This window comes from Phyllobates terribilis, unplaced genomic scaffold (genome assembly GCF_046119375.1).
Source record: "Phyllobates terribilis strain yellow unplaced genomic scaffold, ASM4611937v1 Scaffold_5__5_contigs__length_657084704, whole genome shotgun sequence".
NCBI lineage: Eukaryota > Metazoa > Chordata > Amphibia > Anura > Dendrobatidae > Phyllobates > Phyllobates terribilis.
In genome coordinates, this window is record NW_027362765.1 from 54,126,783 (window position 1) to 54,197,952 (window position 71,170).

Here is a 71,170-nt window from a genome sequence, read left to right on the forward strand (position 1 = left end):
GGCCAGCCTTTCATTCTCTACACAGACGCCAGTAATGTAGGACTGGGAGCCGTACTGTCCCAAAACCAACAGGGCAGAGAACGGGTGATCGCATACGCCAGCTGGAAGCTGAGGCCCACCGAGAGGAACCCGGAGAATTACAGCTCCTTCAAGCTAGAATTCTTGGCGGTGGTGTGGGTCGTGACGGAACGCTTCAAGCATTACCTGGCCTCCGCAAAGTTCACCGTGTACACGGACAACAACCCGTTGACACACCTGGACAATGCAAGACTGGGTGCCCTGGAACAGCGGTGGATGGCCCGTCTCTCCAACTATGACTTCGTGATCAAGTACCGGGCAGGCAAAACCAATGCCAACGCGGACGCCCTATCAAGAATGCCTCACTTACCTGAGGGTGACGAAGACCCAGAAGAGCTGGAGGAGGTAGAACTCCCCGCGTTTCACCGGTATGGAGCCGCTCAACACTCTCACCGCGTGAAGGAGGAGGATCTAACAACTGTGATGATCAATCCCCTACCTCACCACAGCTGGGCCAAGACCCAAGATAGTGACCCTGCAGTCCGCCTGGTGAAAGATCTGCTGACCCGGGAAGACGCCCGCCTAGATCCAGATGCCCCAGAGGAAGCCAAGCAGCTATGGAAGGAGAAGAGCAAGCTGTTCCTCTATGAAGGCAAGTTGTGCAGAAGGATTGTTAACCACCGGACGCACGAGCTGACCTGGCAAGTCGTGGTCCCAAGGCGGGATGCAGCTATGGTCCTGGGGGCTTACCATGACAGAGCGGGACACTTCGGTTGGAAGAAACTGGAGTTCCTGCTAAGAGGAAGGTTCTTTTGGGTCGGCATGAGAGGAGCAGTAGAAAAGTGGTGCAGAGACTGTGGCCCTTGTCACCTAAGGAGGAAGGACCGCACCAGCCAGAAGACACCCTTGAGGCCCATCGTCACCACGCAGCCTCTTGAGCTGGTAGCTCTAGACCACGTCAAGTTGGCTCCAAGCCGGTCAGGGTACATCTACGCCCTGACAATCGTGGACCACTATTCCCGTTTTCTCGTGGTGGTCCCGGTAAAAGACTTGACAGCCCAAACAGCGGCCAGAGCCTTCCAGCAATACTTCTGTCGTCCACACGGGTATCCGGAACAGGTCCTGACAGACCAGGGCCCAGCGTTCGAGGCTGAAATCTTCCAAGAGTTCTGCAACCTCTATGGCTGTAAGAAGATTCGGACAACGCCTTACCACCCACAAACCAACGGGATGTGTGAGAAGATGAACAATATAGTCATTGATCTCCTGAAGACGTTGCCCCTGGAGGAACGCAGCCTGTGGCCAGAAAAACTGCCGGACCTGATAGACTTATACAATCATATCCCGGTGAATGCTACAAACTGCACCCCGGCTTACCTGATGCGAGCTAGACCAGGTAAGCTGCCCGTAGACCTGGAAATGGGAGTCCTAATACCTGAGGACACCTCCCCGGATGCGGACTGGGATACGGAAAGGCAACTGCAGTACAAAAAGGTACAGGAGAGTGTGGAGAAGAGCCTGGCCCAGGTGAGAGAGAGGCAAGAAAAACTCTTCAATCAACATGCCCCTGCTGGTCCCCTAGAACCTGGTGAGCAAGTCCTGAAGCGGAAGAGAAGGCTACATAAGTTGGACGACCAGTGGGAAAGGGAACCCTACACCGTACTGCAGTCTGACCACGACAACCCAAAGGTGTGCGTAATCACCAAGGACGGAGGAGAAACCACTAGTGTCGTCTCCAGAGACCACCTCAAAAGGTGCCCCGAGCAACTCCGTAGTGCAGAAGAGGATCAGAGTGACCTTGAACCCGCAGAGGACAAGGAAGAAATGATCAGCACCGTTCTCGGAGAGTTCCCTCAGTCCTGGACTCGCATAAATGATGCCATAGTGGTACCCGTCCTGCATTTCCTGCAACCGGCACAGCAACAACCAACACCAGAGCCGGAAGGTGAAGAGGAGCAAGCAGTTCCAGAGGCAGAAGAGCCTGTACCAGCAGCCCAGGAGAGTCAACCCTCTGCTGACAGTGAGCCTGCCATGCCTGCGGTAAGCCAAAGGACCCGCAGACAGCTGCCTGCCCTACCTGTACACCCAGCTGGTAGCTGTGCCCCTAACGCTAGTGGGGAAAGCCAGGTTGGTCCACCACCAGACAGTGGGCTACGTAGGTCAACCAGGAGCACAAAGGGGCAGATACCCGCTCGCTGGAGAATATAGAGTGTACTAAAATTGTAAATAACCTTGTTGCCAAATGTTGAAATGTTTGCTAAAGTTACCTGCATGTTTATTAATAGTGTGTTTCAGTTTCTTGCAGCTACCGTAAGGACTCAAAGGTTATGGACTTTTATAACCGGGACTTTGCATGGACTGCGTTCGGAGCCTAACCCAGGAATGAACTAAGACTGTAAAGGACGTGGGGTAGGACAGACCCCCACCTGGTTAAGGCTCCCGTTGTTCTGGTGATATGGACACCCGGTCACAGACCACACTGTGACCTTAAGAACTCAATCTGTGCGTCGTTTGTCTATTAATGTTTTATGGTTATGCATATTGTCTCTGTTTATTGTTTAGTCCGGAAGTACTAAATTTCACTAGGGGGGAATGTGTCACCCTGGCCTGGATGCCACAAGTGTAAATAAAGCTGTGTCTGAGAGCAAGGGGGAGGTTCTCTAGTCAGGGGAACATTAGCATGCAATGCCTCCTGTCTCAGGCCAGTAGGGGGAGCTGGCTGCCCCTATAAAAGCTGGTACTGGGGGCAGGGTTAGAGAGAACTTGATCACCTGTCTCAGCACTGAGACTTGTCCCAGAGCAGAGCAGGGACAGACAGTTGCACTGCACCTAAGAGGAAGTGTGGCAGGAGGAGAGCCACAAGCCAGAGACAAGAGGCGAAGAGAGCCTGTCTTGGCAGATAAAGGACTTAACTTTACCAGACTTTGGTGTCTGAGGCTGGGAGGATTCTACATCCTCCAGCAGATAACCAGTTCGCAGGGGACTGTATATTCCTTGGCCTAAGAAGCCTGGAGGCTCTGCCACAACAGAAGGGACCAGCAGAGCCGTACAAGGCTGGGAGCAGAAAGGAACCCACGTCGCAGGCCATACAGGCGAGAATACACGGAAAGCTCGGAAACGTGGGCTGTTACCCTATAACGAGGAGATAGCCAGAAGGAGCACAGAAAGCACGGTAGGCCTACACACTCACCCTGACCAGGGCCAATTTCCCCGTTACTCTCAGACATCCAGGTCCCCTCCTAGCTGGGACTGTTTGTGGGTCAATTTACCTGTTCTAGTAAAGACCCTGGACTGCAACCTGTTGTCTGTGTGCTCCTTGCTCCTCCAGCACTATCAGCACTGGGACTCTCACTACCATCACTCCCACTATCCATTATACTGCCCTGGGGCCGCACTCTTCCCGTGGGGAGTCACACTACCCTGGCTGCACACCTCATCAGCCCCAGCGGTCTGCATGCAGCGGCGGTTCCTAATAACCGCAATCCACGGGTGGCGTAGTCGGACATTATCAGCAGAACGTAGCAGACTACCACTGGCCTCACCACCCTGAGCCACGGAACCGGGTCGCCACTACTACCCCTATCGTCTCCCTATTGCCCGGATCCGAGTGCCCCACGGCCCAGGGGGCGAGTCATACACGCGCGGCTCCGCTCCGTACACCTCGTACACGCGCGGCTCCGCTCCGTACACCTCGTACACGCGCGGCTCCGCTCCGTACACCTCGTACACGCGCGGCTCCGCTCCGTACGCCTCGTACACGCGCGGCTCCGCTCCGTACGCCTCGTACACGCGCGGCTCCTCTCCGGACGCCTCGTACACACGCGGCTCCGCTCCGGACGCCTCGTACACGCGCGGCTCCGCTCCGGACGCCTCGTACACGCGCGGCTCCGCTCCGTACACCTCGTACACGCGCGGCTCCGCTCCGTACACCTCGTACACGCGCGGCTCCGCTCCGTACGCCTCGTACACGCGCGGCTCTGCTCCGTACGCCTCGTACACGCGCGGCTCCGCTCCGTACGCCTCGTACACGCGCGGCTCCGCTCCGTACACCTCGTACACACGCGGCTCCGCTCCGTACACCTCGTACACACGCGGCTCCGCTCCGTACACCTCGTACACGCGGCTCTGCTCCGTACACCTCGTACACACGCGGCTCTGCTCCGTACACCTCGTACACACGCGGCTCTGCTCCGTACACCTCGTACACACGCGGCTCTGCTCCGTACACCTCGTACACACGCGGCTCTGCTCCGTACACCTCGTACACACGCGGCTCCGCTCCGGACACCTCGTACACACGCGGCTCTGCTCCGTACACCTCGTACACACGCGGCTCTGCTCCGTACACCTCGTACACACGCGGCTCCGCTCCGGACGCCTCGTACACACGCGGCTCTGCTACATCCACACTGTAAACCCCTCCTGACCCCACACATAACCTTCACCTCATCCAGCACCATGACAACCAGCACAGCAGAGTCCTGCATCCACTGAGGCCCCTGATCATGTGACCCCTGACTCCTCCCCTCCTGTGACCTCATCACAGGTCCTGTGCACACAGAACAGCCATATGTGTGGTGGCGGCTCCGCAGGTGGAGGTATGTGGAGACCCCCATTACTGGGCGCAGGGGGCATTAACCCCTCCATTCCCGGAGATAGAGCCCCCTCCCCCCAGTTCTACCATGTGTATATGTACAGTAATATAACGCTGGATGTGCTCATGTATACAGGGGACATTAACCCCTCCATTCCTGGAGATAGTGCCCCCTTCCCCCAGTTCTGCCATGTGTATATGTACAGTAATATAACGCTGGATGTGCTCATGTATACAGGGGACATTAACCCCTCCATTCCTGGAGATAGTGCCCCCCTCCCCCCAGTTCTGCCAAGTGTATATGTACAGTAATATAACGCTGGATGTGCTCATGTGTACAGGGGGCATTAACCCCTCCATTCCCGGAGATAGTGCCCCCCTCCCCCCAGTTCTACCATGTGTATATGTATAGTAATATAACGCTGGATGTGCTCATGTATACAGGGGACATTAACCCCTCCATTTCCGGAGATAGTGCCCCCCTTCCCCCAGTTCTGCCATGTGTATATGTACAGTAATATAACGCTGGATGTGCTCATGTGTACAGGGGGCATTAACCCCTCCATTCCCGGAGATAGTGCCCCCTCCCCCCAGTTCTGCCATGTGTATATGTACAGTAATATAATGCTGGATGTGCTCATGTGTACAGGGGGCATTAACCCCTCCATTCCCGGAGATAGTGCCCCCTTCCCCCAGTTCTACCATGTGTATATGTACAGTAATATAACGCTGGATGTGCTCATGTGTACAGGGGGCATTAACCCCTCCATTCCCGGAGATAGTGCCCCCCTCCCCCCAGTTCTACCATGTGTATATGTACAGTAATACAACGCTGGATGTGCTCATGTGTACAGGGGGCATTAACCCCTCCATTCCCGGAGATAGTGCCCCCTCCCCCCAGTTCTGCCATGTGTATATGTACAGTAATATAATGCTGGATGTGCTCATGTGTACAGGGGGCATTAACCCCTCCATTCCCGGAGATAGTGCCCCCTTCCCCCAGTTCTACCATGTGTATATGTACAGTAATATAATGCTGGATGTGCTCATGTGTACAGGGGGCATTAACCCCTCCATTCCCGTAGATAGTGCCCCCCTCCCCCCAGTTCTGCCATGTGTATATGTACAGTAATATAACGCTGGATGTGCTCATGTATACAGGGGACATTAACCCCTCCATTCCCGGAGATAGTGCCCCCTCCCCCCAGTTCTGCCATGTGTATATGTACAGTAATATATCGCTGGATGTGCTCATGTATACAGGGGACATTAACCCCTCCCCCAGTTCTGCCATGTGTATATGTACAGTAATATAACGCTGGATGTGCTCATGTATACAGGGGGCATTAACCCCTTCATTCCCAGAGATAGTGCCCCCTTCCCCCAGTTCTGCCATGTGTATATGTACAGTAATGTAACGCTGGATGTGCTCATGTATACAGGGGACATTAACCCCTCCATTCCCGGAGATAGTGCCCCCCTTCCCCCAGTTCTGCCATGTGTATATGTACAGTAATATAACGCTGGATGTGATCATGTATACAGGGGGCATTAACCCCTTCATTCCCAGAGATAGTGACCCCCTTCCCCCAGTTCTGCCATGTGTATATGTACAGTAATATAACGCTGGATGTGCTCATGTATACAGGGGGCATTAACCCCTCCATTCCCGGAGATAGTGCCCCCTTCCCCCAGTTCTGCCATGTGTATATGTACAGTAATATAACGCTGGATGTGCTCATGTATACAGGGGACATTAACCCCTCCATTCCCGGAGATAGTGCCCCCCTTCCCCCAGTTCTGCCATGTGTATATGTACAGTAATATAACGCTGGATGTGCTCATGTATACAGGGGGCATTAACCCCTCCATTCCCGGAGATAGTGCCCCCCTTCCCCCAGTTCTGCCATGTGTATATGTACAGTAATATAACGCTGGATGTGCTCATGTATACAGGGGACATTAACCCCTCCATTCCCGGAGATAGTGCCCCCCTTCCCCCAGTTCAGCCATGTGTATATGTACAGTAATATAACGCTGGATGTGCTCATGTATACAGAGGACATTAACCCCTCCATTCCCGGAGATAGTGCCCTCCTTCCCCCAGTTCTGCCATGTGTATATGTACAGTAATATAACGCAGGATGTGCTCATGTATACAGGGGGCATTAACCCCTCCATTCCCGGAGATAGTGCCCCCTTACCCCAGTTCTGCCATGTGTATATGTACAGTAATATAACGCTGGATGTGCTCATGTATACAGGGGACATTAACCCCTCCATTCCCGGAGATAGTGCCCCCCTTCCCCCAGTTCTGCCATGTGTATATGTACAGTAATATAACGCTGGATGTGCTCATGTATACAGGGGGCATTAACCCCTCCATTCCCGGAGATAGTGCCCCCTTCCCCCAGTTCAGCCATGTGTATATGTACAGTAATATAACGCTGGATGTGCTCATGTATACAGGGGACATTAACACCTCCATTCCTGGAGATAGTACCCCCTTCCCCCAGTTCTGCCATGTGTATATGTACAGTAATATAACTTTGGATGTTCTCATGTATACAGGGGGCATTAACCCCTCCATTCCCGGAGATAGTGCCCCCTTCCCCCAGTTCTGCCATGTGTATATGTACAGTAATATAGCGCTGGATGTGCTCATGTATACAGGGGACATTAACCCCTCCATTCCCAGAAATAGTGCCCCCTTCCCCCAGTTCTGCTATGTGTATATGTACAGTAATATAACGCTGGATGTGATCATGTATACAGGGGACATTAACCCCTCCATTCCTGGAGATAGTGCCACCCTTCCGCCAGTTCTAACATGGGTATATGTACAGTAATATAACACTGGATGTGCTCATGTATACAGGGGGCATTAACCCCTCCATTCCCGGAGATAGTGCCCCCTTCCCCCAGTTCTGCCATGTGTATATGTACAGTAATATAACGCTGGATGTGCTCATGTATACAGGGGACATTAACCCCTCCATTCCCGGAGATAGTGCCCCCCTTCCCCCAGTTCTGCCATGTGTATATGTACAGTAATATAACGCTGGATGTGCTCATGTATACAGGGGGCATTAACCCCTCCATTCCCAGAGATAGTGCCCCCTTCCCCCAGTTCTGCCATGTGTATATGTACAGTAATATAACGCTGGATGTGCTCATGTATACAGGGGACATTAACCCCTCCATTCCCGGAGATAGTGCCCCCCTTCCCCCAGTTTTACCATGTGTATATGTACAGTAATATAGCGCTGGATGTGCTCATGTATACAGGGGACATTAACCCCTCCATTCCCAGAGATAGTGCCCCCCCTTCCCCCAGTTCTGCCATGTGTATATGCACAGTAATATAACGCTGGATGTTCTCATGTATACAGGGGACATTAACCCCTACATTCCCGGAGATAGTGCCCCTCCCCCCAGTTCTGCCATGTGTATATGCACAGTAATATAACGCTGGATGTTCTCATGTATACAGAAGACATTAACCCCTCCATTCTGATACTGATCAGAGCTCTGAGGCCACGGAAAGCGCACAAAAATTGAGCATAAATGATCAGAACAGGACTTCGCGCACATGTAAAAGGCACAACAAAAAGTGTGTGAAAATCCAATTGGACAGGTGGGGGTTTGGGAGTTGGGTTACGGCTGGAACAGAGATTTGTGAACTGCTGCTTCTGTGATCACAGATCGGTCAGATAGAGAACATGCAGCACAGCACAGGATCGCAGGAGGATCGCACTGGCCACCAATGCAAATTCTTCTCGCATAATAGAAGATCTACACAACCGCTCTGCACAACAAATCTGAGGAGAAGATGGCGTGTAGAGCTGTAATCGGTATTTTAACTCCACCCTTTTTCCGCCGATTGGTCAGGAGCTATTGTTCAGCCACTCAGCACCAAAAGGGTTAATCAACAGAGGCGATGTCGCGATCCCGCCATCAGTTGATTTATTTTTTTCTTACTTTATTGTTACATCGCTGTGATTGGCTGCTCAGAATTGTTCGGTCAATCACAGCAATCGTCGACGCGAGGGGAGCGGTACAGCCCTCCGGGGTGATGTGCAGGGATGGTCTGACGTCAGAGACCAAAGCCATCTTAACTCAGTCACCACACAATGCAGCGCAGTGACCAGAAATAGCCGCGCCGTATATGTACAGCGGTTTGCAGAAACGCAGCGCAGCGTCTTACATGTATGGTGAATGAGGTGAAGGGGTTAATAGGAAGGAAAAGCTAGGAATTTTTTCTTTCATATGAAAAAAAAAAAAAAAAGATTTCACAACAATTATAAAAACCTTACACAGACCAAAAATGGGTCCAGCACAATGAAAAAAATAAACTACTCCTTGTAAAGAAAAAAAAAGTCTAAATCCGGCCTCAAAATGACTGAACTTGCAGTGGAGCCTTCTCTTAGCTTAAAGCTCTGTTCACATCTTTGCAGAACAGAAAACGGGAATTTGAAGCCCTGTTGTTTTCAGAGAATTAATATTACATTAGTAACACTGGCTTATCATACATACAGTCATGACCGAAAGTGTTGGCAACTGTGAAATTGTTCCAGAAAATGAAGTACGGTATTTCTCCCAGAAATGTATTGCAGTTACATACGTTTTGTTTTTCAGATGTTTATTTCCTTTGTGTGTACTGGAACAACACAAAAAAACAGAGATAAAAAGGCACATTGGACATAATTTCACACAAAACCCCCAAAATGGACCCGATAAAATTGTTGTCACCTTTTGCAAAATTGTGGGTAAACAACTTTGTTTTGAGAATCTGATGCTCATTCAAACTCACCTCTGGCAAGTAACAGGGGTGGGCAATATGAAAATCACACCTGACACCAGATATAAAGGGAGAAGATAGCTCAATCTTTGCATTGTGTGTATATGTGCCACACTAAGCATGGAGAACAGAAAGAGGAGAAGAGAACTGTCTGAAGAATTGAGAACCAAAATTGTTGAAAAGTATCACCAATATAAAGGTTACATGTCCATCTCCAGAGATCTTGATGTTCCTTTGTCTATGGTGCGCAACATAATCAAGAAGTTTACAACCCATGGTACTGTAGCTAATCTCCTTGGACATGGACAGCAGATAAAAATTGTTGAAGGAGTGTCCAGATAGTCGATAAGTGGATAGTGATAGTGTGGATGGTGGATAAGCAGCCCAATCAAGTTCCAAAGAAATTCAAGCTGTTCTGCAGGCTCTGGGTGCATCAGTGTCAGCCCGAACTATCTGTTGACATTTCAGTGGAATGAAAAGCTGTGGCAGGAAACCCAGGAGGACCCCATTGCTGACACAAAGACATAAAAAAAAGCTGGACTGCAGTTTGCCAAAATTTACGTAAGACAAAATCCTTCTGGAAAAGCATCTTGTGGACAGATGAGACCAAGATAGAGCTTTTTTCTAAAGCACATCATTCTACTGTTTACCGAAAATGGAATGAGGCCTACAAAGAAAAGAAGACTATACCTACTGTCAAATATAACCTCTCTCTTTCTTCGGGTTTCTTTCCCTCTTCATTCAACCATGCTATCATAACCCCTTTACTTAAAAAGCCATCCCAGGACCAGAACTGCTCTGCTAACTACAGACCAGTATCTAATCTTCCCTTTATCTCGAAACTCCTGGAACGGTTGATCCACCCCGTCTAATACGCTATCTCTCAGATAACTCTCTTCTCGACCCTTTAAAATCTGGTTTCCGCTCCTCACACTCTACTGAAACTGCCCTCACTAAAGTCTCTAATGATCTACTAACAGCTAAATCTAATGGTCACTGCTCCCTGCTGTTTCTCCTGGATCTCTCTTCCGCTTTTGACACTGTGGATCACAAGCTCCTCCTCACTATGCTCCACTCTATAGGCCTCAAGGACACTGCTCTCTCCTGATTCTCCTCCTATCTCTCTGGTCACTCCTTCACTGTATCTTTTGCCGGGTCTTCTTCCTCTAATCTTCCCCTTACTATTGGGGTTCAACAAGGATCAGTCCTATTTCCCCTCCTCTTCTCCTTGTATACTGCCACTATTGTACAAACCATCAGCAGATTTGGTGTCGAGTATTATCTCTATGCTGATGACACCTAACTATACACCTCTTCACCTGACATCCCCCCTACTCTAATACAAAGTACCAGTGATTGTCCGCTGTCTCTAACATCATGTCCTCCCTCTATCTGAAACTGAATCTCTCCAAAACTGAACTCCTTGTTATTCCTCCCTCTACTAACCTACCTATGCCTGACTTTGCAACTTCCTTGGGTGGTGCCACCATAACTCCCAAGTAGCAAGTTCGCTGTCTTCGAGTCATATTTGACACACAACTTTCCTTATTCCCCTTATACAAACATCTCTAGAATCTGACCTTTTCTCATCTTTGATACTGCAATAACTCTTACTGTCGTTCTTATTCACTCTCGCTGGACTACTGCAACTCTCTTCTAATCGGTCTCCCTCTAACCAAACTCTCTCCTCTCCAATCGATTCTGAATGCAGCAGCCAGGGTCGTATTTCTATCAGGCCGCTTCACCGACGCCTCTACCCTTGCCAGTCATTGCACTGGTTACCCATTCACCACAGAATACAATACAAACTCATCTCTCTCATCCACAAAGCTCTCCACAGTTCAGCACCGCTCTATATCTCATTCCTCATTTCTGTCCATCGCCCCTCCCGTGCCCTCCGTTCTGCAACTGAGCTTAAACTAACATCCTCCTTAATCCGAACCTCACACCTCCATCTCTAAGACAAGACTTCTCTCATGCCGCAAAAGTTTTCTGGAATGCGCTTCCCCAAACGATCCAACTAATATCTAGCCCCCATGTCTTCAAACGTGCTTTAAAATCACATCTGTTTAGACAAGCCTATCACCTCAACTCACCAACCTAACTCTCCCTTGTGCCCTCCTAAATGTTTATCTTAATCTGCCCCTGCCTATTCATCTCTTTCCACATCCTCCATGCACCAAACACCACACAGTAACTGCCCTTAGACAGATACTGGCTGATGACCACGTTCTACCTATTGTGTCCCCCCATTTCCATATAGATTGTAAGCTTGCGAGCAGGGCCCTCACTCCTCCTGTAACTCTTGAAATGTGATACATTGTATTGTTTATATTGTCTGTACATGTCCCTACTTAATTGTAAAGTGCTGCGGAATATGTTGGTGCTATTTCAATAAAAATTATGATTATTATTATTAAATATGGTGGAGGTTCAAAGATGTTTTGGGGTTGTTTTGCTGCCTTGGGCACTGGATGCCTTGACTGTATGCAAGGCATCATGATATCTGAAGATTACCAAAGGATTTTAGGTTGCAATATAGTGCAGAGTGTCAGAAAGCGGAGTTTGCGCCCTAAGTCATCGGTCTTCTAGCAGGACAATGACCCCAAACATACAGTACCTCAGGAAGACCCAGGAATGGATGAAAACAGTGCTGGAGAATTCTGAAATGACCAGCAATGAGTCCGGATCTAAATCCTATTGAACACCTGTGGGGAGATCTTAAAATTGCTGTTGGGAGAAAACACCCTTCAAATATAAGAGACCTGGAGTAGTTTGTAAAAGAAGAGGGGTCAAAAATTCCAGTTGAGAGGTGTAAGAAGCTTTTTTATGGTTAAGGAAAGCAATTGATTGCAGTTATTTATTCCAAACGGTGTGTAACCGAATATTAAGTTGAGGGTGCCAACCATTTTGTCTGGCCCATTTTTGGGGTTCTGTGTGAAATTATGTCCAATTTGCCTTTTTTTCCATTTTTTTGTGTTGTTCCTATACACTCAAAGGAAATAAACATGTATATAACAAAACATGTGTAATTGCAATAAGTTTCTGGCAATTATTATTTTTCTGGAACAATTTCACAAGTGCCAAACTTTCGGCAATCACTGTATATGGCCTAAAGGGAGATACCTTTTGGGCTCTATTCATATTATTTTCTAAAATGAAAATAGCCAGGTCCAGAATCCTTTGCATACCAGAAACCAGTGATGCTAGACAGACTCTATTGGCTATAACAGGGTTTAATGGATTTCCATTACATACTTTAAAGGGAATCTGTTGCCCCTTCTGAGAGAAGCATGATGTAAAATCACTGTTTTATCTCCTGCAGATCTACCAATTCTCTGAAAGCTGAGCTCTGTATAACCCCGCGCACACCACTGATTGGCAGCCTTCTGTGTTCACTGTGTGTAGGCAGAAAGCTGCCAATCAGTGGTGGTGTTATACAGAGCCCTTTGAATATGGAGGACTACACGGCAGCAGGTTTACTAATCCTCTAATGGTAATCTCCTGCTGATATAACTGTGATTTTATCACAACTTTGACTTCACATTGGCTCATCTTTTTCCCATTCAGGTCCCTACAATATCAGATCCTCTCAGTGTAGATCTTCTATATAAAAGAGAATTTTCCTGATAGATCCGTTAAGGATGGATAGTAAGCGGGACAAGATGGCGGAGAGGATATTACACCTCACCCTAGAGATCATCTTCCGGCTTACTGGAGAGGTGAGAGATTCTGATGACGTCACATTACATCATTCTTATCTATGGGAATAACAGATGGACAGGACTGGAGAGGTGAGGACTCTGGAAATGTCTGTAGTGAGATTCATTAATGTGTCTCTCCATAACCAGGATTACACGATAGTGAAGAAGACCTCTAGTGAGCGCTCTCAGGCCCCTGTGTCTGAGGGATGGGGAAGACCCCTGAGCCCAATCACGGGGCCTCCACCTCACCCCCTGATACATGAGGACATCAATGACCCTAAGATCCTAGAACTCACCTACAAGATGATTGAGCTGCTGACTGGAGAGGTGACACTGCTGGGAATGCTGGGACATTATACAGTAACGCTATGAAGGGATCGGGTGATGATGGTATATTGTATGTGTCAGGTTCCTATAAGGTGTGAGGATGTCACCGTCTATTTCTCCATGGAGGAGTGGGAGTATTTAGAAGGACACAAAGACCTGTACAAGGACGTCATGATGGAGGTTCCCCAGCCCCTCACATCACCAGGTAAGAGACAGGACTAAATACACATGGCCTATAATTATCTGTATGTAAAGAATGAATTCAGTCCCTATATGTGTTTCCTCCAGTTCTATCCAGTAAGAGGACAACACCAGAGAGATGTCCCCGTCCTCTTCTTCCACAGGACTGTAAACAAGATCCTGATGTTCCTCAGGATCATCAGGTAGATGGAGAGAAGGTGTCATGAGATCTCCACTTTGATGTGTAGACGGCTGTGAAGGTCTTGTGTTCAGTCTTGTTTTATCCACTAGTATTATATGTTTTATACTTGTGTAATGAGAACGGTGGAGATGGCAGGATTAGAGCTGATCATAGATGGGACTTCTCCATCTGTCTGTGACTTTTACAATATGTGTTTCAGGGTGAAGACCTGACCCATATTAATACTACAGAGACATATGTGGGGGGTGATGACTGGTTTAAAGTGGAGATTCCTACAGATAACAGCACAGGTGAGTAATAACCAATAAATACAGTGAATATCCTCATATTTAAAGAAAACTCTGTTATTTTATAACCAATGTGAATTATAACAATGTGACACAAATGATAGATGTCAGGTGAATACTTGTTCGGTCAAATTTTAACCTCTCCTTATACATGAATGTTTGGCGAGGCTGAGACCTCTGGCAGCTGCTTTTCTCCTGGAGAACAAAAGGATCAGATAATGAAAGGGAATCTATCATAAAAAAAAATTGTTCAATAATTGAAAAAATTTAAAGTATTGTTTTTTAAAGAAAAAAAATTAAAAAGGTTTGCTATTCCACTATTGACCCCTTATTGACATATGACATACAGTTATATCATTTGTCTGGTCACTGACAGGCAACATCTTTCCCGGCAGATGATGGCTGTATTATTCAGCCATCATCTGCCTTTAACAGCTGTGGGTGGAGCGGAGTGGGACATCGATGGGTTACTATAACAGCTGGGCGTCTGCTGAAGACCTCCATGCTCATCATGACAGTTCTGCTGTAAAAGCCAGTATTTAGCTTTCGTTCATAGGAGACCATGATTTTCACTATACATAGTAGTGCTGCAGATTCACGTCTCCGAAGGGATCTTATAAATACAGTAAAATGTGAAAAAAAATGTTTTTAAAAATATAAAAAAATAAATGTTACCCCTTTAAACAATAAAGCGATTAAAATAAAAAATAAACATTTGGAATTGCTAAATCCGTAAAGTTTATTAATATATAAAATAAATTCATCTAATCGGTAAACGGTGTAACGAGAAAAAAAATCAAAATGCCGAAAATCTACCCCAAAATGGTATCAATAAAAATATCAGGGTGCAAAAAATAAGTCCTCACATTGCCCCATATCCCGAAAATTAAAAATGTTACGGGTCTCGGAAAATGGCAACACAAGAATTTTTTTTTTTGTAAATTAAAAAAACTATTGGAATTGCCCTTTTTTTTGCAATTTCAATGTACGTTGATTTTTTTTCCCGCTTTCCAGCGCATCACATGGTAAAATGAATGATGTCATTCAGAAGTGTATATATTCATCCCGCAGAAAATAACCTCTCATAGCTATGTGAAAAAAACACAAAATTTGAGCTTGGTTTAAGTTGGTATACATGTGGCACATAAATGCATGTTTCACAATGGCCATGAATCAGAAAAACCTACAAGAAGCAAAATGAACAAAAACCCTGCTGTAAATAAATAAAAAGCAAGTGCATTTAAATAAAATAGGGTTCTTAGTAACAGTGTTTTTGGTTAAAAATAGTACACTGCTCAAAAAAATAAAGGGAACACTTAAATAACAGAATAGAACTCGAAGTAAATCAAACTTCTGTGAAATCAAACTGTCCACTTAGGAAGCAACACTGATTGACAATCAATTTCACATGCTGTTGTGCAAATGGAATAGACAATAGATGGAAATTATTGGCAATTATCAAGACACCCTCAATAAAGGAGTGGTTCTGCAGGTGGGGACCACAGACCACATCTCAGTACCAATGCTTTCTGGCTGATGTTTTGGTAACTTTTGAATGTTGGTTGTGCTTTCACACTCGTGGTAGCATGAGACGGACTCTACAACCCACAGAAGTTGCTCAGGTAGTGCAGCTCATCCAGGATGGCACATCAATGCGAGCTGTGGCAAGAAGGTTTGCTGTGTCTGTCAGCGTAGTGTCCAGAGGCTGGAGGCGCTATCAGGACACAGGCCAGTACAACAAGAGATGTGGAGGGGGCCGTAGGAGGGCAACAACCCAGCAGCAGGACTGCTACCTCCGCCTTTGTGCAAGGAGGAAGGAGCACTGCCAGAGCCCTGCAAAATGACCTCCAGCTGGCCGCAAATGTGCATGTGTCTGCACAAACAGTTAGAAACCGAATCCATGAGGGTGGTATGAGGGCCCGACGTCCACAGATGGGGGTTGTGCTCACAGCCCAACACCTTGCAGGACGCTTGGCATTTGCCACAGAACACCAGGATTGGCAAAGTCGCAACTGGCGCCCTGTGCTCTTCATAGATGAAAGCAGGTTCACACTGAGCACATGTGACAGACGTGACAGAGTCTGGAGACGCAGCGGAGAGCGATCTGCTGCCTGCAACATCCTTCAGCATGACCAGTTTGGCAGTGGGTCAGTAATGGTGTGGGGTGGCATTTCTTTGGAGGACCACACAGCCCTCCATGTGCTCGCCTGCTGCCATTAGGTACCGAGATGAGATCCTCAGACCCCTTGTGAGACCATATGCTGGTGCGGTTGGCCCTGGGTTCCTCCTAATCCAGGACAATGCTAGACCTTATGTGGCTGGAGTGTGTCAGCGGTTCCTGCAAGATGAAGGCATTGAAACTATGGACTTGCCCGCCCGTTTCCCAGACCTGAGTCTGATTGAGCACATCTGGGACATCATGTCTCGCTCCATCCACCAACGTCACGTTGCACCACAGACTGTCCAGGAGTTGGCGGATGCTTTAGTCCATGTCTGGGAGGAGATCCCACAGAAGACTATCCGCAACCTCATCAGAAGCATGCCCAGGCGTTGTATGGAGGTCATACATACACGTGGAGGGCACACACAATACAGTTTGACTTGTTTTAAGGACATTACATCAAAGTTGGATCAGCCTGTAGTGTGTTTTTCCACTTTTATTTTGGGGGTGACTCCAAATCCAGGCCTCCATTGGTTAATAAATTTGATTTCCATTGATAATTTTTGTGTGATTTTGTTGTCAGCACATTCAACTTTGTACAGAACAAGTTATTCAATGAGAATATTTTATTCATTCAGATCTAGGATGTGTTATTTGAGCGTTCCCTTTATTTTTTTGAGCAGTGTATTTAAGCCATCCCACCATCGACAAGGTGAACCCACTCGGGATGGTCCTACACTGTCTAATTTTAAAAACCTTACCATGTGTCGAAGTTGACATCAATGTGTGAATAAGGGCAGACAAAGGACTGAGCTATGTGGACAGAAAAATAAAAAGTTATGGCTTTAGGAAGAAGGGGACGAAAAAAATGAAAACAAAAAATTGGCTGTGGCGTGAAGGGGTTAAACATTAGGGAGAGCCTCTGTTGAAATACTGGGATGCAGATACCGGTGAAGCAGAGATGGAACGGAGAGCTATTAGCTAGCACTTCCGTCATCAAGCCCGTGTGTATGAGCTCGCAATAGGTGCGATGACGGCAGTACATTTCCCCAGCTGTGCCTCCGTACACAGCACAGTCCGGAGCAGCAAGAGATTTATTTTTTACAGTACATTTTGGTAAATTGTGGGGATATAAAACTGTGTCAGCAGCCTGTGTGGTGACATACTACTGAGCAAGTGGACTGTGTGGGGAAACAATACTGTGCAAGGGGGTGTATGAGGGATCTCAAACTGCATGGAGGGCTGTTTGGAGACATCACACTGTACAGGAAGGCTTTGTGGGGACATAATACCATGCATGGGGCTTTGTGAGCACATTATACTATGTAGGTGGGCTGTGTGGGCACATTATACTGTATAGGTGGGCTGTGTTGGGACATTATACTGTGTAGGTGGGCTGTGTGGGGACATTATACTGTGTAGGTGGGCTGTGTGAGGACATTATACTGTGTAGGTGGGATGTGTGGGGACATTATACTGTGTAGGTGGGGTGTGTGGGGACATTATACTGTGTAGGTGGGCTGTGTGGGGACATTATACTGTGTAGGTGGGCTGTGTGAGGACATTATACTGTGTAGGTGGGCTGTGTGTGGACATTATACTGTGTAGGTGGGCTGTGTGGGGACATTATACTGTGTGGGGACATTATACTGTGTGGGGACATTATACTGTAGGTGGGCTGTGTGAGGACATTATACTGTGTAAGTGGGATGTGTGGGGACATAATACTTTGTAGGTGGGCTGTGTGAGGACATTATACTGTGTAGGTGGGCTTTTTGGGGACATTATACTGTGTAAGTGGGCTGTGTGGGGACATTATACTGTGTAGGTGGGCTGTGTGAGGACATAATAGTGTGCAAGGGGCCTGTGTCAGAACATCATATAATGTGGGGGGTTCTTTAGTGACATACTGTGCTAAGGAACATCATATTGTTTGAGGGTGCTGTGGGTCATCATATTGTGTTGAGTTGTTGTCCAATGCACAACGGCTGAATAACAGAATTAGTATGATTTACTGTTTTATATCAACTTTTATAAAAAGCTGTAAATTATTTGGTTTTATTTAGCTACTACAGGTAAGAATACAAGTTACAATAAGCCCCATCGTCATACATTAACAGTAGCAGCGAGTCAGTAGACTTAATTCTGCTAAACATTAAGTGATAAAAAGTAGCATAAAACAATAATAATGAGCAGAGTTAAGTGTGACCGGTTGGTTCGGCCTTCTACAATAATCAGTCTCTTATGTGGCTTATTGGGAAAGTTAATTGCCCACGTCTTCTGTCAGAAACTGTTATTGGGATACTGCGACAGAAAGTGGTCTCCTCTATTTCAGGGATCGGAAGATCGCAGCGTTTGTCTATACACACACCTGCACTGGTTGGATCTACTTTGCTTTTCAGTTAACAGTTCAGATTTCCCTTGTTCTTTTGTTGCAAGGGTTAAACATTTCTGTTTGTCTCCTAAAGCTTTCCACCCTTGGTTATCTCAGCTGTCCTTAAATTCTCCACTCCCCTCTAGTATAAGTACCCCACCGCTGCCATCTAATTGTCGTGAACTCCACTCGCTTCTGACATAAGTGCCTTGGATGCTATTGTAATGGGGGACTCCGCTTCCCACTCACTCATTCACTCCCCTATCGCAGTAGTCTGACAATGAGCTAGGCACAGCTCACCGTTAGTTCTCACATCCACATCACATGTTTTTCGCTGACACCCCTTGCCGTTTTGATAGGCCAGTCAGATGCCTGCACTGGGGCACACTAGCCACCCAGCTTTCCTGAGCACCTGATAGGTTCTCTTCTTGCACTCTGGCATATACAGGGTTACACAGACAAGCTATACTCGCCCTCTTCAGGGTTTGTGGGTACATTTAGAGTAGCAAGAACAAGCGTATTACATTTTAGATTTAATATACAAAAAGAGTAAAGTGCTTAAAAAAGGTTACAAAAGATGAAATAGCAAAAAGACCTACAGGAAAAACAGTATAAAACAAAAGGGATAAATACACAAATGTCCTACAAATTTAGGTCTGTAAGCGCTTCTGATGGAGGAGAACGCCGCGGGAAATATGGACAGATCTGCAATACTCATCTGGGGTCTGACACTGATCTCCCTTGGATGACATGTTATAACGGGTCTCACCAGACCCCTCACTCCTCACTCAACTGAGGTAAGAGAGGGATGACTGATTACATTCAGATTCGATTCTAGTCCAGTTGTAGCCCTCATTTCTGCTGTCAGTCATATTTTCCCTCAGGAGCCTCCTAGAGACAATATGGCCGTCATATCACTGAACAACCTTCAAGCATTCCATACATACCACACATGAATATGATATATCCATAATTCAGGGAGATATTGGGCTGGACGGTTAACAGCTACTAAAACCTTTGCAGATTTTACCCACAGATGCGAATATACTCCGTGATCATGGATGTACATGATTCTGCAAAACTAGAATTATAATACAAAAAAATAGTCAGAGAAGCTACACAAGGTGAAGTATTGATGCCCTTGTGTTTAAAGTGAACCTGTTGGCTGATACATGCTGCCCAACGCCTCGACGTTTCAGAGTCAACCATACCTGGCTGAGATAATACAGCCAGTGCCTGGTACATGCTACTCAATCCGTGAGCAACATGTATCAGCTAACAGGTTCACTTTAACACATATGTGCAAGTAGAGACATACAGGGACACATCTGCTGGTCCAGATGGCTATCCAACATTGACAGTTACCTGTTAATTGCGAAGTATTCACACTCCATGTCTGGTCTTCATCAGATAACCTGCTTCAATTACCTGTTTACAGCAGGGGGTGCAGGCAGTATTCCAATGACCCCAGCCTTGGATCTGTAAAACTTATAACGCCACTTATGACATATTCTCTAGATCCAAAAAATCTCACTGCAGCTCTAATTAATGGTCCAGAGCAGTGCAGAGGGTCAGAAGATGATCTGCTGAGACTGGTTCAGTCTGGAACAGGGAGCGGTGAGTTTCTGTTTATTTTTTTATGGATGAAGGATTGTGTTGACCTCATAATACTGTATGGAGGACTGTGTGGTGCCCATAATACTGTATGGAGGACTGTGTGGTGCCCATAATACTGTATGGGGGACTGTGTGGTGCCCATAATACTGTATGGGGGACTGTGTGGTTGCCCATATCACTGTATGGAGGGCTATGTGGGTGCCTATATCACTGTATGGAGGGCTATGTGGGTGCCCATACCACTGTATGGAGGGCTATGTGAGTGCCCATACCACTGTATGGAGGGCTATGTGAGTGCCCATACCACTGTATGGAGGGCTATGTGGGTGCCCATATCAATGTATGGAGGGCTATGTGGGTGCCCATACCACTGTATGGAGGGCATTATACAGTGTGAATGGTTTTGTGGCGTCCATAATTCTGTATAGAGCACTTTGTGGGGGTCAGAATGCTGTTTGGAGGGCTAGTGCAAGCCATTATATAGTGTGGAGGGATTGGAGGGTGCCGTTATACTATTTGGAGGGTTAAAAAAAAAACCTTAAGAGATGTACTGGAATATAAGTTGGTGTGCATGCAACGTGTAGGTGCATGTTCACACTGGCCACTAAATAGACAAAACCTAAGATTATTTTTATTTATTATAGCGCCATTTATTCCATAGCGCTGTACATGTGAAAAGGGGGTATACATAGCAAAAACAATTACAATAATCTTGAGCAATACAAGTCAGCAACTGGTACAGGAGGAGAGAGGACCCTGCCCGCGAGGGCTCACAATCTACAAAGGATGGATGGGGATACTGTAGGTGAGGGTAGAGCTAGTCGTGCAGCGGTGTGGTGGAGCGGTGCTTACTGCAGGTTGTAGGCTTGTCGGAAGAGGTAGGTCTTCAGGTTCCTTTTGAAGGTTTCCACGGTAGGCGAGAGTCTTAAGTGTTGGGCCAGAGAGATCCAGAGTAGGGGGGGATGCGCGCGAGAAATCTTGTATGCGATTGTGGGAAGAGGAAATAAGAGGGGAGTAGAGAAGGACATCTTGTGAAGATCGAGGTTGCGTGTAGGTAAGTATTCGGAGACTACAGTGGGTACGGAAAGTATTCAGACCCCTTTAAATTTTTCACTCTTTGTTTCATTGCAGCCATTTGGTAAATTCTAAAAAGTTCATTTTTTTATCAATAAAGTACACTCTGCACCCCATCTTGACTGAAAAAAACAGAAATTTATAAATTTTTGCAAATTTATTAAAAACGAAAACTGAAATATCACGTGTCATAAGTATTCAGACCCTTTGCTCAGTATTGAGTAAAAGCACCCTTTTGAGCTAGTACAGCCATGAGTCTTCTTGGGAATGATGCAGCTAGTTTTTCACACCTGGATTTGGGGATTATCTGCCATTCTTCCTTGCAGATCCTCTCCAGTTCCGTCAGGTTGGACGGTGAACGTTGGTGGACAGCCATTTTCAGGTCTCTCCAGAGATGCTCAATTGGGTTTAAGTCAGGGCTCTGGCTGGGCCAGTCAAGAATGGTCACAGAGTTGTTCTGAAGCCACTCATTTGTTATTTTAGCTGTGTGCTTAGGGTCATTGTCTTGTTGGAAGGAGAAGGTGAACCTTTTTCCAAGTCTGAGGTCCAGAGCACTCTGGAAGAGGTTTTTATCCAGGATATCTCTGTACCTGTCCCTGCAGCTGAGAAACACCCCCATAGTGATGAGCAGTACCTGGTTTTCTCCACACATACCGCTTAGAATTATCACCAAAAAGTTCTATATTCGTTTCATCAGACCAGAGATGTCATAGTCTGGGAGTCCTTCATGTGTTTTTGAGCAAACTCTATGCGGGCTTTCATATGTCTTGCACTGAGGAGAGGCTTCCGTCGGGCCACTCTGCCATAAAGGCCCGACTGGTAGAGGGCTGCAGTCATAGTTGACTTTGTGGAACTATCTCCCATCTCCCTACTGCATCTCTGGAGCTCAGCCAAAGTGATCTTGGGTTTCTTCTTTACCTCTCTCACCAAGGCTCTTCTCCCACGATTGCTCAGTTTGGCTGGACGGCCAGGTCTAGAAAGACTTCTGGTGGTCCCAAACATCTTCCATTTAAGGATTATGGAGGCCACTGTGCTCTTAGGGACCTTGAGTAATGCAGAAATTCTTTTGTAACCTTTGCCAGATCTGTGCCTTGCCACAGTTCTGTCTCTGAGGTCCTTTTGCAGTTCCTTTGAGCTCATGATTCTCATTTGGTCTGACATGCACTGTGAACTGTGAGGTCTTATATAGATAGGACTTGATTAGGAAAGGCACACACCTATCAGTTTAATTAAACACAGCTGGACTCCAATGAAGGAGTAGAACCATCTCAAGGAGGATCACAAGGAAATGGACAGCATGTGACTTAAATATGAATGTCTGAGCAAAAGGGTCTGAATACTTATGACCATGTGATATTTCAGTTTTTCTTTTTTAATAAATTTGCAAAAATTTCTACATTTCTTTTTTTTCAGTCAAGATGGAGTGCAGAGTGTACTTTAATGAAAAAAAAAAGAACTTTTTAGAATTTACCAAATGGCTGCAATGAAACAAAGAGTGAAAAATTTAAAGGGGTCTGAATAGTTTCCGTACCCACTGCAGGTCAAGAATGTATGGGGGAGACAGGTTGTGGATGGCTTTGTATGTCAGGGTTAGGGTCATGAACCTGTGCCTCTGGGCAGTGGGGGGCCAGTGAAGGGACTGACAGAGGGAGAGGCCTGAAAATAGCGGGGGGACAGGTGGATTAGTCGGGGAGCAGAGTTCAGGATAGATTGGAGGGGCGCGAGAGTGTTAGAAGAGAGGCCACAGAGCAGGAGGTTGCAGTAGTCGAGGCGGGAGATGATGATGGCATGCACAGAGTCTTTGCTGAGGAATGAGAGAATCAGGGAGATAATTTTGAGTTGGAGTCGGCAAGAAGTGGAGAGGATTTGGATATGAGGTTTGAAGGAGAGATCAGAGTCAAGGGTTACTCCGAGGCAGCGAGCTTGTGGGACTGGGGAGAGTGGGCAGCCATTAACTTTGATGGATAGGTCAGATGGGGGGGAGGGGTTGAGTGAGGAGGGGGAAAGATGATGAATTCATTTTTATCCATGTTAAATTTTAGAAATCTAGCAGACAAGAAGGATGAAATAGTGGACAGACATTATGGGATTCTGGTTAGTAAGAAGTTGATATTGGGTCCAGATAGGTAGATCTGTGTGTCATCAGCATAGAGGTGATGCTGAAAGCTGTGAGACTCTCAGCTGTCCCAGGCCAAAGGTATAGATGGAGAAGATTAGGGGCCCTAGAACTGAGCCTTGGGGGACACTGACATATAGTAGGTCATTGGTGACTTTAGTCAGGGCAGTTTCAGTGGAGTGATGCGAGGACAGTTCAAGGTGGACGTGTTGTTCCAGTAGTTTTGAGGCATAGGAGAGAAGTGATATGGGGCGATAACTACAACCCCTGGCAAAAATTATGGAATCACCAGGCTCGGAGGATGTTCATTCAGTTGTTTAAAGTTGTTGAAAAAAAGCAGATCACAGACATGGCACAAAACTAAAGTCATTTCAAATGGCAACTTTAGGGCTTTAAGAAACACTAAAAGAAATCAAGATTAAAAATGTGGTACTCAGTAAGGGTAATTTTTTTCTGACCAAGCAGAGGGAAAAATTATGGAATCACTCAATTCTGAGGAAAAAATTATGGAATCATGAAAAACAAAGACACAAAAGAACACTCCAATACATCACTAGTATTTTGTTGCACCACCTCTGGCTTTAATAACACATTGCAGTCTCTGAGGCATGGACTTAATCCGTGACAAACAGTACTCTTCATCAATCTGGTTCCAACTTTCTCTGATTGCTGTTGCCAGATCAGCTTTGCAGGTTGGAGCCTTGTCATGGACCATTTTCTTCAACTTCCACCAAAGATTTTCAATTGGATTGAGATCTGGACTATTTGCAGGCCATGACATTGACCTTATGTGTCTTCTTTCAAGGAATGTTTTCACAGTTTTTGCTCTATGGCAGGATGCATTATCATCTTGAAAAATGATGTCATCATCCCCAAACATCCTTTCAATTGATGGGATAAGAAAATTGTCCAAAATATCAATGTAAACTTGGGCATTTATTGAAGATGTAATGACAGCCATCTCCCCAGTGCCTTTACTTGACATGCAGCCCCATATCATCAATGACTGTGGAAATTTGCATGTTCTCTTCATGCAGTCATCTTTATAAATCTCATTGGAACGGCACCAAACAAAAGTTCCAGCATCATCACCTTACCAAATGCAGATTCGCAATTAATCACTGAATATGACTTTCATCCAGTCATCCACAGTCCACGATTGCTTTTTGTTAGCCCATTGTAACCTTGTTTTTTTCTGTTTAGGTGTCAATGATGGCTTATGTTTAGTTTTTCTGTATGTAAATCCCATTTCCTTTAGGCAGTTTCTTACAGTTCGGTCACAGACATTGACTCCAGTTTCCTCCCATTCGTTCCTCATTTGTTTTGTTGTGCATTTCCTGTTTTGGAGACCTATTGCTTTAAGTTTCCGGTCTTGACGCTTTGATGTCTTCCTTGGTCTACCAGTATGTTTGTCTTTAACAACCTTCCCATGTTGTTTGTATTTGGTCCAGATTTTAGACACAGCTGTGAACAACCAGCATCTTTTGCAACATTGCGTGATGATTTACCTTCTTTTAAGAGTTTGATAATCCTCTCCTTTGTTTCAATTGACATCTCTCGTGTTGGAGCCATGATTCATGTCAGTCTACTTGGTGCAACAGCTCTCCAAGGTGTGATCACTCCTTTTTAGATGCAGACTAACGAGCAGATCTAATTTGATGCAGGTGTTAGTTTTGGAAATTAACATTTACACGGTGATTCCATAATTTTTTTCTCAGAATTGAGTGATTCCATAATATTTTCCCTCTGCTTGGTCTGAAAAAAATTACCCTTACAGAGTACCACATTTTTAATCTTGATTTCTTTTAGTGTTTCTTAGAGCCCTAAAGTTGCCATTTGAAATGACTTTATTTTTGTGCCATGTCTGTGATCTACTTTTTTTCAACAACATTAAACAACTGAATGAACATCCTCCGAGCCTGGTGATTCCATAATTTTTGTCAGGGGTTGTAATCAGAGAGGATGGGTCGAGGGAGGGCTTTTTGAGGATGGGTGTGATTGAGGCATGTTTGAAACATGAGGGGAAGACACCAGTTGCTAGTGACAGGTTGAAGAGGTGGGTTAGGGTTGGGATGAAAACTGTGGTAAGGTTAGGGATGAGGTGGGACAGGATTGGGTCAAGTTCGCAGGTGGTGAGGTGTGATTTGGAGAGGAAATTAAGATAAAAACAAAATTAGCAAATACCCTGCAGTTATAGGGTCAGCATCCCTGCACGCTTCACATCCTCCTCTCCACCGGCAGGGACGCCAAATCACTCACCGCCCCGGCCCTCATTGCGCTTTTCCTCTCCTTGCTGCTGCCTCCCAGGGTCTGCACATGCCTGGCAGATCCCCGGGGTCTTCGCACGCCTGGCAGATCCCCGGGCACTGCGCTTAAGGCATGCATGCACCCAGTCTCTTAGAGAAACAGCGTGCGCCATCCTAAAGTGTCCCCAGCCAATGGCCGGGAGACACTTATTATTTAAGGCACCTCCACCTGTTGTGAGGTGCCTGAGCAATGTGTCCACCCTGCTTGTTTGCATGCTTGCTAGTTCTCAGGTCCCCTGTTCTAGTATATCTTCCAGTAACCGCCTGCACCTGCCATTACTGCCTGTGTACCAGCAGTACCTGCCTGTATACCAGCCATGCCCTCCTGTATACCAGTCGTATCTGCCTGCAACTGCCATGCCCGCCTGTATACTAACCGTACTTGCCTGCAACGGCTGTGCTCGCCTGTATACCAGCTGCACCTGCCGTGCCTACCTGTATACCAGCCGTTCCTGCCAGCACCTGCCTTTTCTTCCAGTATACCTGCCATATAAACACATCTGTTCTCTTCAGACCAGGCCATAGTGGCATTCATCATGTCCCATCTTACTGACTAAGCTCTGGCGTGGCTCAATCCAATATGGGAGAGAGGGGATTTTCTAGTCTCCAACCTCCAGACTTTTCTAGAAGGTCTTTGATGAGCCAGGCTGTGTTTTCTCTGCAGCATCCTCTCTACTCAGATTGCTCCAGTGAAATCTCACTGTGCGCCAGTATGCCGTCCGTTTTCATACTCGGTCCTCCAAGCTTGCTTGGAAATATGAGGCGTTGGTAGCTATCTTCTGGGGGCCTGTCGGGAATAATTAAGGACGAGCTGTCCGGTCAAGATGTTCCCACTTCTCCACATCACTTGGTATCCCTGGCAAGCCAGATCGACCTTAGGTTTCAGGAGCTACCCTAGCTATCCTCTCCTCCACTGACTCTGTCATTGTCTGTTTCCTGTGGCAACACCCGTTTCATTGAATAGGCCTATCTGGAAATTTCATACAACATGCTGTAGCGAATCGATTCCAGATCCCCATTCGACGTCTACAGAGTCCTTTAGTGGTATCATCCGAAGATGTGAGATCTCTATCTGAAGCTGTTTGTTTTGTTTACAGGCCGGTAGAACTTCGGGTAGGAATGTTGCACTCTGAGAAGATTTCCTTTTATGTGCTACCAGGTCTATCCCATTCCCTGCTCCTGGGCCTGCCCTGGCTATGAGCACATGAGCCTGTCTTGGACTGGAGATCTGGAGATGTACTTAGTTGGAGTCAGACCTATCACTAGAAATGTCTTGTTCCCATTCGTCTGCTCGACTTCTGTCTAAGCCACCAAACTAACCTGGCTTGACTCCGACTTATTTGACCTATGCGGACGTTTTAGATATGGAGGCTGAGAGGCTACCACCACACAGGCCGTATGACTGCCCTATAGATCTTCTTCCTGGTTCTAATCCTCCTCAAGGCCATATCAACCCTCTACCCCAGGCAGAGACTCGAGCCATGTCCGAATATATGAAGGAGATTCTAGCCAGGGGATTTATCCAGAAATCATCCTTCCCAGCTGGAGCAGGATTCTTCTTTGTTAAGAAAAAAGGATGGCTTTCTCCATCCCTGTATTGACTATTGGAACCTTAATCAGATAATGATCAAGAATAAGTATCCCCTGCCTCTCAAGTCGGAGTTGTTTTGATCTGCGGGGAGCATATAACCTGATCTGAATACGCCAGAGGGACGAATGGAAGACTGCCTTTAACACCCCGGAATGGCCATTATGAGTAATACGTAATGCCATTTGGGCTCTGCAATACCTTAGTAGTCTTCCAAGAACTAGTGAATGAGGACGTACTCTACTCTACTCTTGTGTGGTGGTTTACCTGGACAACATACTTTTGTTCTCCCCAAATCTACCCACTCACAGGCGGGATGTTCGACAGGTCCTTCAGAGGTTGAGGAAGAGCCATTTGTACCCCAAGTTTGAGAATTGTGTCTTTGAGCAAACCTCTCTTTCCTTCCTAGGATACATCATCTCTGAGACCGGACTGAGAATAGATCCAGAGAAAGTGTCTGCCGTTCTGAAGTGGCCCGATCCTGACGGCGTGAAAGCTATCCAGCGGTTTCTGAGATTTGCAAATTACTACTGCCAGTTCATTCCACATTTCTCCTCTCAGACCAACCCAATTTCCTGAAAGGTTGCTAATCCTAGGGTATGGACTCCAGAGGCTTAAAATGCCTTTTGTTCCTTAAAACAAGCTTTCTCTTCAGCTCCAATGCTGCATAGACCTGACAGTAATAAGCAATTCTTTTTGAGGTGGATGCTTCTTCCTCGGGGGCTGGAGCTGTTCTTACTCAGAAGTCTTCTACTGGATCTATGGTGACCTGTGGTTTCTTTTCCAAAGCCTTCTCGGCCCCGGAACGCAACTACTCACCAGGCGATCGAGAACTGTTGGCGATTAAATTGGCTTTGGAGAAGTGGCGCTTTCTACTTTAAGAAGGGGTTCATCCTGTAATTTTCTATACTAACCACAAGAACTTAGCCTATCTGCCGTCCACACAGCAGCTAAATCCACGTCAAGCCAGGTGGTCTTTGTCCTTCGCTCGCTTTGATTTTGTTTTCCATTTCCGGCTGGCAGACAATAGCATCGAGGTGAGTGCGCTTTCAAGGTCCTTTCTGTCCTCTAACCAGGAGGAGGAGCCTAAGTGCATCATTGAGTCCTCCAATATGCTTACTGTCGTTCCATTGGACTTCTCTCAGTTCCCATCCAGAAAGATCTTTGTCGCTGAACCAGACATGAAGCGGGTCCTTCAGTGGGGTCACTCAACTAAATTGGCCGGTCATGTTGGACAGAAGAAAATGGCTCTTCTCATTTCTCGCCATTATTACTGGCTATCCCTGCTAAAAGATATTGCAGATTTCGTCTCAGCCTGTCCGTCCCGTGCTCAGAATAAGACTCCGAAAAAGCTTTCGTCCAGTCAGTTACTTCCTCTGCCCATATGGTCAGCTCCCTGGCAGTACATCGCGATTCATCACTAATCTTCTAATCTCGGTCGGAAGTACCATCATTTGGGTAGTTGTAGATCGCATCTCAAAAATGGTGCACTTTACTTCGTTGTCTGGTCTCCCTTATTCTCCTCTGCTTGCTGAGAAGTTTATCCAGCATATCTTCTGTCTTCACGAGTTACCTCTCCAAATAGTTTCTCATAGAGGTGTCCAGTTCACATCTCGGTTCTGGAGAGCTACCTCTAAGCTACTAAATGTAACCCTGGACTTCTCTTCAACCTATAATCCCCAATCCAATGGCCAGGTAGAGCGGGTCAACCAGATCCTAACCAACTTGCTGCGGCATTTCGTCAATGCTCACCACAGTGATTGGGCCGAACTCCTGCCTTGGGCTGAATTCTTCTCCTACATTAACCAAGTGAGTGAGTCCTCTGCTAATTCTCGTTTTTATTATTGTGTTAGGTCAACACGCCAATGTTCCATTCCCTTTAGCTACTACCTCTAACGTCCCGTCGGCCAAAGCTCTCACCAAGGGCTTCTCTAGAATTTGGGAGAACAAGGCCACATTGAGGAAGTCTTCAGAATATATGAAGGGACATGCAGACAAGAGGTGTCTGCACCCACCTCAGTTTCGTCCTGGGGACAAGGTTTGGCTTTCTTGTAAGTTTGTCCGGCTCAAGCTACTTTGGTTCAAGTTGGGTCCTCATTTTATAGGTCCTTTCAAGCTTCTCACACAGATAAATGCTGTATTCTAAAAGCTCAAACTGCCAGCCTCTTTACTTTTCCCCAACTCTTTCCACGTGTCTCTCCTCAAGCCTGTAATGTTAAGTTTCTTTTTCAAGGATCAGAGAACCTTTCCTGCTCCATGCGACTCTGAAGATGTCTTCAAGGTAGAGAATATTCTGGCTACTAAAAGGGAAAGAGGAAAAAACTTTTTTCTTGTGGATTGGAAGGGGTTCGGTCCTGAGGAGAGGTCGTGGGAGTCCAAGGAGAACACCCATGCCTCTCTGCTCCTGGAGAGATTCCTTGGAGACTTGAAGAAGAGGGGGCGTGAGAACATGACAACACAGCATTTATTCTTAATTAGGCCAGATGTATTTTTAAGTAGGTCAATAGACATAGACTATTGTTCATGTGAGCCTGAACATTGACTCTTAAATTGATGTTTAGCCTTAGGATACAGGGATGCAAGGAAACTGAACAATGTTTTCTAAAATGTTGATTACCCATTGTGTATCAGTCCATGCAACTTGTTGACCAGCAAACATTGATGCTAAAACTATGCAGATTGACTGAATACTCGAACAATAAGAGGTGACCTCATCCCACCTTACCTCTGACCTGTGGATGATGACCTGAAGGACAGATGTGGGTATAAAAAGGATTGCTATCCTTCTGCTGAAAGACTCTACATGTTAATAGCCAAGGCACCATGGCTCCAGCCGGAGGCATACAGATTTGAGACACTCTATAGTACACCAACTTAAAGGGAACCTGTCATGTAATTTGGAGCATGTAAACTGTCCCCAGGTTGTTGTTAGTGATGCAATGTGCATCACCAACATGCTTTTTTAAAATTGGCGCTATAATCATTTGCAAAAAACACTTTAGATACTTATATCGTACTTGCTCGTTTAGTTACATGGGTATTCTTCACTGTATTCAGTCCGGCTTGTCACCGCCCACTCAATCAAGTCACCTGGCCACGTACCTCAATGGACTGTCAGCTTCCTAAACTTGTCGTTGCCTCCTCTGTGGGTGGCCGCCAAAAGCGGGGTGCCACTGGTGGGGGTAGTCGGCCCTGGAAGCCCCGAAGTCGCAGGTGCTCTAATCCCAGTGAGCCAGCAGTGGGGTGAGATGCTGTAATTTGCACCATCTTCTGTATTCGCTGAGACTGTGCTGTATTTTATTGTCTGTTTGTGGTTCAATACAGTGTTGCCACAATGTTTTACCCTCACTCTGTGTTGTCTGAGTAGTATTATGCCCACGGGGAATTAGTGCGCGCGTTCAGTGGGATGAACCTTGGTCCGTGCGGTCTTTTTAAAGACAGCCGAGCCAGTGGACGAAAGGACCCACTGACCATCGTGTCTCCACAGGAGGGAACTACTGTAGCGTCAGCATCCCTGCAAGCTTCCCATCCTCCTCTCCTCTGGCATGGACGCCAACTCACTCACTGCCCCGGCCCTCGTGCCGCGCTTCCTTTACTTGTTGCTGCCTCTTGGGGTCTGCACACACCTGGCAGATCATCGGGCACTGCGCTTTAGGATGATGCGCGCTGTCTCTTTAACAGACCAGGTGCGCGTGCACCTTAAGTGTCCCCAGGAAGTGTCTGGGAGACACTTATTATTTAAGGCACCTCCATCTCTTAGGAGGTGTCTGAGCAACATATTCATTCTGCTTGTTTGCATAATTGCTAGTCCTCAGGTCTCCAGTTCTAGTATATCTTCCAGTACCTGCCATGCCTGCCTGTATACCAGCCGTACCTGCCGTGCCCGCCTGTATACCAGCCTTACCTGCTTGTACCTGCCATTCGTGCCAGCACCTGCCTTGTCTTTCAGTATACTTGCCTGTACCATTCGAGCCTTCCCATTCATTGACGGTCCAGCTTCCTGCCCTTTTTGGGGTCAGTTGTCGTGTGTCCGAGGTCCATCTTGGAGTAGCACCTGACTTCAGTCTGGAGCCAAATATAACCACACCTTCATGGGCTCCAGCGAAGGGTCTGTTGTTCGCATAGTTACGTCCCTCCAGGCTATCCTCAGTCCACGGCACAGTGGTTCCACCACCATTCCCGTTACAGCAGTAAATAAATAGCAAGATTGCATTAAAATAATATAGGGTTCTCAGTTAAAAAAAAATATATATATAAAAGCCATCCCACCACATCAAGTTGACCCTATTCGGGGCGTCACTAACCTCTAATATTAAAACCTTATCATATGTCAAGTGACATAATGTGAATAAGGGCAGAGAATGACTGAGACCCGACTAATGTACACACAGTCATGGAGGGCTAGAGAGGGCGATTTTACAGTGTGGATGGTTATTTGGAGCCATCATGCTGACTGGAAGGTTGTGGGGGCCGTTCTACTGAATGGAGGCACATTATACTGTATAAAGGGCTGTGTAGTGATCACAGTTGGGGCATCATACTGTGTTGAGGTCACCATACTTTGCGGCGAGAGGGTTGAGGGGGAGGGGAATACAGTAGGGTCATCATACCGTGTGTGTGGAGAGTACTGTGGAAGAATTCACTGTGGAGGTATTATACTGTGTTTCGGCAGGACACTAATTGGCATCATACTTTATGGCAGCAATGAAAGGGCAATCTAAGGGCTTCAATAAGAGGAAAAATACTTTTTAACCCCTTTCTGACCCAGGGCTTATTAGTACGTATCTGTGCCCTGGGCCTTATGGGCCTGATATGTATTAATACGCCCTGGCGATTTCGCCCGCACACAAGCGGTGCGGGCGAGATCGCCGCCGGGTGTCAGCTGATTGTCACAGCTGACACCCTGTGCTATGTGCAGGGAGCGGTCCCGCACTGCTCCCGCCACATTAACTCCCGAAATGCTGCGATCGATCGCAGCATTCCGGTGGCGAGAGGAGGTAAGCGCGATACTTAGCTTCTCTGCCGGCGTCCAGTGGCGTCTGAATCCGGTCCCAGATGTTGCCATAGTGACCCGACGTCATGATGACAACATCCGGGTCACCAGGAGGCAGGAAGTTGCTTTGGTCATGCGCAGTGCACGACCAAAGTAACTTCTCCCTGTGCAGCGCTAACAGGCTGCATAGCATAAGGAGCTGCTGCTCTCTATGCCATGCAGGCGATTAAGCTGCAAAAAGTGAAAGTCCCATAGTGGGACAACGTGAACAAGTAATAAAAATGTCAGAAAGTGAAAAAAAAAAAATAAAATTGTAAAAATATAAAAAAAAAAAAAAAAAATGAAAATAATAATAATAAAAATATATATATATATATTGTACCCATAAATAAATAATCTTATGAAAAAATAAATAAATAAACCAATAAAAGTACACATATTTGGTATCGCCGCGTCCGGAACGACCTGACCTATAAAACTGTCTCACTAGTTAACTCCTTTAGTGAACACGGTAAAAAAAAAAAAAAGGGAAACATAAAACGATGTTTTATCATCATACCCCCAAACAAAAAATGGAATAAAACACGATCAAAAAGACGAATGTAAATAAAAATGGTACAGCTGAAAACGTCATCTCGTCCCGCAAAAAACAAGCCGCAATACAGATCCATCAACAGAAAAATAAAAAAGTTATAGCTCTCAGAATAAAGCGATGCAAAAACAATTCTTTTTTCTATAAAATAGTTTTTGTGTAAAAGCGCCAAAATATAAAAAAACTAATAATAAAAAAAAAAAATGCGGCACCGCTGTAAACGTACGCACCCGAAGAATCAAGCTACCTTATCAATTTTACCACACGCAGAACTGCATAAAAAAAACACAAACAATTCCTGAATTGTTGGCTTTTGTTTATTCTGCCTCCCAAACATCGGAATAGAAAGCGATCAAAAAATTTAATTTGCCCGAAAATGATACCGATAAAAACGTCAACTTGTCCCGCAAAAAACAAGCCATCACATGACTCTGTCGGCCGAAATATGGAAAAATTATAGCTCTCAAAATATGGCAATGCAAAAACTAGTCTTTGCAAAAAAATGCGTCTTTTAGTGTGTGACAGCTGTCAATCATAAAAACCCGATATGAATCTGGCATCGCTGTAATTGCACCGACCCGAAAATAACGTCGTCTAATCACTTATACCACACGAGGACCGGCGTAAAAAATAAACTTTAGGGTTAGGGTTGTGCTAGGGTTAGGATTGTACTAGGGTTTGGGTTAACGTTGGGCTAGGGTTAGTGTTGGGGTTAGGGTTGGGGCTAGGGTTAGGGTTGGGCTAAGGTTCGGGTTGGGGTTGTTATTTTTTCAGAAGTAAAGAAAAAAAAATTACGATATGGCGACTAGTGAGCGCAAGTACTCGCTACTTGAGTTTGCATCGGGTGCTTGGGTATGCACCGAGTATGGCGGGTGCTCGAGTGACATGCTCGAGTCTCCTGCCCAAATGTTTTGCAGCTGTTATACAGCCAAAAAATCCTTGCGGGGATTGCCTGCCATGCACGAGCAATCCCCGCATGTTTTTTTTGGGTGTCTAATAAAAAAAACATGCGGGGCAGGGACTCGAGCATGTCACTTGAGCACCCAAGATACTTGGTGCATTCCCTAGTACCTGATGCAAACTCAAATAGTAAGCACTTGCACTCAAGACTAATGACAACTTATTCAATATGATGACCTATTGTTATCAAATTCTGTGTCGTACCTCAAAAATGTTCAAAATGTTCACTATACGCCTTGATAAAATCCTGGAGGGGTGTAGCTTCCAAAATGGAGTCACTGGGGGAAGGGTGGGGTGATTTCCACTATTTAATCTTATCAGGGACTCCCCAAACGCAACCTGTTACCCTTGTGAAAATGCAAAATTGGGGGCTGAAAAACATTTTTGTTGAAAAAATGTGAAAATGTTATTTTTACGGTTCAATGTTATAAACTTCTGTGAAGCACCTGGGGAGGTTTAGGGTGCTCACCACACATCTAGATAAGTTCCCTAAGGGGTCTAGTTTCCAAAATGGTGTCACTTGTGTGGAGTTTCCACGGTTTAGGCACATCAGGGGCACATCCGCTAATTATTCAAGCAAATTTTCCATTCAAAAGTCAAATGGTGCTCCTACCCTTCCGAACTCTGCCGTGCGTCCAAACAGTGGTTTTCCCCCACATATGGGGTATCTGCTTACTCATGAGAAATTGCACAACAAACTACATGGTACAATTTCTCCTGTTACCCTTATGAAAATGCAAAATTGGGGGCTGAAAAACATTTTTGTTGGAAAAATGTGAAAATTTTATTTTTACGACTCAATGTTATAAACTTCTGTGAAGCACCTGGGGGGGTTCAAGGTGCACACATGCATCTAGATAAGTTCCGTAAGGGGTCTAGTTTCCAAAATGGTGTCACTTCTGGGGGGTTTCCACTGTTTAGGCACATCAGGGGCTCCCCAAACGCAACATGGCGTCCGCTAATTATTCAAGTAAATTTTACATTCAAAAAGTCAAATGGTGCTCCTTCCCTTCCGAACGCTGCCGTGCGCCCAATCAGTGGTTTTTCCTCACATATGGAGTATCTGCGTGCTCAGGGGAAATTGCACAACAAATTTTGGGGTCCATTTTTTCCTGTTACCCCTGTGAAAATAAAAACATTTGGGTCTAAAGTAACATTTTTGTGAAAAATGTTAAATGTTCATTTTTTTTCTTCCACATTCCAAAAATTCCTGCGAAGCACCGAAGGGTTAATAAAGTTCTTGAATGTGGTTTTGAGCACCTTGAGGGGTTCAGTTTTTAGAGTGGTGTCACTTTTGGGTATTTCTGTCATAAAGGCCCCTCAAAGTCACGTCAAATGTGATGTGGTCCCTAAAAAAATGGTGTTGTAAATTTTGTTGTTAAAATGAGAAATTGCTGGTCAACTCTTAACCCTTATAGCTTCCTACTAAAAAAAAAAATTTTGTTGCAAAATTGTGCTGATGTAAAGTAGACATGTGGGAAATGTTATTTATTAATTGTGACATATCTCTCTGATTTAAGTGCATAAAAATTTAAATTTTGAAAATTGCAAAATTTCTGATTTTTTCACAAATAAACGCAAGTGATATTGAAGAAATTTTACCACAATCATGAAGTACAATATGTCACGAAAAAACAGTCTCAGAATCAGGGGGATCCGTTGAAGCGTTCCAGAGTAATTACCTCATAAAGTGACAATGGTCAGAATTGTAAAAATTGGCCTGGTCATTAACGTGCAAACCCCCCTCGGGGTTAAAGGGGTTAAGGGCTGCAAGATTGTGAAATATGCTACTCTGTGTCCCCGCCGAATATTACATTTTTTAGGGGAGCTAGCCGAACTGGAACTTCTGCTGTGTGGCTCCATGATTTCTATGTGCGCCTTTGCTTCATACATGATATTACTGTTCTCCTATCCATCTTACTCTGCTAAAATGCATGTAGGGAAAGAATAAGGCTATGTTCACAAACGTTTTTTTCTGCTGCTAACTTTTCTCTGGCAGAAAAACAGCTGCATAACCACAAAAAAATGAATAAAATTACCAACTTTTATTAAGTAATTAATATAAAAATATATAGAAAGGAAAAAGACAAGAAATGGGAAAGGTCAATCAGACCACACACAAAAGGACACTATAATATAAAACGGTAAACCTATCAATATGATCATATGCACATCAATCAAGTATAACCAAAATGTATATATCTCCACAAATAACAGATAAAGTGCACTGTGCAATTGGGTACAAAACTAATAAATTCATCCGTGTAAGACAATTATATATAGAAAATAAATCCAAGTGGATATATATTATTAAATGAATCTATAAATATGTATACATATAATAAGTATTGCACTCCAACAATAGATATAGTAAGGGCATATACACTAAAATGCCAATGAATAAATAGACAGATAGGTACTAACCCTCAAGGTAAGTAGTGTCACATGTGTGAGTCCTGCATCCAACGCACGTTTCGCTGTCGCTTTCTCAAGGATAAGGATGATCCTTGAGAAAGCGACAGCGAAACGTGCGTTGGATGCAGGACTCACACATGTGACACTACTTACCTTATATAGAGTCATTACACACAGAATGATCTATTTCAAGTGTTTATTTCTGTTAATGTTGATGATTATGGCTTACAGCCAATGAAAAGACCAATTATCTCAGTAAATTAGAATACTTTATAACAACAGCTTGAAAAATGTTTTTAAAATCCGTAATGTTGGCCTACTGAAATGTATGTTCAGTAAATGCCCTCAATACTTGGTCGAGGCTCCTTTTTCATCAATTACTGCATCAATGCGGCGTGACATGGAGGCGATCAGCCTGTCGCACTGCTGAGGTGTTATGGAAGCCCAGGTTGCTTTGATAGCAGCCTTTAGCTCTTCTGCATTGTTGGGTCTGGTGTCTCTCATCTTCCTCTTGACATTACCCCATAGATTCTCTATGGGGTCAAGGTCAGGCGAGTTTTCTGGCCAATCAAGCTCAGTTATACTGTTGTTTTTAAACCTGGTATTGATACTTTTGGCAGTGTGGACAGGTGCCAAGTCCTGCTGGAGAATGAAATTTCCATCTCCAAAAAGCTTGTCAGCAGAGGGAAGCATGAAGTGCTCTAAAATTTCCTGGTAGACGGCCGCGCTGACTTTGGTCTTGATAAAACACAGTGGACCTACACCAGCAGATGACATGGCTCCCCAAACCATCACTGATTGTGGAAACTTCACACTAGACCTCAAGCAGCTTGGCTTGTGTGCCTCTACACTCTTCCAGACTCTGGGACCTTGATTTCCAAATAAAAATTGGAACTTTGGGACCTTGTGGAGTGTGTGAATGACTGCCTTCCGGACATCTGTCAAGTCAGCAGTCTTTCCCATGATTGTGGAACCTACTGAAACAAACTAAGGGTCATTTTTAAACGCTTAGGAAGCTTTTGCAGGTGTTTTTTGTTAATTATTGTAATTTACTGAGATAATGACTTTTGTGTTTTCATTGGCTGTAATCCATAATCATCAACATTAACAGAAATAAACACTTGAGAAAGATCACTCTGTTTGTAATGACTCTATATAATATACGAGTTTCACGTTTTGTATTAAAGAACTGAAATAAATTAACTTTTTGATGATATTCTAATTTAGTGAGATGCACCTGTACCTAAGTCTTTGTGCTGAGATTCTATTGTTGGATAGTGATTTGTTTTGTGATTAGTTCTCACACTTCTTGCATTGCTGTTGGACAAATGCTTGTTGGGCGAACAGTTACCTCCCTCAACTTCACCATGCATGTAATTTTGGTTCTGAATCAAGTCTCTACCAGACATCTCTTGTGGCTTATCTTCCATGAGAACAAAATAATAGGAAATAATAGGAAATTCAATATATTCTATTGATACATGCTAGAAGTGTAGTTCATTCTGCCAAATTGCAGAGTTTGGGGGATTTTCCTCCAATGTAGCTGAGACTTTAGGTTAGGTATTAATAGGAAATTTCCTACATGTTTTGCAATTTATATCGAAATTTAAATTTCGAAATGTTATTTAACAAATTATAATTTTTTGGTGCTAAAATTTAAAAAAAGTAATACCAGATTTTTTTCTTGGCAGAAGACTATGCTAGAAGCTCAGAAGGACATCTGATATCTTCAGATGATCGTGGTATGATAGAAGATGTGCATGAAATGAATTTATTCCTTCCAGCTATACCTTCAACCTTTCAAAGCAAAGATTTCTCATCTGATCATTTTCAACAAGTCCTATCTACTAATTCATTGCATACTGTTAAACAAGATAATCATCACCTAAGGAGTGTTGAACATCAAAAGGTTTACAAAGAAGAAAGACCATTTTCATGTTCAGAATGTGGGAAACGTTTTACAATTAAATCAAAGCTTGTGAAACATGAGATAATTCACACCGGGGAGAGGCCATTTCCATGTTCAAAATGTAGTAAATGTTTTACCCAGCATTCAGTTCTTGTTAGGCATCAGAGAATTCACACAGGGGAGAAGCCATTTTCATGTTCAGAATGTGGAAAATGTTTTGGCCAAAAATCACATCTTACTGCGCATCAGAGAATTCACACAGGGGAGAAGCCATTTTCATGTTCAGAATGTGGGAAATGTTTTGGCAAGAAATCACATCTTACTGCGCATCAGAGAATTCACACAGGGGAAAAGCCATTTTTATGTTTGGAATGTGGGAAATGTTTTGGGTACAAATCAGATCTTATTGTGCATCAGAAAATTCACTCAGTGGAGAGGCCATTTCCATGTTCAGAATGTGGTAAATGGTTTAACAAGCATGTAGATCTTGTTAGGCATCAGAGAATTCACACATGGGAGAAGCCATTTTCATGTTCAGAATGTGGAAAATGTTTTACTGATAAGTCGAGTCTCAGTAAACATAAGAGAAATCACATACAGGATAAGCCCTTTTCATGTTCAGAATGTGGGAAATGTTTTGGCCACAACTCACATCTTATTGCGCATCAGAAAATTCACACAGGGGAGAAGCCATTCTCATGTTTAGAATGTGGGAAATGTTTTGGCCATAAACCACATCTTATTGCGCATCAGAGAATTCACTCAGGGGAGAAGCCATTTTCATGTTCAGAATGTGGAAAATGTTTTCATCAGAATTCAGTTCTTGTTAGGCATCAGAGAATTCACACCGGGGAGAAGCCATTTTCATGTTCAGAATGTGGAAAATGTTTTGGCCAAAAATCACATCTTATTGCGCATCTGAGAATACACACAGGGGAGAAGCCATTTTCATGTTCAGAATGTGGGAAATGTTTTAGCCATAAACCATATCTTATTGCGCATCAGAGAATTCACTTAGGGGAGAAGCCATTTTCATGTTAGAATGTGACAGATGTTTTACAAATAAAGCAAATCTTGTTATACATGAGAGAATTCACACTGGGGAAAGGCCATTTCCTTGTTCAGAATGTGGGAAATCTTTCAATTGGAGATCATATCTTGTCATTCATCAAAAGACTCACACAAATGAGAAGTAATTTTCATGTTTAGATTGTTGTAAATGTTTTAAACAGAAATCTTCCCTTGTTTCTCATCAGAAAATTCACATAAGGGCAAACATATTTAGATTTGAGAGTCCTCAGTGGTTTATACCTTTTAATGGCTAACTGAAAAGATGGTAACAGATTGAAAGCTTTCGAGACTACTCAGGTCTCTTCATCAGGCTAGTATAACCCAAAATCTGAAGAGTCACATATTTAATCACAATAGGGCACAGAAATAATGCAATAGATGAGACAGGTGATGAAAAGCAGAGCTATTACTATGGGAGAGGGAAACATTTCTGGCTGTAAATATTTTAGCAGTTCATAGATAAGGACTGTGAAAGTTTTATTGTTTGGTGCAATGTTGTGATGACCCCAAAAGTCTGATGGGCATATTCTAGATGGAGCGACTAGCACGAAACCTGTCTGTGGAAGCCCTATTAAGAGCTGCCAGGCTACCAAATACAGACCTTCCGCCACAGCGGACAATTCAGGGCACTGCACATTATCATCTTTTACTAAATGTGGTACTTGCAAAATAATTTGTGCTCCAGTATTGCCCAATTTTTCTCTTCTCCCATAGCCCTGTATACAACACAGGCACCAAAAATGTTATCATCTCTGCTAATTTGATAAATAAATAAATATACATAATTGTATAAGTTAGTATGGATCAGTACATCTTTGCATTCCCAAAACCGAAATGTTGATTAGTTAATGAACAAAGTCGCATGAGGGCGCATTTTTGGGGGTGACAAGTTTAGGTTTAGATATGTGGATTCTTTTAGGGTGAGGATTAGGAAAAAAAATAGCAACATTGGGCCCGATTCATTAGGACTGGCATTTTGTACACACTTAATGAAATAAATGCATCTTGCAACTGTCATGACATGAGTCGACATACATTTCAGTCATAATTTATGCCACCCTTGTGGCATCAATGTTGATGAATTTGTCAGGCACACTTGGTCATGCCCATTTTTCAAAAAGTTGAAGGACCTGGCTTGGACAGTTGTAAAAACACTTAAAGTTCCTGTATAAAGTTCTTGATGAATCAGACATGTTGTTTTTTTATGGTCTCTATTTTTGCACAAAAAATCTATAAAGCAATCACGGCACGGTGTCGGGCTTAGTAATCATCGGGAGCACCAAGAATGATTGATTCAGAAAAACGGTTGTAATAGAAGACCGCACTGGACATCCGACCAGGGCAGAACTAATCGAATTGCTCATCTCAAATGTATTAGTCCTGTCAGTTTTAGGGCTCGCTCACACTGGCATAAAATACAGAGGCGTGCAATGCAAGAAAACATTGCATTGCACTCTGATCAATGTTACTCAGTGAGTCAGTACTAATTGGCTGGGAGACACCTTGCTGGTGAACACATTAACTTAATGCCTCCCAGATGTCAGCTGGGTGCATTTACCATATCCTCGCGCGCTGCCCCTTTAAGAACAGGAGAACACGCGCTCACTAGGCGCGCTGCCAAGATACAGTGCAGCATACACAGTAACAGGGAGTAGAAGACATGAACACGCCGAGAAATGCGCCGAGGGCCGGATCAGTGAGTAAGCCGGCGTCGCTGCAGGGAGAGAGATGGGGACACCATGCAGGGGTGCCAGCCATGGCGCTACACAGAGCCATGCTTAGGGTAAGACAGGGATAGTAACATTATCGCTACACGGGGAGAAAGAATCCACCTAGGGACCTCAGTGAGCTCAGGGTTGCGCAGGGCAAGTTTCAAGGGATTGCCCCCTTATCTATTCCTAGTGGCAGTGTTCCCCTTTCCATCCATCTCATCGTGCGGCGTCTGGCTCCCTGGTGGAGCATGGCATCTAGGGACTGCCCCACAGTGGTGCTCTTTGTCACCACGGCATCAAAGGGCAGGTGAATACCCAGTAGGCACTAGACGCCAACCCTCTGGGGAAAGTCTGGTCCGTCACGCAGAAGGTTTACACCCGCCAGTGTGACAAAAACATCCCACCGCTGCCATCTAATTGTCATTAACTCCTCTTGCTCGCGACACAAGTGCCTTGGATGCTATTGTAAAGTGGGACTCTCCTTCTCAATCACTTATTGCAGTAGTCTGACAATGAGTTAATCACAGTTCAAAGTTAGCGCTCACATCCACATCACATGTTTTTCGCTGACACCCCTTGCCATTTTGATAGGCCAGTCAGATGCCTGCACTGTTTGTGGGTACATTTAGAGTAGCAAGAACAAGCGTATTACATTTTAGATTTAATATACAAAAAGACTAAAGTGCTTAAAAAGGGTTACAAAAGAAGAAATAACAAAAAGACCTACAGGAAAAACAGTATAAAACAAAAGGGATAAATTTGGTCTGTAAGCGCTTCTCGCAGAGGAGAACGCCGCGGGAAATATGGACAGATCTGCAATACTCATTGCTTCTCCTGGGGTCTGACACTGATCTCTTAGATGACATATTATAACGGGTCTCACCAGACCCCTCACTCCTCTCTCAACTGAGGTAAGAGAGGGATGACTGATTAGATTCAGATTCGATTCTAGTCCAGTTATAGCCTTCATTTATGCTGTCAGTCATATTTTTCCTCAATGGTCTCCTAGAGAGACAATATGGCCGTCATATCATTGAACATCCTTCAAGCATTCCATACATACCACACATGAATATCATATATCCATAATTCAGGGAGATATTGGGCCGGACTGTTGACAGTTACTAAAATCATTGCAATTTTACCCACAGATGCGAATATACTCCGTGATCATGGATGTACATGATTCTGCAAAACTAAAATTATAATACAAAAAAATAGTCAGAGAAGCTACACAAGGTGAAACATTGATGCCCCTGTGTTTAAAGTGAACCTGTTAGCTGATACATGCTGCCCAACGCCGTGGCATTTCAGAGTCAAACATACCTGGCTGAGATAATACAGCCAGTGCCTGGTACATGCTACTCAATCCGTGAGCAACATGTATCAGCTAACAGGTTCACTTTAACTCATATGTGCAAGTGGAAACATACAGGAACACATCTGCTGGCCCAAATGGCTATCCAACATTGACAGTTACCTGTTAATTACGATGTATTCACACTCCATGTCTGGTCTTCATCAGATAACCTGCTTCAATTACCTGTTTACAGCAGGGGGTGCAGGCAGTGATCCAATGCCCCCAGCCTTGGATCTGTAAAACTGTTAACTACACTTATGACACATTCTCTAGATCCAAAAGATCTCATGGCAGCTCTATTCAATGGCCCCTTCTTGTGATTTCAGGGTGAAAATTGTTGGAAATGGTCATAGTTTTCATGACTGCATATAAAATGCTTGTATGTACACAGTTGTTATCGATGATCAGTTCTATATTTGTTATACACAAAGTTTTATTAAAATTCTGCTTCATATGACGTTTAAACATATTTTTTTGGGGGGGACTAATCAATGTTGTTTGAATAGAATATCATTTTCTGTAGCTTGAGCTAAGTAATATACAAAGAAATAAAACAAAATATAAAATTAAATTAAAAGCCATCATGAGCAAATCCAGCCTTATACTTGCTTCAAAGCCATGGTTTCTTCATACCAGTGGCGTACCGCCAATGGCGAAAGATCACGCGACCCCTCATCCACCCACATCGTACTTTCTACTGCATTGGCATCCTGGTCCTGGATGCAGATGCAGTTGTAAGTAATGATGGGAGACGGAGTCGTCAGCTGACACTCCCTCTCCCATCATTCCACCTCTGCATCTGAGCTCTGTGACGTCTTTGCACAGAGAGTGCGATGACGTCACTACAGGGCGCCTTTTGTGCTGAACAGTGCAGAGGATCAGAAGACGCACTGCTAAGACCAGATCAGTGAGGAACAGGGAGAGGTGAGTATCTATTTTTTATGTATGAAGGACTATGTTGAGCCCATAATACTGTATGGAGGACTGTGTGGTGCCCATAATACTGTATGGATGACTATGTGGTGCCCATAATACTGTATGGAGGACTATGTGGTGCCCATAATACTGTATGGAGGATTATGTGGTGCCCATAATACTGTATGGAGGACTATTTGGTGCCCATAATAATTTATGGAGGACTATGTGGTGCCCATAATACTTTACGGAGGACTATGTGGTGCCCATAATACTGTATGGAGGACTATATGGTGCCCATAATACTGTATGGAGGACTATGCGGTGCCCATAATACTTTATGGAGGACTACGCTGTGTTCATAATACTGTATGGAGGACTATGTGGTGCCCATAATACTGTATGGAGGACTATGTTGTGCCCATAATACTGTATGGAGGACTATGTGGTGCTCATAATACTGTATGGAGGACTATGTGGTACCCATAATACTGTATGGAGGACTATGTGGTGCCCATAATACTGTAGGGAGGACTATGTGGTGCCCATAATATTGTATGGAGCACTATGTGGTGCCTATAATACTGTTTGGAGGGCTATGTGATTATCATTATTCTGTATGTAAGCAATTATACAGTGTGAATGTTTTTGTGGGGTCCATAATTGTACGTAGAGGACTTTGTGGGAGTCATTATGCTGTTTGGAGGGCCATTATACAGTGTGGAGGGATGGGTGTTTGCCGTTCTACTATTTGGAGGGCTGAAAAAAAAATCTAAAGAGATGAACTGGAATATAAGTTGGTGTGTAGGTGCATGTTCACACTGGCCTCTGAACAGACAAAACCTAAGATGAAACCAAAATTAGCAAATACCCTGCAGTCAGCATCCCTGCACGCTTCCCATCCTCCTCTCCTCCGGCAGGGACGCGGAGTCACTCACCGCCCTGTCCCTCGTCCCGCTCTTCCCCTTCTTGCTGCTGCCTCCCGGGGTCTGCAGTTGTGCGAGCACCTGGTCTCTAAAGAGTCAGCATGCACCATCCTAAAGTGTCCCCAGACAATGGCCGGGAGACACTTATTATTTAAGGCACCTCCACCTGTTGGAAGGTGCCTGAGAAACATGTTTACCCTGTTTGTTTGCATTCTTGCTAGTTCTCAGGTCCCCTGTTCTAGTATATCTCCCAGTACCTGCTTGCACCTGCCGTGAGTGTCCGTGTAACAGCCGTACCTGCCTGTATACCAGCCGTTCCTGCCATCACTTGCCTTGTCTTCTAGTATCCCTGGCTGTACCAGCCGAGCCTTCCCATTCCTGGCTGATCCAGCTTCCTGCCCCTTTAGGGTCAGCTGCCGTGTGTCCGAGGTCCATCCTTCAGGGACTCTAGCGAATAGTCAGGTGTTCGCCTAGTCACACCTCTTCGGGCCCACCTCGGTACACGGCACAGTGGTTCCACCACCATTACCATTACATTTTGTTCAGGCCATGGAACCCGTTGGCTCTCCATCCTCTCCAGTCTCTGACCTTTACCACAAGGTTTCCCACCCGAAGAACCAGCAAGACAAAATCTTGTCCTATCTGTGTACTGTGACACACAGACATCTGCGGCCGCAGCTCTCCAGTCTACAAGCTGGTTGCTGTTCTTGGTTCTGGACCCCGTCTGTTGACCCCACCACATTATGACTGTGATTCTACTCTATGCCGCGGATTCATCAATTCATACATGCTGCACTTGGAGCTCTTCACACATCTGTTCTCTTCAGATCAGGCCAAAGTGGCATTCATCATGTCCCATCTTACTGGGGAAGCTCTGACGTAGCTCAATCCAGTATGAGAGAGAAAGGATCCTCTAGTCTCCAACCTCCAGACTTTTCTGAAGCCTTCCACAAGGTCTTTGATGAGCCAGGCTGTGTTTCCTCTGCAGCATCTTTCCTCCTCAGATTGCGCCAGGTAAATCTCATTGTTCACCAGTATATTGTCCGTTTTCGTACGCGGTCCTCCAAGCTCGCTTGGAATAACGAGGCATTGGAAGCCGCCTTCTAGGAGGGCCTGTTGGGGAGAATTAAGGACGTGCTGGCCGGTCGAGATGTTCCCACCTTTCTACATGACCTGGTATCCCTGGCAACCCAGATGAATCTTAGATTTCAGGAGCATTCCAAGGAAGTGATCCAAGAGATAAGTCCTATGCGCTTGGCTCTTACTTTCCAAAGGCCGATCAAGGCACAGACCCCAGTTTGGACACTCTCCTTTGGAACCATGCAAGTCGACTGGGTGAAACTGGCCGAGCATCATCAGGAAGTCCGTTGTGCCAAGGGGATGTGCTTCTACAGTGGCATTGCCGAACATCTAATTTGCTCCTGTTCCGAGATGCCAGGAAATTCCAAAGTAAAGGGCCAATAGGGGAGGTTACCATGGCTATCCTCTCCTCCACTGACTGTCATTGTCCATTTCCTGTGGCAACACCAGTTTCATTGAATAGGCCTACCTGGAAATTTCATACAACATGCCGTAGCGGATCGATACCAGATCCCTATCCGATGTCTACAGAGTCCTTTATGCAAAATACTATTCCATAAACAGTATATATTGGCTGGAGATTGTTATAATCATATCTCCCCATTAATAAAGAGGACAAAACTATGCAGTGGATCACTAATTATACAACCTAAACTTGGATAAAGAAAATCAAAATACCACTTGTAAATGTATACAACACCATTCTTTATTGAAAAAATATTTAAAAATTCACAACATAACAAATTAATAAAAATCAAGGAGGAAAGGTGATTCAAGAATTTGTGGGCACACATGGACCAGGATACGCCCCGGATACTAAAATATCACACATGTAATTTAATGTAGGGTCACTGCCAACACAGAAAAGGAAGAGAGGGCAGAAGGGGGTAAAGAAAACCCCACCTCTACGCCCAAAAAGGGGCTAGAAATATAAGCAGACAGGAAAAAATATAGCTTCCTTTGTAGCAAGTGCAGGCAGAACAATTATGGGCTAGTGCCACACACAAAGAGAGTACAAGCTTGAACTATCAGGCTTACCCATCAGAGAGGTAGTTGTACCCGGACCAGCACCACATGTAATGCCATCTACCGGGACCTACTCTAATCTTGTGTGGTGGTTTACCTGGATGACATACTTGTGTTCGCCCCCCATCTACCCACTCACAGGCGGGATGTTTGTCAGATCCTGCTGAGGTTGAGGAAGAGCCATTTGTACGCCAAGTTTGAGAATTGTGTCTTCGAGCAAACCTCTCTTTCAGTCCGGTCTCTTCGATACATCATCTATGAGACCGGACTGAGAATGGATCCAGAGAAAGTGTCTACCTTTCTGAAGTGGTCCCGTCCTGACAACCTGAAAGCTATCCAGCGGTTTCTAGGATTAGGAAATTACTACCGCCAGTTCATTCCACATTTCTCCTCTCGAACCACCCCAATTTCTGCCCTGGCCTGAAATATGGACTCCGGAGGCTGAAAGTGCCTTTTCTTCCTTAAAGCAGGCCTACTCTTCAGCTCCAGTACTGCATAGACCTGACAGTAATAAGCAATTCTTTTTGAGCTGGATGCTTCTTCCTCGGGGGCTGGTGCCATTCTTACTCAGAAGTCTCCTACTGGATGTATGGTGACCTGCGGTTTCTTTTCCAAAGCCTTCTTGGCCCCAGAACGCAACTACTCGACTTTCGATCAAGAACTTTTGGCAATTAAATTGGCTTTGGAGGAGTGGCACTTTGTACTTGAAGAAGCGGTTCATCCTGTAATTTTCTATACTGACCACAAGACCTTAGCCTATCTGCAGTCCGCACAACAGCTAAATCCACGTCAAGCCAGGTGGTCTTTGTTCTTCGCCTGCTTTGATTTTGTTTTACATTTCCAGCTGGCAGACAAGAACATCAAGGCGAATGCCTTTCTGTCTTTAACCAGGAGGAAGAGTCTTAGCGCATCATTGAGTCCTCCAATATGCTTACTGTCGCTCCATTAGACTTATCTAGGGTACCATCCAGAAAGACCTTTGTCGCTGAACCAGACAGGAAGAGGGTTCTTCAGTGGGTTCACTCATCTAAATTGGCCAGTCATGCTGGACATAAGAAAATGGCTCTTCTGATTTCTCAGCATTATTTGTGGCCAACTGGCCAACCCTGCACAAATATATTGCAGATTTATTCTCGGCCTGTCCATCCATTGCTCAGAATAGGACTCCGAAAACGCTTTCGTCCGGTTGGTTACTTCATCTGCCCATACCATGAGCTCCCTGGCAGTACATCAGGATTCATCACTAATCTTCTAGTGTCGGTCAGAAGTACCATTTGGGTAGCTGTGGATCACTTCTCAAAGATGGTCCACTTTACTTCTTTGTCTGGTCTCCCTTCCGCTCCTGTGCTTGCTGAGAAGTTTATCCAGCATATCGTCGTTTTCACGGGTTACTTCTCCATATAGTTTCTGACACAGGCGTCCGGTTCACATCTCGGTTCTGGAGAGCAACCTCTAAGCTACTAAATGTAACCCTGGACTTCTCTTCAGCCTACCATTCCCATTCCAATGGCCAGGTAGAGTGGGTCAACCAGATCCTAATCAACTTCCTGCGGCATTTCATCAATGGTCACCATAGTGATTGGGCTGAACTCTTGCCCTGGGCTGAATTCCCCTACATTAACCATGTGAGTGAGTCCTCTGCTAAATCTCGTTTTTATATTGTGTTAGGTCAACACCCCAATGCTCCATTCCCTGTAGCTACTACCTCTGACGTCCTGGCAGCCGAAGCCCTCAACAAGGGCTTCTCTAGAATTTGGGAGGACATCAAGGCCACATTGGTGAAGTCTTCAGAACGGATGAAGGGACATGCGGATAAGATGTGTCTGCACCCGCCTCAGTTTCGTCCTGGGGGCAAGGTTTGGCTTTCTTTGAAGTTTGTCCGGCTCGAGCTAAACAAATGCTGTATCCTAGAAGCTCAAGCTCTCAGTCTCTTTAAGTTTCCTCAACTCATTCCACATGTCTTTCCTCAAGCCTGTTATCTTAAGCTTCTTCTTTAAGGATCAGAGTACCACTCCTGATCCATTCGGCTCTAAAGATGTCTTCAAGGTGGAGAATATTCTGGCTACTAAAAGGGAAAGAGAGAAAAACCTTTTTTCTTGTGGATAGGAAGGGGTTGGATCCTGAGGAGAGGTCGTCGGAGCCCAAGGATAACATCCATGCCTCTCTCCTCCTGGAGAGATTCTTTGCGGGCTTGAAGAAGAGGGGGCTTAAAGGGGGTCTGACAACACAGCATTTATTCTTAATTAGGCCAGATGAATTTTTCAGCAGGTCAGGATACATAGACCATTGTTCATATGAGCCTGAATGTTGACTCTTGAATTGTTCAGCCTTGGGAGACAGGGATGCAGGGTAACTGAACAATGTTTGCTAAAATGTTGATTACCCATTGTATCAGTCCATGCAGCTTGTTGACCAGCACACATTGATGGATAAACTATGCAAATTGATTGAATACTCAAGCGATAAGAGTTGACCTCATCCCATCTTCCCCCTGAGCTGTGGATGATGGCCTGAAGGACAGATGTGGGTATAAAAAGGACCGCTTTCCTTCTGCAGAAAGACTCTACATGACAGTAGCCAGGGCACCATGGCAGCAGAATCTATGGGCTCCTACCAGGTATATATTATTGGAGGCAGGAGAATGTATGGGCTCCTACCAGGTATATATTATTGGAGGCAGGAGAATATATGCACTCCTACCAGGTATATATTATTGCAGGCAGGAGAATGTATTGGCTCCTGTCAGGTATATATTATTGGAGGCAGCAGAATCTATGGGCTCCTACCAGGTATATATTATTGGAGGTAGCAGAATCTATGGGCTCCTACCGGGTATATATTATTGGAGCCAGCAGAATCTATAGGCTCCTGAGAGGTATATATTATTGGAGGCAGCAGAATGTATGGGCTCCTGTCAGGTATATATTATTGGAGCCAGCAGAATCTATGGGCTCCTGACAGGTATGTATTATTGGAGGCAGCAGAATGTATGGGCTCCTACCAGGTATATATTATTGGAGGCAGCAGAATGTATGGGCTCCTACCAGTTATATATTATTGGAGGCAGCATAATCTATGGGCTCCTACCAGGTATATATTATTGGAGCCCATAGAATCTATGGGCTCCTACCAGGTATATATTATTGGAGGAATCAGAATCTATGGGTTCCTACCAGGTATATCTTATTGGAGACCATAGAATCTATGGGCTCCTGTCAGGTATATGTTATTGGAGGCAGCAGAATCTATGGGCTCCTGTCAGGTATATATTATTGGAGGCAGGAGAATGTATGGGCTCCTACCAGGTATATATTATTGGAGGCAGTAGAATCTATGGGCTCCTATCAGGTATATATTATTGAAGGGAGCAGCATGTATGGGCTCCTGTCAGGTATATATTATTGGAGGCAGCAGAATCTATGGGCTCCTATGGGGTATATATTATTGGAGGCAGCAGAATGTATGGGCTCCTGTCAGGTATATATTATTTGAGGCAGCAGAATCTATGGGCTCCTGTCAGGTATATATTATTGGAGGCAGCAGAATGTATGGGCTCCTGTCAGGTATATATTATTGGAGGCAGCAGAATGTATGGGCTCCTGTCAGGTATATATTATTGGAGGCAGGAGAATGTGTGGGCTCCTGTCAGGTATATATCAGTGGAGGCAGCAGAATGTATGGGCTCCTGTCAGGTATATATTATTGGAGGCAGTAGAATCTATGGGCTCCTACCAGGTATATATTATTGGAGGGAGCAGCATGTATGGGCTCCTGTCAGGTATATATTATTGGAGGCAGCAGAATGTATGGGCTCCTGTCAGGTATATATTATTGGAGGTAGGAGAATGTATGGGCTCCTGTCAGGTATATATTATTAGAGGCAGGAGAATGTATGGGCTCCTGTCAGGTATATATTATTGGAGGCAGGAGAATGTATGGGCTCCTGTCAGGTATATATTATTTGAGGCAGCAGAATGTATGGGCTCCTTTCAGGTTTATATTATTGGAGGCAGCAGAATGTATGGGCTCCTGTCAGGTATATATTATTGGAGGGAGGAGAATCTATGGGCTCCTGTCAGGTATATATTATTGGAGGCAGCAGAATGTATGGGCTCCTTTCAGGTTTATATTATTGGAGGCAGCAGAATGTATGGGCTCCTGTCAGGTATATATTATTGGAGGGAGGAGAATCTATGGGCTACTGTCAGGTATATATTATTGGAGGCAGCAGAATGTATGAGCTCCTGTCAGGTATATATTATTGGAGGCAGCAGAATGTATGGGCTCCTGTCAGGTATATATTATTGGAGGCAGGAGAATCTATGGGCTCCTGTCGGGTATATATTATTGGAGGCAGCAGAATCTATGGGCTCCTGTCAGGTATATATTATTGGAGGCAGCAGAATGTATGGGCTTCTGTCAGGTATATATTATTGGAGGAAGGAGAATGTATGGGCTCCTGTCAGGTATATATTATTGGAGGCAGCAGAATGTATGGGCTCCTGTCAGGTAGATATTATTGGAGGCAGCAGAATGTATGGGCTCCTGTCAGGTATATATTATTGGAGGAAGGAGAATGTATGGGCTCCTGTCAGGTAGATATTATTGGAGGCAGCAGAATGTATGGGCTCCTGTCAGGTAGATATTATTGGAGGCAGCAGAATGTATGGACTCCTGTCAGGTATATATTATTGGAGGCAGCAGAATGTATGGACTCCTGTCAGGTAGATATTATTGGAGGCAGCAGAATGTATGGGCTCCTGTCAGGTATATATTATTGGAGGAAGGAGAATGTATGGGCTCCTGTCAGGTATATATTATTGGAGGCAGCAGAATGTATGGGCTCCTGTCAGGTATATATTATTGGAGGCAGCAGAATGTATGGGCTCCTGTCAGGTATATATTATTGGAGGCAGCAGAATTTATGGGCTCCTGTCAGGTATATATTATTGGAGGCAGCAGAATGTATGGGCTCCTGTCAGGTATATATTATTGGAGGCAGGAGAATGTATGGGCTCCTGTCAGGTATATATTATTGGAGGCAGCAGAATGTATGGGCTCCTGTCAGGTATATATTATTGGAGGCAGGAGAATGTATGGGCTCCTGTCAGGTATATATTATTGGAGGCAGCAGAATGTATGGGCTCCTGTCAGGTATATATTATTGGAGGCAGCAGAATGTATGGACTCCTGTCAGGTATATATTATTGGAGGCAGCAGAATCTATGGGCTCCTGTCAGGTATATATTATTGGAGGCAGCAGAATGTATGGGCTCCTGTCAGGTATATATTATTGGAGGCAGGAGAATCTATGGGCTCCTGTCAGGTATATTTTATTGGAGGCAGGAGAATGTATGGGCTCCTGTCAGGTATATATTATTTGAGGCAGCAGAATCTATGGGCTCCTGTCAGGTATATATTATTGGAGGCAGCAGAATCTATGGGCTCCTAACAGGTATATATTATTGGAGGCATCACAATTAGTGTTGAGCGATACCTTCCGATATCGGGAAATATTGGATCGGATTGGATCGGACCGATACCCAAAAAGTATCGGATATCGCCGATTCCGATACCGGAAACCAATGCAAGTCAATGGGACAGAAATATCGGAATGAAAATAAACCCTTTCTTTCCTTGTAGGTTAATTCTACATGAAGGAAAACAACTAAGAATAATGTAGAATGTACTGGGGGAGACAATAAAGGCGTAGAGGTTTAGCCCAATCAAATGGAATAGCAGGAAGTAATATTTTTTTTTAAGATGTTCTGAGTTACGGAAATATTGACTATGTTAAGTATTTTTATATTTTGTCAGATATTTATGTTTCACTACTTCCATGCTCTTCACCTTCTTTTTTACTTCTCCCACACTTTCTCCTTCATCATCCTCCGCATCAGCATCTTTTTCATCAACTTCTTCTTCACCTTCTTCATCTTCTTCTTCTTCACCTTCTTCGTATTATTATTTTTTTTACATTCTTCATATTCTTCTTATTCAACTATTATTCTTCTTCATAATCTACTTCTTCATCTTCTTCATATTCTTCTTCTTCATCATATTCTTATTTGTGACAGGCATTCCTGTAGTTATCTATAAAAGTTTGAACATTACACCTTTCGTTCTGCCCGTCACAAAAGATTTACAACAGGATTTGTCCGTGTTCAGTTTGGCCTGCAGCAGCAGGTCTTTTCCAGGGGCACCACGAGGAGGAACGGACTCACCCCCATACACTGCTTAGTCATCTTCTGCTTATAATTTAGATATTATCTTTTGCTCTGATTTTTAGTCTTATGCTTAATGTTCTTCCGCTTTTTGTTCTGCAGCTTCTTGTACTTCTGCTTCTTTGTTTTCTGTCTCTTGTTCTTCTGTATCTTGGTGGTTGTCTTCTTCTTTGTCCTCTTGGTCAACTTCTTCAGGATCATCTTCTTGGTCTTCTTCGGGGTGGTCTTCAGGGTCGTCGTCTTCAGGGTCGTCGTCTTCAGGGTCCTCGTCTTCAGGGTCGTCGTCTTCGGGGTCCTCGTCTTCTTCGGGGTGGTCTTCAGGGTCGTCGTCTTCGGGGTCCTCGTCTTCTTCTTTGGGTTGGTCTTCAGGGTCCTCGTCTTCAGGGTCCTCGTCTTCGGGGTCCTCGTCTTCTTCGGGTTGGTCTTCAGGGTCCTCGTCTTCAGGGTCCTCGTCTTCAGGGTCCTCATCTTCTTCGGGTTGGTCTTCAGGGTCCTCGTCTTCAGGGTCCTCGTCTTCGGGGTCCTCGTCTTCTTCGGGGTGGTCTTCAGGGTCCTCGTCAGGGAGATCCAGAGTGATTATCAAGAACCATTTCAAAAAGCTTGAACTTGGAAATGTAGCAGAAGGTACAAGAAGGCTGAGAAACTACCGAGGACCAGCTGACGGTACTGGAACCCGGATGGGTAGCAGAAGCTACAAGAGCCAATGGAACTACCGAGGACCAGCTGACGGTAATGGAACTCGGTTACTAAGCAGGAGGTACCTGTGCCAGAAAGCACTACCAAGGACCAGCAGACGTTGGTGGAACTTGGATACCGAGAAGGAGGCACCTAAGCCAAAGGCATTGCCGAGAACCAGCTGACGGTACTGGAACCCGGATGGGTAGTAGAAAGTACAAGAGCAAATGGAACTAACGAGGACCAGCTGACGGTACTGGAACCCGGATGGGTAGCAGAAGGTACAAGAGCCAATGGAACTACCGAAGACCAGCTGACGGTACTGGAACTCGGTTACTAAGCAGGTGGTACCTGTGCCAGAAAGCACTACCAAGGACCAGCAGACGTTGGTGGAACTTGGATACCGAGTAGGAGGCACCTAAGCCAAAGGCACTGCCGAGAACCAGCTGACGGTACTGGAACCTGGATGGGTAGTAGAAGGTATAAGAGCAAATGGAACTAAAGAGGACCAGCTAACGGTACTGAAACCGGGATGGGTAGCAGAAGGTACAAGAGCCAATGGAACTACCGAAGACCAGCTGACGGTACTGGAACTCGGTTACTAAGCAGGAAGTACCTGTGCCAGAAAGCACTACCAAGGACCAGCAGACATTGGTGGAACTTGGATACCGAGAAGGAGGCACCTAAGCCAAAGGCACTGCCGAGAACCAGCTGACGGTACTGGAACCCGGATGGGTAGCAGAAGGTACCCATGTAAAAAAAAGTTTCAAGGCCGCGAGCCGGCCGCAGTTACCAAAACCCACAGTCCTACAGGGGGTGCTTGTCCTATTGGCACTATGGAACCAGCCTTCATTGCCAGATCCCGCAGCCCACATAGGAGTCACCTAAACTGCAGGCACCATAGAGTCGGCTAACCCGACCGCAACACGACAGGACAACGCATTGGAGGCAAAGTGACGTTGACACTACCCGGAAACAGCTGGCGTGCTGGAAGCAGGCTGGGCAGGAGGGAGTACCGTGCCAAAGACACTGCTGGGAAACAGCTGGCGGTGCTGGAACCCAGGGTAAATACTAAAAACAGAGTGGAGCCAGAGGCGTAATTGGAGCAACTTTAAAATCTGTAGTAGTGTGAATGTGGACAGAGCAGGAGAAATTGCCGGACACACAGCTGGGGATCAGCTGACGTTACTGAACCCCAATAACACTGGAGCAAGCGTTGACTGTGCAGACGGCACTTCTGAGCAGCAACTAGCGGTATTGGAGCCCAGGGTAAATACTAAAAACCGAGGAGCCAGAGGTGTAATTGGAGCAAGTTTTAAATCAGTAGTACAGTGGATGTGGACAAAGCAGGAGAATTTGCCGGACACACAGCTGGGGATCAGCTGACGTTACTGAACCTCAATAACACTAGAGCAAGCGTTGACTGTGCAGACGGCACTTCTGATCAGCAACTAGCGTTATTGGAGCCCAGGGTAAATACTAAAAACAGAGGAGCCAGAGATATAATTGGAGCAACTTTAAAATCTGTAGTAGTAGTGTGAATGAGGACAGAGCAGGAGAAATTGCCGTCCGCACAGCAGGGGAACAGCTGACGTTACTGAACCCCAATAACATGGCAGCAAGTGTTGACTGTGCAGACAGCACTTCCGAGCGCCAACTGGCGGTGTTGGAGCTCAGGGATAATACAGAAAACAGAGGAGCCAGAGGTGTAATTGGAGCAACTTTAAAATCTGTAGTAGTGTGAATGAGGACAGAGCAGGAGAAATTGCCGTCCGCACAGCAGGGGAACAGCTGACGTTACTGAACCCCAATAACACGGCAGCAAGTGTTGACTGTGCAGACGGCACTTCCGAGCGCCAACTGGCGGTGTTGGGGCTCAGGGATTACAGTTCAGGTGGTAGAAACATGAACACAACAGGAGACCTGGATACTGTTGCCAACCAATTATTTATTCTGGAAGAGGACTGGCAAATTCATGAGAGATCCAGGCCTTGTTCATTTTGAGAAAAGTAAGCCGGTTAACGTTATCGGAGGATAGTCGCATGCGACGGTCTGTTAGTACACCACCTGCGGCACTAAAGACACGTTCCGATAATACACAAGCAGCAGGGCAAGCTAGCACCTCCAATGCATACTGACTAAGCTCTGGCCATGTATCCAGCTTACAGACCCAAAACTTGAAGGGAGAAGAGCCGTCTGGGAGTACACTGAGAGGGCAAGACATGTAGTCTGTCACCATCTGACGGAAACGTTGCCTCCTGCTGACTGGAGCCGTCTGTGATGGTGTAGACATTTGTGGCGGCGGGGACACAAAACTTTGCCACATTTCGGCCATACTGGTCTTGCCTTGTGCTGAGGCGCTGCTTCTGCTGCCTCTTTGTGCAGAGCTTCCTCCACTGCCTCGACGCACTGAGCTGCTTTGTAAAGCACTAGCAGCACTGCTCTCGGTTGGAATGGAGAACATGATGGAATGCACCAGTGCGTCTTGGTACTCCCGCATTTTACGCTCCCGGTTCAATGGTGTTATGAGGCTTTGTAAGTTGTCCTGGTAGCGAGGATCTAGGAGGGTGGACACCTAATAATCAGCCGTGTTGAGAATGTGGGCGATACGGCGGTCGTTTCTCAGGCACTGCAGCATGAAATCAACCATGTGCTGCAGACTGCCAACTGGCCAAGAAACGCTGTCCCCTGCTTGAGGCGTGATCTCTGCCTGCTCTGCATCACCCCACCCTCTCTCTAGATACTGACTACTAGAGCATTGTGTACCTCCCTCCTCTGGACAGATGTCTTCCTCATCCATTGATTCCTCCTCATCCTCCTCACAAAGTGTCCCCTGCCTAGGCCTTTGTGAGGAACCACGTTGCGCAGACTGTAGAGAAGCAGATGGCATTTGTGACTCCTCATCCTCCACCTCTTCCAAAACCTCGTCCCTTAGTGCTTGCAGTGTATTTTCAAGCAGGCAGATAAGGGGGATAGTCATGCTGACTAGTGCATCATCTGCACTCGCCATCCGCGTGGAATAATCGAAGGCACGCAAAACGTGGCAAATGTCCTTCATAGAGGCCCACTCAGTGGTGGTGAAGTGTGAAAGGCGCGCACTGCTTGACTTGTTTGCGCCTGCTGCAGCTGGTACTCCATTACTGCTGCCTGCTGCTCACACAACCTCTCCAACATATGTAACGTTGAATTCCACATATGATGCGATGTTCCGGAAGACGTAATCGGCGCTGCAGAGCAGCAATGCGTGGTATTGCGTTGCTGGAACGCCGCAAGTGAGCACACTCTATGCAGACCTTGTGAAGCAGTGCATCAAGATCCGGATAGTCCCTCAAAAAACTCTGCACGACCAAGTTGAGCACATGTGCCAGACATGGGATGTGAGTGAGGTTGCCTAGGCCCAGAGCTGCCACCAGATTTCGGCCATTGTCACACACTACCATGCCTGGCTGGAGATTCGCTGGCACAAACCACACGTCGCTCTGCTGCTTGATGGCATTCCAGAGCTCCTGCGCTGTGTGGCTTCGATTCCCCAAAGAAATTAATTTTAATACAGCCTGTTGACGTTTGGCCACGCCTGTGCTCATATCGGTCGTAACAGGTAACCGTTCACGGGTCGATGTGGAGGTAGACCGTGACGGCTACTGCAGCGCTGATTCAGAGGAACTGGAGTATGAGGAGGAGTCAATGTGTACAGACTGGATTCCTGCAATCCTTGGAGTTGGCAGAACACGTACAGCGCCACTCTCAAGATCTGTACCCGGCTCCACAACATTTACCCAATGGGCAGTGAGGGAAAGGTATCGTCCCTGTCCATGCTTACTGGTCCACGCATTGGTGGTCAGGTGGACCTTGCTACTGACGGCGTTTTGTAGCGCATGTTTAATTTTTCCCTCCACATGATGTTGCAGGGCAGGGACGGCTTGCCTGCTGAAATAAAAGCGGCTGGGCACGTTGTATTGTGGGACTGCCAATGCCATAAAGTTACGGAAGGTGTCAGTCTCCACCAGCCTGAATGATAGCATTTCAAGGGCCAGTAGTTTAGCAATGCCAGCATTCAGAGCCTGTGCTCGGGGGTGGTTTGCCGAGTATGGGCGCCTTTTCTCCCATGCCTGTGCTAACGATGGCTGTAGACTGGTCTGGGAGTGTGAGGATGACTGGGAAAGTGGTGCTGTGGGTGGAATTACACTGTGTCTCTGTACAACAGTGCCAGAGATTCTTCCATGGCGATCCTGTGAGGAAGCCGAACCAGCTGTGTGTGAGCTGGAGGAAGAGGCTACAACACGAGCTGAAGAGGTGGTAGGTGGCGCTGTAGGTTGGCCTAGGTCTTCAGTGTGTTTTTGTAACTCCACCACATGCTTGGTCCGCACATGTTTCCACATATTTGTGGTATTGAGGTTGCTGACACTTTTCCCTCTTTTCACCTTCTGATTACACAGCTTGCATTTGACAAAGCAAATGTCATCTGCAACTGTGTCAAAAAAGGACCAGGCACTGCAAGTCTTGGGAGCGCCCGCTTTGGATTTTGGAAGAGCCATGCTCCTAATGGGTGCCGAAGTGGAGGCTACAGGCAACCAAGTCTGCCCCCTCCCTCTCCCTCCTTTTTGAGCTGTTCGGGGAATCTCTTCCTCAGAGCTGCTCCCACCATCTTCCTGTCCCTCACGCCATGATGGGTCAAGGACCTCATCATCTACACCACCCTCTTCAAACAACTGCTTCTCCTGGGTAGTCTCGACAGCACAGTACGCACCAGAAAGTGGCACCTGAGTCTCATCATCAGATGCGTACTGAGGTGTGCTGCTGACCATAGGCACTGGCCCACCCGCCTCTTCAGATTCAGAGAGACAAAACGGTTGCGCATCACTGCATACTACCTCTTCTTCAAATTCTCGAATTCTGCTTGGCTGGCCCCCTCTTTCCAAGCCAAGAGATTCAGAGAATAGAAGTAGAGATGGCTCCTGTCCAGGGCTCTCTGACTGTCTGGGCAATTTGGCAGGTGGTGAAGAGACAGATGGGTGCTCTTCAGTACTCAGGACCTGAGAGGATCTGGAACTAATTGAAGTCGATGCGTTAGCTGCCATCCATCCGACAACGGCTTCAATTTGGTCCTCCCGCAGCAGTGGGGTACGGCTAGCTCCTACAAAGCTGCGCATAAAGGACTGTTCCCTGGTAAAACTGGGGGATGCTGAGTCACTGGTGCACGCAGCAGGCACAGAATCCCCACATCCTCTCCCTGCAGGCACAGAATCCTCACGTCCTCTCCCTGCAGAAACTCCACGCCCACGACCACATGCCTTACTCCCTGCCTTCTTCACCTTGGTAGACTGATAAAGATAGGCAGAAAAGTACTAAGGGCTTAGTGTGCTTATTCCTGAACAGCTGCTAACAGGTATAAGAAACACTAATTTTATAAAGTGTAGACTAGACTTTAATATGAGCTAATGTGGCCTACACAACTGTAAAGTGGAGTGTTTGGTCAACTTTATTTAGGTTTTTTTTGTCACAAAAAGACACTGGATGTGCCCAAAGATGTAATACCGATAGTATCACAAACTTTTTGTAGTTATTACAATGTAGGAAGGTAACCTACAATGCAATAGATGAGGCTACAAAAAATAGGCTAATACTAATCTGGCTGGGGCTGCAGGGCACAATGTTGCCGAAAGGCTCCTCTAACTACTCCTATATAGTGTGTTTGGAACCAATTTAGCTGAATACGGATGGAACCACCACACTAATAGGAGATATCAGGAAAAATTATGAATTGGCAAAAAAGGACAATGTATGAGGCAGTGACACACACTGAGTGCACTACAACCAGACGTGGCTGAAGCACACACTACAGGGTGAGCTGCACTCACACACACAGACCTTGCAGACAGCGGTGAACAGCACAGAGAACTGTGCACTAGCACTGCAAGGCACAGCGATTTATAAAGTAGCTTGGGTAAAGCAGAATAGACCAAATAGGTAGCTAAAACTGTCCCTCAGAACAACAGCGTCCTATCCCTAACTGAATTCACAGCAGAGTGAGCTCAAAATGGCGGCGGCGGCTTTTATAGTGCATCATGACATCATTTCAGCAGCCAATCACAGCCATGCCATTAGTTAAGATGCCTACATGCCTAACAGGATGTGCCCACACTTCTTAGGATCCTCATTGGCTGAATAAAATGAAACTGGCTCATTGCATTATGGGAACTTCCGATTCCGGTATACGATATTGCAAAAGTATCGGAATTAAGTATCGGAATTCCAATACCGCGAATATCGGCCGATACCCGATATTTCAGTATCGGAATGCTCAACACTAATCACAATATATTGGCTCCTGTCAGGTATACAATAGAACATCAGACTCGGGCACACATTCAGCTGAAGTGTGTTGCAGCTCAAAAACTTGCCGGATCCGTGTTCCGCAATACATGTTGCTGGCCAATCATAGGCGACCGGGGGCGCATGGTAGTGACGTTATGCGCTCCCGTCAAAATCAAACCAAAATCAGCTGCCAGCTTCAGATGTGGACGCCGCACAGCATGGTGAGTGCTAGGAAAGTGAGTAGGAGCGTTTGTTTTTTTTTATGTGTATTGACGAACAGCGGCGCCATATATCAGGATGGGGGCACAGGGTGAGAGCCATATTCTAGGATGGGGCCATATACCAGGATGAAGGCCATATACCAGGTTGGGGCACATATTCCAGAATGGGCTGTGCATTATACTATACAGAGGACTATAGGCTGTGCATTATACTACATGCATGATTATAGGGTGTGCATTATACTGTATGGTGAATTATTGAGGGTGCATTATACTATATGGAGAAGTATGAGGAGTACATTATACAATAGGGAGGACTATGGGCTGTGCATTATACTGTATGGAGCACTGTGGGGTTATAGTGTATGGAGGAGTATGGGGAGTGCATTATACTATAAGTAGGATTATAATACTGTAGGGGGGACTATGGGGCACTATGACTTCTGTGTTCACCCCTGGGTAGTGTAATGCTTTACTTTTTTTTCTATACAGTAAAGAACAGCAGCAGAATGGGGAATATATATACCAGTATGGGGCTCTAAGATAAGGTACCATAATGAGGGACATACAGTATATACCAGGATGGAAGTCATATATATATATATATATATATATATATATATATTTTTTTTTTTTTTTTTTTTTTTTTTTCCTGTGGGGTGGTCCAAATCTGGCCCCAGGCCCATCAGACTTTACTTACGCCTCTGATCAGATTGTATGGGCTCCTGTCCGGGATATGTTAGTGAGTAGAGATGAGCGAATGTTTCAATATTGGAGTCAGATTACGACAGTCGAATTTGCAAAATTCGCCGAACATTGACGGACGTCATAGGGTTCAATGGGGGGCAAAAACAAACGCATACACAACACCTTCAAACTGGTCCAAAAGCTGCTCAAACACATCAAATTAGGGGTAGACACCAGGAAAGTGCCATCAATTGACCCATAGCACAAGTACTGTAATTATTATTATTACAGCGACATTTATTCCATGGCACTTTACATGTGAAAAGGAGTCACTGACTGGTACAAGGAGGAGAGAGGACCCTGCCCGAGAGGACGCACAAACAATCTACAAGGGATGGGTGAGGATACAGTAGGTCAGGGTACAGGTGGCCGTGCAGCTGTATGCTGGAGCGAGGGTTACCACCGATTGTACGCTTGTCAGAAGAAGTGGGTCTTCAGCTTCCTTTTCAAGGTTTCCACGGTAGGCGAGAGTCTGATGTGTTGGGGTACAGAGTTACACAGTAGGGGAGACAAATCTTGTTTGTGACTGTGGCAAGAAGAGATAAGAGGGAAGTAGAGGAGATCTTGGAAGGATGGGAGGTTGCGTGCAGGTAAGTACAGGGAGAGTAGGTCACACATGTATGGAGTAGACAGGTTTTCGATTGCTTGGTATGCCATACTTAGGTTTTTAAACTGGAGTCTCTGGGCAATGAGGAGCTAGTGCAGGGATTGACAGAGAGAGCGGAGAAGCCGGGGAATAGCGGGATGACAGGTGGATTAGTTGGCCAGAGCAGTTTAGGATAGATTGGAGGGGTGCGAGAGTGGTAGAAGGGAAAGGAGTTTGCAGTAATCGAGGCGGGAGAGGATGAGGACATGCACTGGTGTTTTGTAGATTCATGGCTGAGGAATGTGTGGATACCAGAAATATTTTGGAGTTGGAGTTGGCAGCAAGTGGAAAGGGCTTGGATCTGATGTTTGAAGGACAGATCAGAGTGGGCAGTCATTGACTTTGATGGATAGGTCAGTTGGGGGGGGGGTGAATGAGATGGTGGAAAGATGATGAATTCGGTTTTATCCATGTAAAATTTTATAAATCTAGCAGAGAAGAAAGCTGAAATAGCGGACTTACATTGTGGGATTCTGGTTAGTAAGGAGGTGATAACAGGTCCAGAGAGGTAGACCTGTGTGTCATCAACATAGAGGTGATACTGAAAGCATTGAGTTTGTACGAGCTATCACAGGCCGAAGGCGTAGGTGGAGAAGAGCAGGTGTGCTAGAACTGAATCTTGGGGGACACCGACACATAGGGGGCGAGATGAGGAGGTGGTGTGTGAGTGGGAGACACTGAATGTTCGGTCAGTTAGGTATGAAGAGATTCAAGCTAGGGCCAAGTCGGTGAAGCAGAGACAGTGGTACGCTTTGTAGATAAGGACCTGAAAGAACATGTGCTCCAGTGGATGACAAGCACGGCATCATGTGGCCTCTGCTCCTCTTCCTCCACCTTAACATCACAGAGTACAGTCCTCAGAGGTGGCACCCCAATTACCCTTATTTTCCCTCGCGTCACAACTCTCCAATTGCCCAACTGACTGTGGGGAACCACAAATGGGTGAGTCTGCAGCGCTGTTCACACATATTCTATTCCGGGGCATCAGAGGTGTGATACAAGAGGGGGAAAGCATGTGTAGCAATGCCCAATTTTTTTTCAGTTGATCCGGGCCCGGACGAAGTAGAGTCCGAGCTGAATCCAAACCCTCGTCATCAGACGTTAACCCCTGGGGGTGGGCATGGATGGGTTGGAGAACGAAACAAATACACACCAGAACATGGAGAATTAAACTTATATACAACAGGGATTGGAAAACTAAACTGCTAAACAGCTAGGGTTGGAGAAATAAACTACTATACACCAGGGGATGGAGAACTAAATCACTAGACACCAGAAGATGGAGAACCAAACTAATATGACGCGCTCCCTGGGCCGTGTGGTACTCGGTAGCCGGGCTGGTCGGTGCTGGGGGTGTCACAGTGGCGGTGACTCGGTCCGTGACCCAGGGCGGTCAATAAAAGGGGATGTTGAGAAAGGGGAAATTAAAGTTTTATATATATAGCATTCGTGACGCCACCTGTGGTATGCGGCTATATGGAGCCGGCGCTGCGGTGCAGATCCTCTGGAGCTGATGATGACGCAGCAGAGTTGGAACAGCTCTCCACAGGCAGAGCTTAGCTCCAGGGCAGGAAATGGTGACGTTATAGATGTTGCTGTGCAGTGTAGTGCAGGGGGTGGCGCAGTTAATAATCAGTCCACAACTTAATGGCGGTTTCCTCTTATCTTTACTTGTGGTGGTTAGGCAGACCGGGGCATGGGTACTAGCTGGTAGTAGAGGTCCGGGCGGCCTGGAAGCAAGTTGGGAATCCACCTCGCCAAGTGAAGTTGGAGGCCTTCCCTTTGCGCTAATCTCTTAGCTGTGGCCCTCGTCCCTGAGTAAAACCTCTTTGTGCTCACCCATATGACAGACAGCTCGGGCCTTCCTGGAGTGTCGCTCCCACGTGGCGGTGCTGAACCCTATGTGCTGCTGAGCCTCCTGCCCTCCGGTTTCTGCTGCTGGGCCTTCAGTGCCCCACAACCTTGGACTCCGGTGTCCAGTTCTTCTACGCTTCTCTCTGGGGTGAACTGCCATGCAGCTCCTCTCCCCAGGTCTTTCCTCGTCACTCTCCTGTATTCAATTCCTCTCTGCTCTCCTCACACTAACTAACCCCGCCTCCAGATCCCAGTTGCTAAGGGGAGGAGCTCCCCTTGCTGGTCTGGAGCCAGGAAAGTGTTGCATGCTAGCAAAACCTGATTAGGGGACCCCTGCTTGCTTCCAGGCATGGCATCACCTCTTGTGTGGGAGGCAATGCCACTGTGGCAACCGGACTCCTGGGGTGCCACAAATACACAACAGGAGCTGGAGAACTAAACTACTAAACAGCTAAGGTTGGAGAATGAAACAAATGCACACCAGAACATGGAGAATTAAACTAATAGACAACAGGGGTTGGAAAACTAAACTACTAAACAGCTAGGGTTGGAGAACTAAACTACAACACACCAGGGGATGGAGAATCTGGACCACTAGACAGCAAGGTGTCACTAGACAGCAAGTGTTGGAATCCCCAAAGCTTGTGGGACAAACTTCTGTATCTAACACTTCCTCTGGTGTTTCTGCCTCCTCCACCTCCGCTAGGTCCTCCACCTGTGCCCTCAACTTCTGCCTTAATGAGACACATGTTCCAACAGTGCAGAGAGAATCCCCCCACCTCCGTACTGCGCAGCCATGGCTCACCGCAATCAGGCAGTGTTAAAATTAATATGCCTTGGAGATCGCAGTCATACAGCTGAAGAGTTGTGGACAGCTCTCCAGGATGAGTTTAAGTAATGACTATCTCCACTGAACCTGGAGGAAGGGAAGGACATGTGCAATAATGGTGCAAACCTGGTGGCTGCCCTACGCCGGGGCAACCTCACACATGTGCCTTGCATGGCTCGCATCCTCAACCTGATGGTACAGCAATTTCTCTGCCACTATCCCGGCCTGGATGCGCTGCTGCAGAAATCACGGTTTGTGAGTGCTCACTTAAAACTATAAAAACAGTAGGATCTTTAGTATAAAAACCAGACTCGCCAATGTAACCTCTTAATCCTCGCAAGCTTCAACACAATGTTCACAAGGTAGACAGCAGCGGTGATCGGTCCCCTAGACAACGAGCAAACTCCTTCATGATGACAGAGGCCACTATCTCCTTAGCTTGCTGCTGGTACTTTTCTGTGGGAATGAGCTTGTGTGCAACCAGTCAGGAATATCCAGTGAATGGCACACCACGGTTTGGTATTAGCACCCAGTACCAGAAGCAAAGCCATCCACTATTTCCATATCTCAGGAATTTTACTTGGTAGAATGGCTGCCCAAACATTAGTTTCTCACAAAGGAGCTGGAGACACTGAGTGGCAGTAGGTGCAAGTTTCTCCAGCATGTTAGACCGGAGATTACGAAAGTGAATATAGTGGGAGATTAATTCAGAGATGTACGGAGGAGAAAGGTTATGGATGGCTTTGTAGGTCAGTGTTAGTAATTTGAACAGGGTATGCTGGGCAATTGGGAGACAGTGAATGGATCTTACAGATTGCAATCTTATAGATTGCTGGAGCCAGTCCACAGTAAAAAAGCAGCCATGCAGTGTAAGGGAACCTTCAGACAGACTTTTCTTAGCCAGGGCTGCTTTTCGGCAGGGTTGGACGGGCCCACCAGAGAACCGGAGATTCTGGTGGGCCCTGGCTTCTCCTTCCTGTGTCCAAGATACGGGAAAAACGACGCTCATTTAATGCACATGATGTGGGAGTGTGTAAACATTGGAAACTATTGAAAGGGGATAGTTGACTTAATAAAATCTGTGTTTGGAATCCATATACAATTGGAACCCAAAATCTGCATACTTGGTCTGTTGGAGGAGGGGCTGGATTCGGGTTCCCCTCTCCCTAGTACTTTCAAGCTAGAAAACATTTAGCACTATATTGGATAGAAAAATCCCCCCCAACGATAGAAGAATTGAAATCCAAACTAAACAATGTGTTATGTATGAAAAGGAAACATATTAAAAGAAACGCCCTTAAAAAATTTATAAAGATATGGGAGCAATGGTTAACTACTCCTGGGATTGCATCGGAAAGCCTTCTCGGAAACACTATGATAGACCGACTGTAAATCTCCTTGTCATGAACCTGTAAAATCTCCTAACTCATCTCAAGTCCATAACTTACACGCCCAAAGTGTTAGATCTTGGAAAACAAAAGTGTCAGAAATAATTACATGTAAATGCTGTGATTCTCTGTATTTTAATGCAATACACAAGCAGTGAGATGGTGTTCATTTATATTTGTATTCATATACGTAATTTGTAGTAAACGAATGATAATACCTACGATGACCGTTAATAGGAACCGGTTTGTATTTGGTTAACTTGTGTTTTTTTATTTGTGTGTTTCTTTTATTTAGTTTTCATTGTTTCTAAAAACAAACTAAAATGTGAATGTATCTTGATATCTTTCACAATAAAAAAATGATCTGATTAAAAAAAAAGCAGCGATACAGTGTGCGGGAACCTTCACACAGACTTTTCTTATTGGGAGATTAGTTCAGAGATGTCCGGAGGAGAAAGGTTATGGATGGCTTTGTAGGTCAGTTTTAGTAGTTTGAACTGGATACGCTGGGCAGTTGGGAGCCAGTGAATGGATAGTATAGATTGCAATCTTATAGATTGCTGGAGCCAGTCCACAGTAAAAAAGTAGCCATAGAGTGTCCGGGAACCTTCACACAGACTTTTCTTAGCCAGGGCTGCTTCTCGGCAAGGTTGGACGGGCCCACCAGAGAACCAGAGTCTCCCCCTGGTGGGCCCTGGCTTTTCCTTCAGGAGAGTTCATAATGCAAACCTTGCAGCTGCTATGGGGCTCTTGAACAGGGGAGAAAGGTAGGCCCTCAGAATCAAATCCTCTAGTGGGCTCACTGTTCTTCAGTCTGACACTGCTTCTTGGTGACAGACAGTTGTATTTCACCACAGCCATATTCTTTAGCTCAGTGAAAGAACTGGCATAGAGGGAAACCGTATCTACGCCGGCTGTCATTTCTCCCAGGAAAGTCCTTTAATGCAGCTTCTTCCATAAGCAATGACAGCCCGTCCAACATCAGCTCACACTTCTTGGTGGTGCTTCAACACACAAAGATGTTTCTTTGCACCTTGAATTTCATGACTACAGAGTTGGGCGATGGCCTGATCTGCAATGCGTTTTCATAAATAACGTGCACAAGCAAAGCCACTGAAGGTCATCATTAAGCGAAACTCATACAGCTTTCCCACAGACTGAAAGAGGGGTATTAAGACTTCCAAGACTTCCTTGTCCTCACAAAGAGGAAGACTGACCATTTTCTCCTCCTCATTATCACCCAATCCATGTTGAGATGAGATGAGGCTGGGCTGTGTAACATCACCCTGTATAGTTCCTTGCTCTGCCTGCAAGGCCTCGTCTTTGTGAGCTGCGAGTGTTTCAGTAGACAGAAAAGTGGGATGGTGACGCTAATTATGGCGTCATCGCCACTCACCATCTTGGTGGAGTCCTCAAAGTTTTGGAGGCCAACACAGATGTCAGACATCCATGCCCACTCATCAGCTGTTATATGCGGAGGCTGACCTCCGAGCATGTTGAAGCTGGTTCTCAACAACTGCCCTTTGCTGCTCACAAATCCTTCCCTACATCTGCAACGTTGATTTCCAACGTATGGTCAGATCGCACACCAGTCGCTGAGTAGGAAGCACTGCCAGGGTGGCGAAAGCTGTAGCTGACTTTCTGAAATAGGCACACACGTGGCGTTTTCATGAGCAGCTCTGGCAGATCTGGGTAATTTTTGAGAAACCGCTGAATCACTACATTGAGCACATTTAGTGCTCGCTCATCACTCTAACGGGTACCCCTGTATGGAGAACAATATCATCACCAAAGAATTAAAAGATGAAATGTAGCCTGCTTTATATACCATAGTACTAAGAAAACCAATTTCGATTATATCATATGTACCCCTGTGACAATATCTGTACCAAAGAATTAATTTCACTAGATATAGAACTAGTATAATGGGGACCGACAACTCTTCTACTACAGCCAATCCAGCAGATGAAGACCCAACCAGGAGTGTTCACATTTCAAAAAATTAGGGCCTGACACCACCATTTCCGTGGCCAACAGATTGGAGATGGTGGAGTTCAATCTCTTAGCTTTGTCATGTGTAGGAGGAAACAATCTTTTGCTGGCTGCAGTGCTGAGAGAGGGTGGAGTATGGTGGACCGGATAAACAGCTGGACCATGAGTGAGATGCAGACGGAGATGTTACAATGGATAAGGTTGTGGTGTGCTCGTTCTCCAAGATCGGTCAAAAACAGCAGGCATGCCCGCTTCCGTTACAGGTGATGGGCTCTCACTCAGCTTGACTGGAGCGGGTAAAGAACCGGAGGTTCTGCAGTCGGAGACCTGCTTGACAATACTTGGCACGGTAACAAAAGAGGAGGAAGAAGCAGCAGATGAGCTTGATGGGGTGGCTGATGGTTGTTTATTGAAAATCAATTTTGAGTTTAACATGTTTGTGTCTCCAGTGTCGAGATCAATATCTGCTCCAAAAAATTAATTTCACTTAAGTATAATTACTATAATAGAGGCCAAAACCTCTTCCACTACAGCAGATGGAGACCCAACCAGGAGTGTTCACATTAAAAAAAATTAGGGCCTGACACCACCGAAGTGGCATCAATTTCAGTAGATTAGATGTAGTATAATGGGGACAGACATCTTCCACTACAGCCAACCCAGCATATGGAGACTCAATCAGGAGTGCACCATCCTCTCCAGTCGTTCACCACGTGTCAGACTTGTACTCCATTGTGCTGGTGCATGAGCTGGTCTAAAAAAATGTGTGAAAGGACTCACAGAAATTGCTTCTTCCACTTACACTACTGCTGCTACTAATATTTTTGCATTGATAAATTGACGTGCCGGAGGTTGGAAGTGTAGAGCTGCGATGCACTCTGTGTGCCTCATTGCTGTCTTGGGGGAAAACCTATCTTAAGGTTGTGTAAAAACGTGCTTCAATACTCCAGCATTCGCGGGTCCCTTTCCAGGGCGGGAAGCATGTGGGAAAATTTACTCTTATAACGTGGATCTAACAGAATTGCAAGCTAGTAGTCAGCACTATTTAGAATCATAACTATACGGGAATCATGTTACTGATAGTGCAGCAAGAAGGCACTCATATGTTGGGCTCTTCCATGAGGTTCAAGCCCATGCTGTGTTGGCGGCTGGGTAACTCTGATGCTTGTTTCCTCCGTCCCCTCCCACCAAACATGAACAGAGAGGGGATGATTATCCTCTTCATGTTCTGACTGCTGCTCGCCCACCAAATCTTCCTCTTCCATTTGTTCCTCGCCTCTTGCACCTTCACTAACCATTTGTCTGGTATCACCAACCCCCACCGATCGCAGTGAACCACCCTCCCTTGGCACCCTGAGATGTCCCCCAGTGTATGACGCTAGTAACAGAAGTTAAACATCAAATGTTTGGATATATATAAGTATATGTACCAAATGGCTCTTCAAACAAATCCATAAATCACCACCTCTACACTTGATTATAGTGTAGAAAAACAAAGAGATCCATTATTGTAATTAAAAAGAAGCGGGCGAAACGCGCGTCGGGGTGAAGGAGGGACAGAGGTCCTGCTCTCAATTAGGTACGTTGTATCATGGTTATTTCCCGATACCATAGGGATTTAAGATTTAGCTCCTTCATATGAATGTCTATCTAGGTTTTCATGGGACCTTCATTAAATTGGTCTAGGTAAAGGGTTGTGTGCCCCTCATCTATTTATATTTAGCTATTTTAGCATTATAAATAGCATACAGAGATGTATTATTAGGAGGTCTGTAATATTGGTAGACTAACTCGGAGTCTATGATATACTGGATCGTTGTGCATGAATCTGTCCCCCTTACTGGGCACTCTGCTTTTTTACTTTATGTTGTTGTCATGTTTTTAATTTACTGATGTAATAAAATTTATTTTTATTTACAATAATGGTTCTCTTTGTTTTTCTGCACTATAATCAAGTGTAGAGGTGGTGATTTATGGGTTAGTAACAGAAGAAAGTATTTTTTTTTTTTACTGTGGATGAGGCCAGTATAACATGGAATATATGCTTCAAGATATTTCAAACTCAGATCTAGCCTGCTGTATCACATTAGTCATAGCAAAAAAAGTAGATTTTTTTTTACTCTGCATACAGCTGAATTTTACCACCACAAAAGGACTAGGTGGCTTATAGCAGACTGTATCATGTTTGTAACAGAAAAATATTTTTTGGACTCTGGCTAGCAACAGAAAAAATAAATATTTTTTTACTGTGCATACAACTGAATTTCACCCCAAAAAACTGACAAGGTGGGCTACTATAGCTTGCGCTATAACATTAGCGAATTAAAAACAAAAGATTTTTGTGCTCTGTACTCAGCTCTGCATAACAGCTGAATTTCAACCCCACAAAATGAAAAGGTGTGCTAGTCTCTACTAAAGACATTAAAATTAAATAAAGAGTTAAATGAAATGTAACACTAAGGCCATGTTCACACAACATAAAGACTGCATTTTTTTATGCAGGTGTCTGCACCATACAACAAAATAACAATCTTATTATTGTGTGTTTCTTTTATGAGTTTTCACCCTTAAAATGTGTTTTGGTGTAGCTGTTGAATCTACATTTTTAATACCACAGAAAAACTTTGATTCTTGCGCTTAAAAATGTGTTTTTTTTACCTGCAATTTTTTTTTTTTTTTTTTTTTTCAGGCTCCACATAGGCTTACATATAAAAAATGCATGAAATCCGCACAGTTCAGCAGCGTCTTTAGCTGCACTGCAGGCGTAGATTTCATTAAATCACATCCACTGTGATTGGACATTTAGGCCGTGTTCAGATGTAGCATAAATGCTGTGTTTTTTCAGCTGCTTTTTTGGAACGGTCATTTTGCAGCATTTAAATCGTCAAGAAAAGTGGATGTGATTTCATGAAAACCGCTCTGTGGTCTAAAGACGCTGCTGATCTGTACGGTTATGGTTTTTTTTACGTCTAGAGGCTTCTATGTGGAGCCTAAAAAGAGAGAAAATGCATGTAAAAAGACTGCAGTTACCTTAAGTGCAGAATCAAAGCTATTCTGTATTATAAAAAAAAATTAACAATGCAGCTTCACATCTGCACCAAAAAACATAAAATAAGTGGGAAAAGGCATAAAAAAATGCAGCAAGTATGCAATAATCAGAGAAGATTGTTATTGTGTAGTTTGGTGCGGACATCTGCAGAAAACCAAAAAAATACAGTATTTATTCAACATGTGAACACGGCCTTGCAGACACAAAAAAGCCAGATGTCAAATAGTGAAGCTACATAAAGATGAGAAAGTTGAATGGACAGAAAATAAATCCATAGATCCCATCATGCCAGCCCTGGCTAATCAAAAGTCATGCAGGATGAGGTAAGGTCAGTAGTGTTGCATGACCGTGCTTGGTTAACCCTTTCATAGAGCACGCTCGGGTGCTGCCCAAGTATTTTCGGCACCTATGCTCGAGCTGCCGCGGCTGCATGTGTCACGGCTGTTAGACAGCTGTGACACATGCAGGGATTGCATGTTTGTTAGGCAAGCCCTGCATGTGTTACAGCTAACAGCCGCGGTGGCTCGAGCATAGATACCGAGCCCGCCGAAAATACTCGGCAGCACCCGAGCGTGCTCGGTGAAAGGGTAAACCAAGCACGCTCGTGCAACACTATAGGTAAGAGATTTGTGGCCTCCTGTCCAGCATCCCATGAACTGATCAGCTCAGCTCTAGTTACAAATGTCCCAGATACGGTGAACAGCCCCGTATAAATAAATAACTGCCCTACTGCTCTGCTATCTGCAGCATGTGGTCTGGGGCACGGCCGGCACCACCTAGCACCGTCGTCCCGTGCGGTCTGGGGCACGGCCGGCACCACCTAGCACTGTGTCGTCCCGTGCGGTCTGGGGCGCGGCCGGGACTATCTAGTAACGTCCAGTCCTATGGATGTCGATGGTCTTCATCCGACACCGTCCTCCTT

At 45.5% G+C, this 71,170-nt stretch overlaps 1 protein-coding gene across 1 annotated transcript; it reads left to right on the forward strand.

The window, feature by feature from the left end:
* Positions 1–4,545: 4,545 nt before the first annotated feature.
* Positions 4,546–42,838, forward strand: LOC141271950 (uncharacterized). Its single transcript, XM_073682200.1, has 7 exons — positions 4,546–4,616; positions 12,984–13,135; positions 13,265–13,444; positions 13,526–13,649; positions 13,733–13,827; positions 14,026–14,116; positions 38,001–42,838. The coding sequence occupies exons 2-7, from the start codon at positions 13,058–13,060 to the stop codon at positions 39,257–39,259; spliced, it is 1,827 nt and encodes a 608-aa protein (XP_073538301.1). The 5' UTR covers positions 4,546–4,616; positions 12,984–13,057; the 3' UTR covers positions 39,260–42,838.
* The last annotated feature ends 28,332 nt before the right edge of the window (positions 42,839–71,170 follow it).

Coding starts and splice junctions, on each gene's coding strand:
- LOC141271950 (XM_073682200.1), top strand. CDS start 13,058: ATGGATAGTAAGCGGGACAAGATGGCGGAGAGGATATTACACCTCACC. Junction 13,136..13,264: donor TCTTCCGGCTTACTGGAGAG/GTGAGAGATTCT, acceptor CTCCATAACCAG/GATTACACGATAGTGAAGAA. Junction 13,445..13,525: donor TTGAGCTGCTGACTGGAGAG/GTGACACTGCTG, acceptor TGTATGTGTCAG/GTTCCTATAAGGTGTGAGGA.